Source organism: Aplidium turbinatum, chromosome 1 (genome assembly GCF_918807975.1).
Source record: "Aplidium turbinatum chromosome 1, kaAplTurb1.1, whole genome shotgun sequence".
In the NCBI taxonomy this organism is placed as follows: domain Eukaryota; kingdom Metazoa; phylum Chordata; class Ascidiacea; order Aplousobranchia; family Polyclinidae; genus Aplidium; species Aplidium turbinatum.
Genome location: NC_137472.1, coordinates 53,408,023 through 53,480,111, shown reverse-complemented (window position 1 = coordinate 53,480,111; position 72,089 = coordinate 53,408,023). Strand labels below are relative to the sequence as shown.

The 72,089-nt window shown below is 37.8% G+C and overlaps 3 protein-coding genes across 3 annotated transcripts; 2 read left to right on the top strand and 1 right to left on the bottom strand.

Annotated features, from left to right (window-relative positions):
* The first annotated feature begins 4,264 nt into the window (after positions 1–4,264).
* LOC145767155 (uncharacterized) lies at positions 4,265–8,675 on the top strand. The gene is made up of 2 exons (XM_082578922.1): positions 4,265–7,390; positions 8,497–8,675. Exons 1-2 carry the CDS (start codon positions 4,274–4,276, stop codon positions 8,659–8,661), a joined length of 3,282 nt encoding a protein of 1,093 aa, XP_082435048.1. The 5' UTR covers positions 4,265–4,273; the 3' UTR covers positions 8,662–8,675.
* A 24,525-nt stretch (positions 8,676–33,200) lies between these two features.
* Positions 33,201–51,069, top strand: LOC145782947 (inositol-tetrakisphosphate 1-kinase-like). Its single transcript, XM_082594710.1, has 10 exons — positions 33,201–33,307; positions 33,387–33,411; positions 36,245–36,370; positions 36,592–36,709; positions 37,839–37,937; positions 43,711–43,751; positions 45,654–45,746; positions 47,396–47,542; positions 49,428–49,590; positions 50,685–51,069. The coding sequence occupies exons 1-10, from the start codon at positions 33,207–33,209 to the stop codon at positions 50,894–50,896; spliced, it is 1,125 nt and encodes a 374-aa protein (XP_082450836.1). The 5' UTR covers positions 33,201–33,206; the 3' UTR covers positions 50,897–51,069.
* Positions 51,070–51,203: 134 nt separating this feature from the next.
* LOC145782954 (arginine-hydroxylase NDUFAF5, mitochondrial-like) lies at positions 51,204–61,357 on the bottom strand. Its single transcript, XM_082594716.1, has 8 exons — positions 61,128–61,357; positions 60,921–61,028; positions 55,642–55,793; positions 55,141–55,180; positions 54,957–55,067; positions 54,625–54,711; positions 51,987–52,128; positions 51,204–51,885 (listed from the first exon to the last, which is right to left on the bottom strand). The coding sequence occupies exons 1-8, from the start codon at positions 61,317–61,319 to the stop codon at positions 51,743–51,745; spliced, it is 975 nt and encodes a 324-aa protein (XP_082450842.1). The 5' UTR covers positions 61,320–61,357; the 3' UTR covers positions 51,204–51,742.
* Between the last annotated feature and the right edge of the window lie 10,732 nt (positions 61,358–72,089).

The following is a 72,089-nucleotide window of genomic DNA, read 5'->3' as shown; positions in this document are numbered from 1 at the left end:
GGACATAGGCTACCACTACTACATCCCAGCTGGCGATGACTGTCATTTTTGCATTAATTCAACGTTAGCCAACGTTGGATCGGTGTGGAAGTGGCGAGTTTAGCTGACAGGGGTCTAAAATTATCGCTTTATCAACGCAACTTTTGTCAAAGCACGCTTGATATCTTTAAGACATAACTTCCCTGGGTAGGCTATAATTGAATTTCCGCAAGATGATGATGTTGTTTTTTGCTAGTTTGATTTATTTGTTTTTTGTCATTGTTTCATGTCGTCAAGTTATAGTCTATCTATTTTGTGAGTCGTGCAAGGCCTGGTGCGTTGCGCTTGAAATGGCTTTGCCCGTGGTAGGATTTCTTTGTGGGGTTTTCTTTGCCTGCCTTGCTCTTCTTTGCTATGAGCTAAACGCATCAAGACGTGTTCCCCTTACGACCATCAGCACTCTTGATAACGCACCATGGCCGATCTTCATAGCAACTGTCCATACAAATCTTCAATATATCAGCTAAAGTTATGTAGGCTAATAAAGTTATAGCCTATATATGTTTATTTGTTTTGTAACATTTTTTATTTTCTCTTTATATCTTAAATTTTTCTGAAGGTGTTGCGACCGTGCCAAATTTTTTTTCAACTCAATAACTTACTTCGATCACAAGCACGTTTTAACGTTCGCGTTTTGTCGCTTCTACCCTTTTCTTGACCTTTGCTATGTTGACGTGTATTGTTTTGATATGATGGTCAGAAATAAAAAAACAACTGAACTGAACTGAACTGATATTTAAACAAAAATCCAAAATCAGGATTGGAAACGTGAAACGAAAATCTTGAGCTGTCTTTAAAATACTGTAAATCGATGAGTGCTGGCGCAGCGCCGCAGCTACCGGTAAATATTTATAGGGTTGCATCTACACTCGGCAGACCTAGCTTAGGACCAAGGCTAGGAAATTAGATATCGCTTCGATTATAACTTTAAAAAAAGTTTTGTTTTTTTGAAGGATTGTTTTTGTTTTTCTATAATTGCATCTGACCAAGGCGGCTGATGCTATACCAGCACCGAAGTGGTATGGTAGCCTACATTGCTCCCTCAAAAAGAAGGTGGACAACTGGAGGATTGTGGTGTTATGACAAAATTTGTTGCAACTACAGCTTGAGGTCTACCGCCATATGTCACATACCCAGGTGCAGCGTGTGTAGTGCCATAATAAATATATAGAAATATGTGATATCATGTTTATTTAATACTATTCCAGTCATAATAATGCAGTGATAGATTTCATGCTACAGTGGTAACATCAGGTAGCTTCACACTGCTGTAGTAAGGTTTTGTCAATGTTCTAGCACCTAAAATTTTATGCAAAATATAGCATTTCATTTGTTAAAAATAAATATACCGGTAAGTAAAAGCAAAGAAAACGTTTTGCAGTTCTGCCAATTTTTAAATTTTGCAATGACCCTCCAGCTGTCCAATTGTCCATATTGCAAGAAAAATCAGTTGTGAGTCATCCTGGTATTCCACTGTCCCTACTCAGAGTGTTGAAATAAGGTATAAAGTTGTTCACTAAAGTACCATACCACCATTCATTCATTCATTCAATGTATTGGTCAATACTTGGAATAGTGTAAATTATTACATAGGTCAATGGTTTCTTCAGTTAGAGATTAGCAGTTCACGGTTGTGCACTGTGCAGTATATTAAATGCTATATATGATATGGATGCAACCTAATTCGTACCATGAACAATTCGTACCGTCAGTTCGTACCTTGAAAAAATCGAGAGAAAAAATTTAAAAAAAGCCAAAGTCGCTGATCTCAGTTTCCGCAAACAAACAAAAACTCTTAGGATCATTAACAGAAATTTTAAAATGTTTGCGGAAACTCCGATCAACCCTAACCTTTTTAAAAAATTTGCGGAAACTCTGATCAACCCTAAACTCTAACCATATTAAAATGTTTGCAGAAACTGCGATTAGCAACTTCAGCAAACTCTTAGAATAATTACCGGAAATTTTAAAATGTTTGCGGAAAAACGGAAACTGCTATCAGCGACTTCGGCTTTAATCTATTTTTTTCTCTCGATCTTTTTAGTTTGTTTGTTTGCAGAAACACCCTAACTCTTTTAAAATGCTTGCAGAAACTCTGATCAACCCTAACTCTTTTAAAATGTTTGCGGAAACTGCAATCAGCAACTTCTGCAAACTCTTAGGTTCATTACCAGAAATTTTAAAATGTTTGCGGAAAAATGGAAACTGCGATCAGCAATGTTCTATTTTTTTCTCTCGATCGTTCAGTTTATTTATTTGCAGATACCTATAGCCTACCTAACCGATACTCCGATACCCTACAGGCCTCGAAATATCCGGCGGTCATGGCGGACATGACCTCCGGAATGACCTCGAATGTCTGCCGAAGCCGACTCATTGGTCAGTCATAAATGACCGCGCAAAATTCTTGACAAAAATAGAGCTAATGCAGCAAAAACATATTTTAAATTTGAATTGTTACAATTGTTTGCTTAACGCGAACAAATACGGAGCTGAAACAATAATAGTACAGGCAATTGCTTTAAAGATCACATTAGAGTGGCATGGTTAACGAGCTGATTGCAAAAGTAGTCATTTTTACATCATTTCAACGCCTTGTAATGTTGCCTTGAAATAAAGTCTGAACTTTTCGGCAGGATATGTATTCTAATTTTAACAATGAGGATTATTGCGTCACATTGATCGTTTGTTAAAAAGAAACTTCACAGAGAAGCAAGTCTCAGCTGGGCTCCGCACGTGCTTAGGCGAATGTGGCGACCTTATTCACGCTGATACTGATAGAAATAGAATTTCTGCACAGAAGGGAGGGTGTTAGACACATGATTTTGTGCAAAATCTACATGCGAAAAATATGTCTGGTTGAGATATTAAATGTCCGCTAAAAGGGCCAGTCCAGAAGGACATGCTTGACCGCCGTAAAAAAGTAAAAATTTCGAGGCCTGCCTAACCTTGCGGAAACTTCGATCAGTGACTTCGGCTTTTTTTAATTTTTTTTCTCGATCTTTTCAAGGTACGAACTGATGGTACGAATTGTTCATGGTACGAATTAGGTTGCACCCATATGATATGGCCTATGCAGGGTTGGAAGTCGTTAGTCAAAAAGCAATGACTATTTCACTATTCGATAGTGCCCAAAAAAGCAATGACTTTCCGCTATCGATACTTAAAAAAAGCAACTAATAGCAATTACTAAAAATTGACTGGCCAAAAAAAGCCCAAAAACAAGCAACTCGCAAACTCAAAAAAAGGTACTAAAACTTGAAAAAAAAACAATCCCAAACTTGCGGGAAAACCGCAAGGTTTGCAACACTGTTAACGGCTCTCACTGGCATGGTTTTTGTGGACTGTGTTGCCAAAAAATGTTCCTTAATCCTTTAAAGTTCGAAAACCGGAAGGGAACTAGGTCGGATAGTAATCCGAAAATCAAATCTCGTAAATTCGTTTTGACGACAAAGTAAGTGAACAACAAAAAAATGATTCAGCAGTTCTCCTAAATATCGATTAGCGAAAAACGAGAATAATGATTTCGTTGCTTGCATAAAAAAGCAGTGAATAACGCGCATTTGATATTTATTTTTAAAAGGAATGGGTATAAGCATTCGATATTCAGAAAGCAACAAATAACGTTATCGAATAGTGACAACTAGTCGTTACTTCCAACCCTTGGCCTATGGTACGGTAGGTAATAGGTCATAGTAATCATTTTATCTTAATTGTGTCTATTGAGACACCATTCAGTGGACTTATGGCTTAATTTCAAATGTGACAACAAAAAGCAGCAAATCACATATAGTCAATCAGTTGTTCCCATTATTTGACATGCCATTAAGCATAAATTGCAAAGACACACTTGCAAACACTATAGTGATGTTATTTAGTCGTATCAACATCATGGTAAAATAATTTACAGCCTATCTATTAAAAACAGTTTCAAACCATCACTAGTTTTGACAGTATGGTAATTCACTAGTTTATCAGTAACGTTTATTTCACTCTTCAGTTAGATAATGTAATATGGAAAGAGCAAGGCCATGTGTTATTCAACAACACTGTAACTCAATACATACTTCTTCCTCAGTACAGTACCGTATGGGCTAGTCAAGATTTATTTGATAGGAACTGAATAAAACGACAAGCTTGTATGTACAGTCTATAATGCCCTAATTCATTGGTACCGATACTACCATACTTTTCTGTATTTCAGAAATTGTCAGATTGTATTAATATTTGCAACATGGCTGCTGAAACTAATGCACCTTATGTCACAAATTTGGTTAACAGCATTATTGGAGTGAGTGTTTTAGCTATGCCATATTGCATGAAAAAGTGTGGACTGTTGCTGGGCCTTGGTTTGTTGATAGGCATGTCATGGCTCACATATATATCTTGCAATATGCTCATTACATCAGCTGTAGCAAAGCGAAGACGAACATATGAATACTTAGCTTTCTATACAGTTGGTCCCACAGGAAAATTAGCTGTTGAATTGAGCATGATAGGCCTCATGCTTGGAACTTGTGTAGCATTTTACGTTATAATTGGAGATCTTGCAACTGCAATATTGGAAGGACTTGTTGAAGCAGAGTCTGTTCAACTTCGTACATTTGTCATAGTTTTTTGTGCACTGTGTGTTGCATTGCCTTTAGGGCTTATGAAAAACTTGTCTATTTTGGGATTTATTGGGTTCTTTTCTGTTATATTTTACTGCATATTTGTATGTGTCATGATTGCCAATTCCGTCAGCATTGGCTTTTTAAACTTTCACTGGATGGAAAAGATTGAACTGTTCAGGCCTGCTGGGATTTTTCAATGTCTCCCTATTTTTAGTTTGGCATATGCCTGCCAGTGCCAGTTATTTGTTGTATACGACTCACTTGAGGATGCTTCTATATTGCGAATGGAAACAATTGTGGCATATTCTTTAAAAATTGTCACTACTGTATACTGTTTGGTGGCCATACTGGGTTATACGACATATATTGATTTTGTTGAAGGAAATGTCCTAAAAAACTTTTCACCAAATCTAGTCTTAGACCTGATAAAGTTTGGATTTGCCATGTCAGTTGTAGTTGGATTTCCTCTGATGATATTTCCCTGTCGACAGAGTATTCACACATTGTTCTTTAGCAAACATCCAGCAGATGGAGTGTCTGCAAAAACATTTATCGAGCCATTCACATTCAAAGCAATCACTTTATGTATTGTACTGTCAACCATGATGGTCGCCATCTTCATTCCTAATGTTGAGACTATCTTAGGATTAACCGGAGCTACAATGGGGTCATTTATTTGCTTTATATTTCCTGGAGTGATTTTTTCAAAAGCATCACCAAAAGGAAATACAAGTATATCAAAATTTGTGCTTGGAGTAGGTTGCATATTATTAATACTGTGCACTTATTCCAATGTTTATTCTGCAACTGAAAATACAAATGCTGTTGCAAAGATTCCTGTTCCTGATGACATTAAACATGTACCTGGAGATATTGGTAAACTGGAAGAACCTGTAAAAAAGTCTAATGGAGATGCAAAGGAACCAGAAAAGCCACCTGTTGCTGAAGTAGTGGACAATGACCATCGGCATGAGCCTGCCAACCCTGTCGAACCAGTTGAATTGGAGAGTGATAGAAATGGTGATGAAATGAAAAGTCAAAACAAAAATTTACCAAATTCTCTTGATCAGCAACACTTGAAATTTCCTGGGCATGCAATAGGAAGTGATGGGGAAATGAAAAACGATGTGCATCAAAACCCCATTCTGAAACATGAGGGGTTGGTTAAAAATGAATTGGGTGCAGATTCTGATGTTAAAGGTTTAGGTGACCATAAGAAAGCTGTGGAAAATGTAGACAAAAATATGGAAGATCTATCACACAATGCCATTGATGAAAACCTTAATATGCAGCCTAAGTTAGATTCTGCAAATGTTAATAGTAAATCAATATCTTCTAAGCATGATAGCCAGAAAGAGCATATTGACCCTGATGAAAAATTTCAAGCTGACGGTGAAAGTAAGATTATTCCTGTTGATCCAAATGTAATTGTTGACGGGGAAAAACTTTTACACATCATTAAGGAGCATCATAAAGAGCAACATAAATTACTAGATGCTCAAGGAGTGCTCATTCAAGCTTTAGAAAAGCAACAAGATGTTCACAAAGTTGTCAAAGGTGGTGACATTTCTCCCAAAGCAGATTCAGAAGCTGATGTAGATAAACAAGATTTCAGTGATAAAAAACAACTAGAAACCAATGATCATAATCAAGCTAACCAGCAGCAAATTATACAAGGTGTTGATCCACAGCAACAGGGTAATAAGCAGCCACAAGATAATGCTAAAGTTGCCCAACAACAACAAGGTAACCAGCCAGTTCTCCAACAAGTACAAGATAACCAACAGGCTGCACAACAACCACAAGGCAACCAACAGGCTGCACAACAACTGCAAGGCCACCAACCAGTTGCCCAACAAGTACTAGATAACCAACAAGTTGTTCAACAACCACAAGGCAACCAACATGTTGCCCAACAACCTCAAGGCAACCAACAAGTTGTCCAACAACCACAAGGTAACCAACCAGTTGCCCAACAAGTACAAGGTAACCAACCAGTTGCCCAACAAGTACAAGGCAACCAACAAGTTGTTCAACAACCACAAGGCAATCAACCAGTTGCCCAACAACCACAAGGTAACCAACAAGTTGTCCAACAACCACAAGGCAACCAACAAGTTGTCCAACAACCACAAGGCAACCAACAAGTTGTCCAACAACCACAAGGTAACCAACAAGTTGCCCAACAACCACAAGGCAACCAACCAGTTGTCCAACAACCACAAGGCAACCAACCAGTTGTCCAACAACCACAAGGCAACCAACAAGTTGTCCAACAACCACAAGGCAACCAACCAGTTGCCCAACAACCACAAGGCAACCAACAAGTTGTCCAACAACCACAAGGCAACCAACCAGTTGTCCAACAACCACAAGGCAACCAACAAGTTGTCCAACAAGTACGAGATAACCAACAAGCTGCCCAACAAGTACAAGGCAACCAACCAGTTCTCCAACAACTACGAGATAACCGACAACCACTAAACAACCAACCAGTTGCACAAAAACCACAAGTTAATCAACCAATTGTTAAACATGTTCACCAGCTATCTCAAGGTTCAAAGAATGCCAAGCAGCTTGTTAATCCTGCAATTAAATCAGAAGAGAAGCTGCAGCGTCTTAATCGAGAAGTTTCGAGTGACAAAAAAAGTGAAAATCATGAAAATGCTGTTGATATAAATGAAAAAAATGGCAACCTGGGTGAAAATCACCAACCAAATTTGAGGAATCAATTTTTGGTAAGCTTAATTTTCATTACTTCAAGGGATGGGCAAAATAGAATAATTAGCTATTCTAGAATTATTGTAGAATAATTTTTCTAATTTCGAATTTCGAATACCTATTCTAGAATAAATTTGTTTAATATCAGAAAATGTCAAAAAGCTTTGTTTTTATTCTGGTTTTATTGAGGACACATAATGGAAAAGCTGCAACGAAACGTAAAACAACAGTAACTGCCCAGGAGAGCAAGTCTTTGTTAATTGTTACAGTGAAGAATGTTCAAAGCTTCTAAATGCTCGCCAGCTATCTGAGCCGCAATCGCAGTTTTGATGCTGTTAATCCCGCACTCGCGAAGGATCTTTCTGAGGATGCAGGAGTGGCTAAATACTTCCTCTCAAGATCAGCGGAAACTTTTCTTAATTTTTGTTCCACCATTCAATTATATCTCTGTTTTTCACTTTTGCCTAAAGGTACGATCGGATTTCTTCGGCAGCTGAAAGCTGTTCGTTGTCATCATTACTTGATGCTGAAGTGTTTGTCACTTCAACACCGGAGCTCCATAGATCAATCTATATTGGATTGCTGCATTGTTGTGGAACTTCCGATGCTAGGTGTAGCGGTAGCCTCACCCAGAGTTGAATTGCGTTTCATGTTTAGTACGATAAAAATAGATGCAAATCTACAGCACAACGGTCTTCCGACGTCCACAAACCGCACTGGTAATGGGAGCTGGATAGTCGTTTTCGCTAGAGCGAATAGCTATCGCTGAGCCGAATGTAATTGATCGGCAAAAAATCGATAAAAAGTTTTGGTAGTCGGAAAAGGGGATAGTTTCATTTCGGTTTGGAAAATTCGATTCGAAATGTAATTTCAATTCGAATAATTAGATATACGGATTGCAACTATTCGAAATTCTATATTGCCCATCCCTAAATTGTCACTTTTTGTAAAATAAATTTATCATACATAAATTTTATAAAGTTGAAAAAATAATGACAAGATATATCCGGTTGTCAACTTTTTGACTAATAATAATAATATTGTGTTTGAAAAAAAACATCGCTTTTTTAAACCCAGATTTAGATGCTCTTTTTTATCACACTGTTTTAAACAATTTTAATAGGTTGAGGAAAACCAGGAAAAGGAGAAACTCATTGTGGAAACACAAAGCCCTGATGATGTAAAGAGGAATAACAATTTTAAGTTAGATAAAGCATTGGCAAATGACATTGGAGAAATAAAACCTAAAGCTCGAGATCTGAAGTCGATCAATTCATTGGAATCATAAATATTTTTTTATTTGTTATTTTCATTGAAAACCATTATAAGCTTCAAACTTACCATTATGCAATTGTTTTTACAAAGTATGTATTTAGAATCAGCACTCATGCAAGATAAGAATGATGTTGCTACCTGGGTGTAGCTTAATATTGCATCAAAAGAAAGCAACAACTTTTCCATTTTTGTGTTGTGTTTGACTTTCATCCTTTAATGCAGAGTTAGTGTGACCTATCAACAAAAGGTTGCGTGTTTGCGATGTGTGATAATGCTAAATTTGCTTCAAAGCGTTTTACATTCTACAAACATGAACACAGAAAAATACTGCTTAACAAAACAGGAAAAATCAAAGTGAAATCGAAAACTTTGGTTAATATGTAAAAGCATTTGTTTTGAAAGATATATGAAAGGCATGTGATGGTTTTTCTAGTGTTTTGTATCATTGTTGCGATAATATTTTGGTCAAATAAGAAGTCAATGGTACTGGTATAGTATTTGCAACTTCTCAGTTAACTTTTAGGCTATATTGATGTCCAGTTAAGCGTTTTATTGGGTTGAGATTTACCTAATTATATTACATACAATCTATTTATTGCCAGATAGCAACCACACCTAACAAATAGGACTAACAATAATACAACAACATTAAATGTTCTTGCAAAAAATCTATTGCCTGTAAATATAATTAAAAGTAATATTTGTCATACAATACAGAAACTCGTTATCTGAAGTCGTCATACATATTAGTTTGTGGGTCATCTACCTATTTCCAATATCATTAAATTTTCTTCTCCAGTTTTGATTGCAAATTTTTAATATCAAGCTTTTCATGTAAACTTCATTTTATTATAGGCTACTTGTGTTCTTGCATGTCATGGTTACCTGGCAGTCGATGAAGTGCTCGCCTGCTGTAACCAATTTCTCAACCCAATTGAAGTAGTTATGGCATTAAAATGGTATGATAACAAAGTGACTATGCCAATCTGGGTTGCTTCACTATCTGATGACATTTAATTTATGATAATTTTATTCTTATTAAGGATGTTGTTATTGATATTTTTGTTTTGTATTGTGTTTTTAAGCTGGGTGCTTAAACGTAACGAACATTTACTCAAGTATTATTACCCTCTACTTAGTCCATATGACTCTACAAAGTTTTTGTAGATTCATCCACATTTGTTGGGAAATTTAATTAGGGATGGAATGGCCTCCGGTTCAATCACCTTTTTTAACTTCGGTAGTGGCGGAAGTTAAAAAAAGGTATATGTCTGGAGGGCTGAGGTGTAGTGCGTTGTGCAAGCTGTGTATGTGGCTGTGGTCAAGTTCATGACCTTGGTTAAATCTAATTTTTTGTATCATTGTGGACTGTGGTAGCCTACTGCTCAATACAAGAATAGGCTGCACATAGTGCCTGTAACATTGGTCAATCCGTAGCGGCCAAGTGAAAAACATCAAATCCGGCCAAAATGCTGTGTCAGTGCATCACTAAATTTTAGGGTCTGCTACTATTCGGTGAGTCCGATTCGGTGAGTTCCTAACCTCTAACCCCTAACCATAACTCCTAACCCCTAACCTTAAAACGGCAATGATAATTAGGCTACGGTACCTGATAATTTAAAAAAAAAATTAAAAAAATCCCTCGTTAAGGGATCGGACTCACCGAAACGGGCCATTCCGAAATTTTATGCCACCCTTTATGTCAGGAATATGATAATTATCAGCAAGAAACAACCAGAAAATGTGTTTTCGAGTTAAGCAAAAATTAAGTTTTGATTTCCAGAGGTGACGTGCAGTCTATATATATAGGCTACCGGGTGTATAAAATGTAATATAACCTATTTTCGCAACATTGGGTTCTTTGGTTGAGAAAAAACATTTCCGTTTTATGGTTTATAACAAAATGATTGGTAAATAATACGTGTTTCCTGTCGTAACTTACTACTCTTTACAAATCATAATTCATTGTTTTTTTCTATGTTTATTTATTGTTTTTTTTTTAGTTTACTTAATTAGTTGTTTTAAACAGTTACTTATGACAAGACAGTAGACTGTGCTTCTGTGGCTACAAAGCAATGAATACTTCAATTTCTTCGCCTGTGTAATTATCAACGATAAAACTTATACGCCATGCTCAACAAAAGGTGTGGCACTCTTCTAAATCGTTGGTGGTGGCTGTTGTTATTGCTTTTCTTGTACCGGCATTCATTGAATAATGCAACATTCAAGAAATGCAAGAACAAGGATAATTCACGAATGATTGCATAAGTTGGCAATGGAATATTTTGTCTAATTTTTTTCTTGTTGCTTTTTGACATTTAAAGATTCAAAACTTTTTTTAAATTAAAAGGAGCGAAGATAAATTCCCGCTGATTGGTTGCATGCTTGTTCAATGTTTATCGCTACTTAATTTGTGAACACAATGTTTAACAACAACCCACCCTTTTTATGCTTTTATAACATTCTTTACAAAATAGATTTCTGTTCACACCTGATATTGCTTGTGAGGCAAAGACATGGGGTTCGAGTGACTGGTTGAAAGCGACAGACTAAAACCACGGTAAAACTGTTCAAAATTCAATATCTACCAAACAGTGATGAGTGATTAAATTATTAGGCTATTTCATGCTTTTTACATTACTTTGCTTTCAAACTGTCTTTCGGCTACCTTGTGTTTGCTATTAAATCGTGACAAGATGTCAAACGGAGTTTCCTTTGCTTGGAACTTTGTGATTGTTTGATAAATCCATCAACTCAATTATATTAAGTGTAAAACCGATTTTGTAATGACTTTTCATGCGGCAAAAAGCACGAAACATGAGCAAGTGCACAGTCGGAATTAATTCTAGGCGATATCATGCTTTGATTAATAATTTTACTTTACAATTTTGCATGCAACAAGGTGGTCCTACCCAGACAGCAACATTAATTTTAACATAAAAGTACTTTCAATTAAATATATTAGGGTCATTCCATATCAACTCAGCCACCCATGTATATGGCACCTCTCAGATTTTGCTGAAAAGTTGTCATACTAAACCTTAGGCTACCAAACGAAAGAACCCTAAGTTTTAGATCAATATCTCAAACGGTTTTCCCATGGCGGCCATTTGAATTTCAGGCGCTACCCTCGTTTTTGACTTGGGGGGGGGTAGCAAATAACAATTTCAGCCATTTTCAGAGCCCCATAACTTTTATTGTAATTGTGGTAGAAGACTAAAAGTTGCTGTGCTAGTTCATTATCAACTATACTACACAATTTAATTAGAAAAAACAACATCTCTTGATGCATAAGTGTTAGGTGGGTCATCAAAATCCTGTTTTTTTGCCCCGTATAAGTGATTTTTTCAATTTTCAAATGCTTCTACCACCCAAACCAATCAAAATATTTCTCTAAAACCTAATTATTTGTAATATTTAGAAACTTTTCTTCTGCCAACTTGAATTTGGGAGTTGTGGTGCCATTAACAGAGATCTTATAGGGGTCTGAAAACCCTATCAGGCAGAAATGGCCCTTTTTTACCCCTATGTTTAGAGCCCCGAATGACCGCGTGGGCATTTTATGGTCATGCTGAAATTTATACCAGACAAACACATGCATCTATTCTTTCATTTCATGAAATAAAATCTTTGAGTATCAAACTCTTTCACCATAAATTTTATGTTTTTAAATTGTAACATTTTGGTCATTTTTGGCAAATAATCTCAAGTCTTTAAAGTAGGTCAGAGAAAATTCAACTATGATTTATCATGAAAACAGTGAAAATAAGTAGGTACTATGCTTAGTGATCATAAACATTGGAATGCTGACACTGCTTACCATTAATTTATGTTTAAAATGACGCTTTTACCTTTTCTCACCCATGAAAAAGTACCCACCTGCAATCAATAAGCTATTATGTAGAGATAAAATTGTAGGAAAATGATCTATCCGTTTTCAAAAAATAAATTGTTTTCAGTTTGCACTATAATTCTGCATTATGTAAAATGCTTCGGAATGGCTTGTTTTGGCTAGTCCGAATCGGCTAGTTCCCTATTCGGGTACAGTCTTTCTCGGCTAGTTCCCTATTTGCCAAATTTTTTGAAAATCCAACCATAATCCTTCTGTAATCCAACAAAATCCTTCCGTAAATCTAACAAACCAGTCGAAAAAGACTGCAGCCAAATCGGACTAGCCGAATAGTAGCAGACCTAAAATGCTTAGCTCAAATCAATATTCCAATTGTGCGGTTGTTGGTACACCATTCTCACTAAGCAGTGCACAATGCTTAAGGATCTGTAGATGGGTCCTTTTAGGGGTAATTTTTAGGTAGATTTCCAATTTGGCAAAATTTTCTATTCACCTGATTTTGTATTGTTTTTAAGATATATATGATTTTTGATTTGTCATACTTGATCCAATGTTACAGGCTACAGCGCAAAATGAAAGGGAATGCATGATCCATCTTTGTGACTCACTCTTGTTACCTCATCTAAAGTTTATCCCAAATCTGCACAAAGTAATCTATTCTAGCAATGGTGCAGCTTCACAATATAAAAATTATAACAACTTCACCAACCTGTGCTATCACAAACATGACTTTGGTATTTCTGCTGAATGGCACTTTTTTGCCACTTCGCATGGGAAAAGCACATGTGACGGAATTGGAGGCACTGTCAAGCGTCTTACAGCACGTGCAAGTCTTCGGGCCCCCAATGCAAACCATATTTTGACACCATTGCAGATATTTGAATGGGCAACAACAAACATCAAAAACATTCAGTTATTCTTCATTAGTGCAGACAATGTTAAAAAAAATAAAGAAGAATATCGTCGTTGTTGTGTGAGCCTCTGGGGCCAAGGGTCTATCATTTTACCACCCCAGATTCACGATGTCCCCGGACTACACTGGAAGGCTACTAGAGAGCAGCCAGTCTTTGGTTTCATCATCCATGACACGCAGACCTTCCGCTCCGTTAGGTGGCTTGAAGATGGTATAGTCATTGATGATGCGGTCTGCGTTTTGTTCCTCGGCACCACATTCACAAGAGGAAGAAGAGGCCATTTCCCATTGGTGCATGGTTGAGAAGAGTATGAATAGGAGAGACGTTATGCCTCGACAAAAACTATTAGGGGAACACGTTCACACCATTGCTTTATTCCAATTTCCATCAATATAGTACGAATGAAAAGAATGTCACATAATTCAATATTCACTGACATCAGTGCAGAACAAATCTGTGATGCAAAACATTTGGATGAAGAACGCTTGCTTTCAGATCAATCAAAAATCTCAACTCTGTTCCAACCAGGAATATATATTGCTTGTATCTATGATGATGATTTGGTTCATTGGAAATATTATTAAACGTTCAGATAAACATGGTGATGGTGATGTTTGCGTAAAATTCATGAAGCGTGTAAACAACATTTTGATGTGGCTGCCAGACCAAAGACAAATGCCTTGTTGGGTGCCATTCCAACATATAATTTGTTGTGTTGGTGTACCAGAAACCTAGACACAGTGCTCGAAAATACAAACTTTACCAAAAAGATTATGAAAATGTTCTGACACTACTTCCACAGTTTCTTAGACAATAGATGATATTCAAACTCAACTGAGCTGATTTGAGCTATGCATTTTACATAATGCAGAATTATAGTGCAAACTGAAAACAATTTATTTTTTGAACACGACTTGATCATTTTCCTACAATTTTATCTCCACATCATAGCTTATTGATTGCAGGTAGGTACTTTTTCATGGGTGAGAAGAGGTGAAAGCATCATTTTGAACATAAATTAATAGTCAACAATGTCAGCATTCCAATGTTTATGATCACTAAGCATAGTACCTACTTATTTTCACTGTTTTCATGATAAATCATTGTTGAATTTTCTCTGACCTACATTAAAGACTTGAGATTATTTGCCAAAAATGACCAAAATGTTACATTTTAAAAACATAAAATCTATAGTGAAGGAGTTTGATACTCAAAGATTTTATTTCATGAAATAAAAGAATAAATGGATGTGTTTGTCTGGTATAAATTTCAGCATGACCATAAAATGCCCACGCGGTCATTCGGGGCTCTAAACATAGGGGTAAAAAAGGGCCATTTCTGCCTGATAGGGTTTTCAGACCCCCATAAGATCTCTGTTAATGGCACCACAACTCCCAAATTCAAGTTGGCAGAAGAAAAGTTTCCAAATATTACAAATAATTAGGTTTTAGAGAAATATTTTAATTGGTTTGGGTGGTAGAGGCATTTGAAAATTGAAAAAATCACTTATACGGGGCAAAAAAACAGGATTTTGATGACACTTATGCATCAAGAGATGTTGTTTGTTACTATTGAATTGTGTAGTATAGTTGATAATGAACTAGCACAGCAACTTTTAGTCTTCTACCACAATTACAATAAAAGTTATGGGGCTCTGAAAATGGCTGAAATCGTTATTTGCTACCCCCCCAAGTCAAAAACGAGGGTAGCGCCTGAAATTCAAATGGCCGCCATGGGAAAACCGTTTGAGATATTGATCTAAAACTTAGGATTCTTTCGTTTGGTAGCCTAAAGCATAGTATGACAACTTTTCAGCAAAATCTGAGAGGTACCATATACAAGATATCTTCATATTGGCTGTTTTGATATGGAATGACCCATTAGCCCATTTAATCCACCCCTTGATATTTCTGCTTGATCAACCTCACCTGGTTCAATTCAATTCTTTCTGCATGTAGTTAGCGAAATGCTAAAGAAATACTTTTTCAATCAGTGGAATCTGTCGAATATTTAGGCACATGAAACATCACCTCTGCTACAAAATAGTTAGTAAATATTACCATAACACTCTGTTATCAGGGTGGTTTGAAACTTCGAACTACCAGTGCCATGGAAAATAGCTATGATGAAGCGCTTTCTCAGTTCGAGAATCAAAATTGCTTTTATCTTCAAAAATTGATCTTTAATCTATGGATTATCTCAATTATGACGCAAGAGATTTGTTTGGAGATTCACAATTGTGCTTGGAACCTGAAGTTGATCTTCAAGTGATTTCCTACGTTTATTTTTAACATAATTTGAAGGTTTTCAGTTTCCACAAGCTTTTTATTAGATTATAATGTTTTGTTTCATTGAGAATGTATGCAGTTTCTCCTCCGATTTTATGTGGTGTCTTTTGAAGAATTTCGTTTGGTGATACTTGTAATTGTTGACTTCATTTGGAAAATGTTATTTGTTTGAAACGTTTGCAGTAGCTTACATGTATACAAATGTTTCTGCTATTGGTTGTGTTGTTTTTATGTCCTTAACCGATGCTCAATCAAGTAGCTATGTGGTAGTAGCCTACCTAAATTCAACTGTGCACATCTCAAACTCAGTATCTATACCAGCGTGGTCCAACTGCAGGCCCGCGGGCCAAACTTGGCCCGCGAACTGATAGTCAGCTTTGCTTTAATCAAGCAATATCACTTCAATTTTTTTTTCTTATTGTAATTGACAAAAAAAACTTTGTGAATGATCCTTTGTGATGCATAACTATACAACTTTGTTCAAAAAATTTTCCCATGCGTGTGACAGTTAGTACACAGCCCCCAGAGCTTCAACTTCAATTATGTGAACCTCAGAAAGATCCGTTTTTGCTGTCAAAAAAAGTATAATCCTGCAAGCGTTTGGAAGTTAGTGTCAAAGAAGAAGTTTTCCCTTTTAAAAGATGCTGTTCTGAACTTGTAGGCCACTCGATGTTTGAAAGTACATACATTTGCGAATGTACGTTTTTGGCAATGAACGATATTAAAACCAAAAATCGAAATCAACTTGGAAACGAGGCTCTTTACGCTTGCGTTCGCATGGCCACAACTACGATTCTCGTGGATACCAACGCGATTGTCTAAAATTAAAATCTAAAGTTGATAAAGTTAAAGATGATCCCCCTTTTAGGGCGAAACAAGCTGTGGAGGTTTTAGAGAGTATAATAACTATATGCCATAGGCTATGTATCATTTGCCAGCAATAAGCCTATGAATGGCTATTTAAATACATTAGGCCGCAAGATTAAAAAAAAAATGTTTTTGGCCCGCGATGAAAAGAAGTTGGACCACGCTGATCTATACAATGGACGTGCAGCATAAGCAATCTACTTTATAGGCTACTAATCACTCACCGGTGATTAGCCATAAAGCTCTTTGTTCTAGCGTTGGCATGTCTAGCAAACCATTCGCTGCACGTAGACCAAATTTAGAGCGACAGTTTGTGGCAAGAGTGGCAATAGCAAGCCACAAAAGAGTTCAACTGACAGATGAAAAACTGACCCATGAAATGTTGAGAGTAAGAACGTGACGTATTTTCTTGTACATAATCACATGTTGGCCGTTGGTTTGAATCAAAATCCTCAGCTTTTTCAGTCTGAGGATGGAAATTCAAACCAACAACGGCTTCTTCTCAATTTCGATGGCTAAACCCTTTATTTTCATTGATGTGTCTGTCTCTGCACATTTGTGTGTGCAGAGACAGATAGGTTGTGGTGACTGACTACATGACCGCTCATGGTCTTTCGCTACCATCCCGATTGCGCCATAATCTAACCTACGGTTATACAGTAAAATACATTATTTTGGCAATTTTATTCTTTATGCTTGTTTGTGCTATCGCGCTATGGAAGCAAATGACTTGACTTTATTGTGCGTAAAACTTAGTGGCAGCTGCCCCATTCCAGCCATGGTTTACTCCTTGGTGTAACTCAGTTTAAACCATCAATCGCCACCAACCCTAAATGTAGCAAAAGTGAAGGTGCTGTGTGTTTAAAGCACAAGTTGATCATGTGACAGTAACGACAAGACTATATGCTTAATTGCGTAACAGCTACTACCATAGCCGTAGGAGAATAAAACATTTTGGGGTGCGTACAAAATTTTTCCTAATTTTGTTTTTGCAAATATATATTATATATAAGTTACTTTAAAAACGCAACAATTTGCCCAAATTTGAGATGTTTATTTGTAACGGAGGTGCGACTGCGCTCCTATCTCCTAAGGCTATGATGGTGGCTGTGGCGGATCCGAGGAAACACTTTGTCACTTCGTGTAGTTTCAATGTTTGTGGTGATAACGTTGAGCCTGTAATGCTGTATGCATTCCCACCTGTGTAACGTTAAATTCACTACAACGCTCGTCAAAGGCTAAATGTTCCATTTTTCAAGTTAACTTTCTGTTTCGTGTTTAATTTTCCAACCTTGCCTTTCCATTCGTGTTTTTCGTTTATTTTTTACTTGTTGGTGTAGATTTGATGTGTTAAAATATAACTTAAGATACCAGCTAGAAGTATGATAACATCGGCGTCTTGAAGTATAAAGCTAAACCTTGACAGGTGATGATAAACTTATTTTAGCCTACATGTTCTAGCTTGTACTTTGCTATGTGGCCAACTGAATGGTTATGTTAGTAACAACAGTGGTGTCATGTATCTACAATTATGCATTTGAATTAAGAAAGATAACATGTGGCAAGTCAGGATGCTTGTTCTATTGCAGGGGTTTCCAACCGGTGGTACTAGCACCCCTTGGGGTACGAGATTAAACATCAAGGGGTACGAAAATCTTTGGACCGCAGAGCAGCTTTTGAAACAGATACCGTATCACAGTACAGTTTTATTGTGGAGTTGTAGATGATATTATGCGATTACGGTCTTTGCTTTGAAAAAAAACAATTATCTGCAAATAATTGTTGTTATTTAGTAGGCTACAAGAAGCCTCATTGTCTCATACAATGTGTTTTTTTACTTGCTGCTGCTGAAAATAAAAACCTTGCTAATTTTCCTTGTCTTGATCAAATTGTAAATAACTCTTTGCTGCAAAATGTCAAAAATGAAATAATTTCCCATTTAAAGATGCTTGTTGATTCTTTCGATGGTTACTTTTTTGCTGGTGAATTGAATATTGAATTTCCAGCATTGGATTATAAATCTATTTCTTTTTGATTTAACAAAAATGTCGGATGAGGATAATTTGAAGGAGAACATCATCGAAATGAAAAGCTGCCAAAAATTGAAACTGCTATTTGACAAATCAAAGTTAGAAGATTTTTTGGTGTGTTGCTATGAAGCCTTCCCTAGTCTTGCTATGGAAGCCATGACGGTGTTAATTCTCTTCTCAACAACTTATTACTGTGAAAGTGGCTTTTCGACCATGATGTATCATATATCAAGAATAAGTACAGAAATCGTCTGCAACTGGAAGATGATTTACGTGTTGCCTTGAGTAAAATCAAACCATCGTTTGAGCGAATTTGTCAATGAAGCAGCAACAAATATCTCACTGAGAAGTAACAAACAAAATAACTGACATTTAATTTCTTTTGGTAATTCTTGCATTTTGTGTGAAACACCGGTTTAACGATTAATTGAGCTATAAAAGCAATTTAATTTAGCAATATATACTTAAAAAATTCGATCAGAATTTTTTGGGGGTACAGAGAATGCTCTACCCTGACAAAGGGGTAGGCTACAAACAGCAAAAAATGTTGGAACCCCTGTTCTATTGGGACCAAAAGTTCTAGCCTATAAAATGTGATCAGATTATAATGCATGATTCAGTAGACTACTAAATTTTGTAGCTGACGCTACAAGGACTAATGTGCCCACGATCTTGCCTAGCTATCCACTCGTAGGCTACTGTAAGCAGGACAACTGACCTAGTGACGTGGTGTCTCCTATCGAGACATTTTGAAAGCTGCAGGCAACTGACTACAAAGGCTTTTGTGGCGATAATCTTATTAAAATGCGTCATTTTTTTGTTTGCTTTATTTAATTTAAACTGACCCAAACGGATTAGGACAAGCGGAACAGGGCACGAGGTCAAAGAAAATGAATGCTTTGTTGCGTAGGCTATTTAGGTAATATTCTGACTGCATAAAAACGATATTTGTCTTGACAAAGGAGTTGGGATTTAGAGAGAGCTTGACTTTAAAAATAGCTACTGATAAAGTTAAGCGCAGACCAAGAAAAATATCATATTTGTCCGTAAACGTTAGCTTCGGTCACGAAAACTATCGGGAATATAAACTATCTACATCAGTGGTGTTCAAATGGCGGATCTTTTCAACTTTTAGTATGGATCTTCCAACGGAAAAGATGGGATGACAGTGAAGCATTTTCTAAAGCACAGGCAACTAAGGAACTTTCTAGATTAAAATAATGCTGAATTTTGTGACTTACACATAATAACGTGAGATGGCTAAGTAAGGGCAATGCTTTGAAAAGGCTGTGGGACCTTCGTAAAGACTTAGTTATGTTTTTGGATGAAAAGGGTCAAACTGGTACTCTGCTTGAAGGTACCAATCTATGTAACTTGGCTTTTCTTGCTGACTGTTTTATCCATCTAAATACCATACTCTGAACTTGAAGTTCCAGAGCAAGGGGCACACTATCGTTTAACTGCGGTCAGGAGTGAAATCTTTCAAGCAACAGCTGTTGCTATTCGTTTCAGATATCACCAAGACATGCTCCACTTTCCATGCTTGAAACTGACTCTACAAGAGGTTAGCTGTCATAACGATTTGCCATGCTTTGTCGAATTCCTGGAAAAGTTGGACACTGAATTTTGTAACAGGTTCAAGCAATTTTATGAAATCAGTTCCTAGATCCTACAACGCAAGCAAGAAAACATAGAGCTAAGTGAAAATTTTGCCGTAATGCGGGAACAATTTCTGGTTTCACAAGGCAATCGAAAAATTTCCACACACAGAAAAACCCACAAAGATTTGTATGTAGGCTATCAATCTAAATTTCAACCCTTTCAAAATATATTTATGATCATGGTTATTTTATTTCAAGGTCTGTTTTAGCATTTTGAAAATTAGTGATTTTTTTCCATTCAACATTTTACGGCTTCCACAAAGCAGGGACGTAGCCAAGAAGGGCTTAGGAGAGAAATCGCCTCCTCCCCCCCCCCGAAGAATTGTATCTTGCTTCGTCTTGAAAAAAAATATTTTAATATTGTTGTAACATTGTACAGTAGGCTATATATATTGAATGACGTTTCCTAAACGTTCGGCTGCATTCAGAAGGTATTCATTTAAACAAACTTTGTATTTCAATCATTAAAATATTTGCCCTTCCAACAATGGCTTTTGCCCACCTAAAAATTGTTTCTAGCTACTATGTCCATATCACTGAGTTGACAGATGTGTAATGTAAAACCAAAACATTGACAGATGTTGGTCACAACGGTAAACCATAATCTCTTTGTGGGAAAATTGTAACATGAGATTCCCGGATCCGTTCGTCTGTATGCAATGACCGAAAGAAACACTCTTCTGAAAACGTCTATTCAAAAATTGTATTTCTGTAAAAATAGCCTCAAGGTTGTCTAAATTGGGACGCAACACCGTACGCCACTAAAACTTGTCACTACAATACAAATTACTGAGATAAAGACGGAAATTTGGTCCAGCTGGTAAGCACTAAGCAAAACAGTTAAATATGTGACCAACTTTTCAAGCAACAATTTTAAGATGACGAGAATAGTCTAATAGACTGCAATCTTCCAAACACACGTAGGCAGCTACTGTGACGTAATAATGATAAGCATTATGAAGCTATTCCAACACCTGTTGGCTTTGGCTTACACCACACCATATCTCGTAATTCAAGATTTAACGATGATGTAATGTTATGCTGCAGGTGCAATGTTTTACAGGTCATGCAAACGATGGTGCAATCTGCTCATTTTTTAGAAATATTCCATTACGTAATACGCTAAGATTCAGTAGACCTGAACTGTTTTATATGACGTTTGATTTGGTGAACAATTGTCTGGAACAGATGTCTATGTCTCCAATATCTAATAGGCCCGTACAAATCGTGTTCTGCGACGCATGATGGAGGACTCGTAAGTGCAGACCCAAGATAAGTAATTATTATTTTCAAGACGAAGACATCGAATGATGGAAACACCCTCGACATCCCTATCACCACTAACACTAAAAGACTTTTATAGAAAGATTTTTTTTATACTAGAAGACTTTTAAAAAAATTTATAGTCTTGCACTCTGCATGGAGGTGGGAGATATTCTTACGGAGTTGGTAAATACAAACAAACAAAGCATTTAAACCAGTGTTTCTCAAACTTTTTTAGTCCATCGCCCCCTTTTCGTTATTGAAATAAAATTTTGCCCCCCTAATTCTGTCAAGTAAAATAAACATTGATAATAATAGAGTGATAGACAAATTTAGTTTTGGGAATTTAATCAACGAAATTGACAGTACCGGTAACATGATAATGTTCAATGGGATGGATGAGCTTGGCGACTTTTACAAAGTTTTGAAATGTTTGGCGACATCTTCGTAAGATAGAGTCGAAGATCATCCCGTTTATGAACTAGCAAGTGATTTCTTTGCTTTGAAAGCATCAATGTTACAGCCGAAAAACCCTTTTCAACCATATATAAAGTAGAAAACGACAAAATTCACATTCTAGCTTCTTTCCAGAGAAGCTCACAGTTACCAGCAACCTGGCACCAAAACAAATCGTATCGATCATTTTTGAATTTCACTCTTGACTCATCATCTGTTTGCATATCAATGAACTGCTCTTGAAGTTCCACTTCTACAGTAGGCTATGTCTGTAGGTTCGGTAGAAAATGATTGTATCACCCAGTTTGGAACATGGAGGTCCACGAGATCTGCAAAGCGAAGTTTCATGTCTTTATGAAGCATGTCTAAATGTGAGCAGTATTTTTGCCGTTGCTCTTCTGTAATAGCCTAACATTCTTGCTCAAATTGAGAAACTGAGTTAAGACATTTTGACCTGCGCTTTTATCTTGATGACGCATTTTATCACAATATTCAGTGATTCATGCAGTTCAGGACTGAGATTAAGGGCAACCAAATGCTGACGGTCAATTACACAATGTATTGCAAGTCCAGGAATTGCTCTTTTCATCAGTGCAATGAACCCTCGATTATTTCCAATCATTGCCGGAGCACCGTCAGTTGCGCATTGTAGAATATTCTTCAGTGGAATCCCCTTTTTTTCGTAGAAGTTTTTCAGTGCATTAAAGATGCTTGATGCCCGAATATCTGTAGGAAGACTGAGCGCAAAAAAAATTCTTCTTCTCATATTATGAACAAAACGCACATATCCAAGCAGCAGCAGCAGCGATACATTGTCGGTCAAGTTTGATTCATCTATTTGCCGTAAATGGTTTGCGCGTTGGACTGGTTAGCGGGTTGGAATGTTATTGGATGGAATGTTAATGTTATTTTATGATGGTAGCCTATAGGTTATTAGCGGGTTGAAATGTTATTGGTAGTTTCATAAATTCGCCCCTTCGAGTGTTTTCGCCCCCCGATCGCCCCTTTTGATTTTTTCGCCCCCCTAGCGCTCGAAATCGTCCCCAGGGGGGTGATTTTGCCCACTTTGAGAAACGCTGATTTAGACGAAGAAATTCTGACTCGTCAGAATTAGTTGGTTATACAATTGTAGGCTATTATTAGCAACGCACCAGGCTTTGCACGACTCTCAAAATAGTTAGGCTACAACTTGACGACAAGAAACAATGACAAAAACAAATAAAACAAGCAAAAACAACATCATCATCTTGCGGAAATCCAAGTATAGCCTACCCAGGGATGTTATATCTTGCAGATATCAAGCGTGCTTTGATATAAAGTTACGTCGATAAAGCGATAATTATTATAAGACCCCAGCCAGCTAAACTCGTCACCGATCCAACGTCAGCAAACGTTGGATCAATGCTAAAATGACAGACCCCGTTAGCCGGGATGTAGTAGTGGCATGTCACATGCAGTAATATGAGAAATTTGGGATACCATATGTTTTACGCGTTAAATAAAATACGGTAAGTAATCCAATTCGGCATATTACGTTGAAAAAAGTAACAGACAAACAAACAGACAATAGCATGACAATCCAGTCCACAATATTGATATAAAACAACTGCAACTGATTGGAGCACATGGTCACCGCTTCACCGAAAGATGGCGATTGGCCGAAGAGGATGGAAAAACTTTTGAGGAGTAATCCTACTGATATACAATACACATTACACAGGGCTGAGAAAGTGAGTATCATACTATATATTCATACTCATTAGGCCTAATACTCACTACAAAACAGCCAACGTTGTGTTTTGAAAAAACATAAAAAAGCCGCGGGCGCTACAGTAACCATAAGTTATTTATGTTGCCTCCACGATAGCAATAAAGACTTTTCCAATCAACAAATGTGTCTTAGTAATCAAGTGATCCAAAAATTGCGAGCTAATGACACACGTTTCGTTGATGATGGTGTAGGTCTATCCGTATCGCACCACTAATTCATGTCACAGAGCTCTCCACTGCTGCTGCACCGCTGATGAGTTTGAGCCTCATGAGCGAAAAATGTGTCTATTGCTGTCCATTCTTGCTAAACTTAAATGTCGAGAAGCATTTGTTCGTAGCAAAAGTTGATACGACTACACTAGCAATTTAATTCAAGACCGGTTGACTTTTATAGACCTATGGTAGGCATTATCCACTCAACATAGTAAACATACCAGGCTATATTTGAACTTTTTGCTGTTGCTGTATAAGCAAACATTCATTATATTTTAGCATCTTTGGTTTGATTTTGGTGTCTTTGCCGTACGGTAACAGTGAGTGATCTTGCTTTATAGCTCTCAACAACCGGCTGACAAAGAAAATCAGTGAATGCTGTTGACAAAATCAGCCCAACCTGTAGCCTAATAGGATCAGGGCCGGATTTAGCTGATGGGGGGCCCGGGGCACTTTTAGATCGGGGGGCCCCGTGCAAAAAAAATTTTCGCGCTGCCGGCGCGAAACACCCCCTCTACGTCTTCAGTAGCATCAGTCCAGTACTGCACAGCATTTTGCAGAAACTTTAAAGGCCAAAAGGAAAAAATAACACAAAATCACATTTTTTCCATGTAGGGGGGCCCTTCAAACGTCGGGGGCCCGGGGCAACTGCCCCCTCTGCCCCCCCTAAATTCGGGCCTGAATAGGATTGTGGAAACTGGAAAGCATTCAGGATTATGAAAGAAAGTTTGTCATTTCAGCTGATTTTTATAAATACTGCAAATACATTGGCGTTGATTTTTACTGAAGTAAGCCAATTTCAGGTGGGCGAGACTTTCCAGCTAATTCTGAAGCAATTTCTAAAAGTTGCCTATTCTTAGACTAAACGATTATAGCCTAATGCACTATTTGTGGATCCACATGTCAGTCTGTCGCGATTGTCGTGCAAAATTCTGCGCATTATTTAATTTGGCTGTAGGCTAATTGCGTATAGCCTACGTTGACCAGTGACGTAGCCAGGAATTTAAAATTGGGGGGGGGGGGGGGGGTGGTTTGACGGCCGGCGGGGGAAGCCCGACGGCGTATTCGCCTAAGATGACACCCAGCGGCGGGAGGGCCTCCCCCAGAAAACTTTGAAAAATTACTTTGAATTTGGTGCATTCTGAGCGCATTTTCAACAAAAATGTGGGTATGAATATTGCTGCAAAATGGTGCTTTCCGGTGGCATAGCAAAAGGATAAGTGTGACGTTTGGCTTCGATCACCGCAAGCCCGCGCGAGAAACTAAATTAGTCTCGCGCTTGCCTTCAGATGATCTCACATTTTTTGTAAGTTACACGTTTCATTTTTTGACTAGGTTGAGAAAAATGCATCAGTTTTAAGTTGGTTGAGTTACAGGACGGTTATTCATTTTTTTTGCTTATCACGAGAGAGAAGAAACTGAATTAATAAAAACAAAAGTGCACAATTATTGTTTCTCTTCATTTTGCAAGTCGTTGAAAACTGAGACCGAACAAAGAAAAGTGAACAAGTAGACAGCTCGCGCACATTGGTGACCCCGACAGTTCAGTTTATAACAGGAGTGCGATCGATTACGATATACTGGCAGGAAGGAAGGAACAGCAACCTTGGCGTCGTCACATCAGATGGTCACTAGGTCACGAGCAAAACTCACAATGGGAATGGGAAGCCCCACAATGGGAAGCGAGATGGACAAGAAACAAGGAGCATCAAGATCGACAACACCAGGTAACCTACCACTCGTAGGCCTACCAGATTACAAATTTTCGCATTCCCCTTTGACTCAAAAGATTCCCTTCAAATCAAACAATCCCGCTACTGATCCATTCACATTTGACCCATTTCAACCAGTAGCATCTCAACAACAAACACCCTCTTTGAATTACCAACCCGGAAGAAAGATTTTCATAGATTTTAATAAACAACATCCTTCCATCTGGTTTGCCGCATTGGAACTCAGGCTAAAATTCTGGAACATTACAAACGAAAATATCCGCACAGATATATTAGTAACACATCTAACTGAGGAACCTTTATTAGTTATCCAGGATTTACTGTTTGAAGAGCCTACCTACGATTCCATTAAATCTTGTTTATTAAACAGGTTTGAACCATCAATGAGTAGCAGGGTGGCGGAATTATTCAATCCAACACACTTGGGTGACAGACGGCCTTCAGACTTATTAATACACTTAAAGGCAACTCTAGCGCGAAAAGATATCTCCCCTAGCATGCTAAAAGAAATGTTCATACTACGCATGCCAGAAAGCATCCGCCTCTCGTTGTGCACCATGACTGAATCCTCCGTGGAACAGCTAGCGGAAGCCGCGGATAAAATGGTTGTAATCTCTCCATCACCCGGAATTCATAATATTTCGTCCGCTTCTACAGGAAATACGGCTTTGAGCGAATCCATAGCTAAAAACGAACGAAGAACCCTTCAAGCTCGTCTTAGTCACTTGGAGGAGAAAATGGAAACTCTTCTAAACCAACATTCACCTTCTAATAAGCCTTCAACCTCTGAATGCCAATCACCTCATCATAGATATTCGGACTCGAGCAATTTTCGCCCACCTAGATTTAACCAACACAACCATCCTCAGTCACGAGGAAGGCAAAACCTTAATCAATTATGTTTTTATCATCAGAGATTCGGCAATAGAGCATTCCGATGCACAGCACCATGCGAATGGCGTCCAAGAGCATATAACCAGGGAAACGGATGGAATCCACGTCAATAGTGGCGGATGTGGAGAATCAAGACAGAAGCCCACTTCCTCATGTTCGAGATCAACGTACCGGAACTCTATTTCTTATCGACACGGGTGCTGAAATTTCAGTGGTGAAACCGAGTAAAACTGAGCGGAAGTATAAAATCACTGATCGTACTTTGGCGGCTGCCAATGGTTCCCCCATCGCAACCTACGGGTACCGTTCCATGACAATAGAGATCGGTACTACTAAACCATTTAAATGGATTTTTATGATTGCAGATGTGTCCCATAATATTATTGGCGTGGATTTTTTGGCTCACTTTTCCTTATCGCTGGACTTCGATCGAAAATGCTTGAGAGATCAAGAGCAACAGTGTTTCGGATATCTGGTGGAAAAGATGATATGCAACATTCAAGCTCCACGACCATTTGTTCCACAAAACGACTTTATGAAGATTTTGGCTAAGTACCCTGATCTAACCAGACCTCCAAACCGCAAAGACCCACCGAAGCATAGAATTAAGCATAAAATAGTGATTAGTGGGTACCCCTGTTCTGCTCGACCACGCCCTCTGACTCCCGAGAAGTTTCGTCATGCTCAGAAGGAAATCGATGATCTGATGGAAGCCGGCATTATACGAAGGTCCGATTCACCTTTTGCTAGTCCTCTACATATGGTCCCTAAATCAAGCAAAAATGGGTCTACTTACAGGATGTGTGGTGATTACAGACAGTTAAACAAAATGACAGTAGAAGACAAATATCCGGTCCCAAAAATTCAAACTTTGTTTCACAGGTTACAAGGCTCAACAATATTTTCAAAGATCGACCTGGTTAAGGCATACCATCAGATTCCGCTGGAGGAGGAATCTATTCCGATGACTGCAGTTACAACCCCGTTCGGCCTTTTCGAATACTTGTCCATGCCTTTTGGTCTTAAAAACTCGGGTGCTACATTTCAACGATTCATCGATCATGTTTTGCAAGGCTTAACCAATGTAATGGCTTACATAGACGATTTAATAATATTTTCCTCTTCTGTAGTAGATCACAAACGTCATCTTGAAGAACTTTTCCAACGCTTAGACCGATTTGGAGTAGCCATTAATCCATCAAAGTCGGAATTCGGTTTGCAACGTCTCAACTTTCTTGGACATATCGTAACACCGGACGGAATTCTTCCCTTGGAAGAGCGTGTAAAGGTGGTCAAAGATTATCCTCGTCCTCAAAAATGTAAGCAATTGCGTTCATATCTTGGATTTATCAACTACTATCACAGGTTTGTGGAGAATTTGTCAAAATATTTAGCCCCGTTATACGACCTGCTAAAGAAGCCCAAAAACAAAAACCAGGATCTTGTTTCTTGGTCTGACGAAACTAAAGAATGTTTTGAAAACAGTAAAGAGTTGTTAGCAAATGCAGCACTACTAGTGTATCCTGACAATAATTTGCCAACAAGTATTCAGGTGGATGCAAGTGACGTTGCCATAGGTGGAGTTCTACAACAAAAACATGATGAAACCTGGAAACCAATTGCTTTCTTCTCCAGGAAACTAGATGACACACAAAAAAGGTACTCTACTTTTGATAGGGAGCTTCTGGCTTCTTATTTATTCGTGCAGCACTTCTATCACTTGGTGGAAGGTAAGACGTTTACCTTATTCACTGATCACAAGCCACTAGTCGCTGCATTTTACTCCAGATCTGACCCCATAATTGCAAGGCGCGCACGACAAATGAGTTTCATTGCGGAGTTCACGAATGATGTCCAGCATATAAAAGGAGAAGCTAATTTTACTGCAGATGCTCTGTCACGTATCGAAAGTAACAATGTTATGTGTAGACAGGAAGGAATTGACTACGTTGCAATTGGGAAAGCTCAAGCACAAGACGCCTATATTCGTGAAGTGCTAACCAACCCAGAAAAGTCCAACCTGAAACTGAAGGAATTTCCTCTTGAGAACAGCGATGTGGCCTTGATCTGCGATACATCTATGCCAAAAGTAAGACCGATTATTCCTCTCGATTTTCAAAGACTTGTTTTCGACAAGATTCATAACTTATCACATCCTGGTGTGAACGCAACTCGATCGTTAATTCAACAACGATTTGTATGGAACCTCATGAAGAAAGAGATCGCCTTTTGGGTTAAAACATGCCCCGCATGTCAAAAAGGAAAAATCATTAGACATAATAAAGCAAAGCTTCAACAATTTACCTTACCGTCTCGTAGATTTTCCAATATTCATATCGATATTGTTGGTCCACTTCCACCCAGCAACGGTTACCGATACTTGCTTACGGTCATCGATCGATTCACTCGTTGGTACACAGCTACACCGATGAAAGACATTACAGCGGAATCAACCGTCGAAGCATTTCTACATGGTTGGATCCAATATTATGGGGTGCCGTCATCCATAACCTCAGATCGTGGCGGCCAGTTTATCAGTCAACTGTGGCATGACACTATGAAATTCCTGGGAATAAAGCATATTACGTCAACAAGCTTCCATCCTCAAAGCAACGGAATCGTCGAAATTGTCCATAGAAGGCTTAAAGATGCCCTTCGTATGCAAAAGAATCCAGACACTTGGCATCAAAATCTACCTCTCGTTCTACTGACGATACGTACCACTCTGAAGGAAGAATTAGAATGCTCACCTGCAGAACTTGTTTATGGTGAAATACTGAAGTTGCCTCAAGAATTTAGGGAATCCCCGAATCAGATTGTGGATACTCACCAATTCGTTCGCAAACTAAAAGAATACTTCGCCAGCATCCGCCCTACACCTCCACGCGTTCACAGTGAAGTAACTTCATATGTGGACAAAAACCTCTGGACTTGCAAGTATGTTATAGTTAGAAACGACCACCAACAAGTCCCACTACGTCCCCGATTCAGCGGACCATACGAAGTAATCAAGCGCAATGAAAAGTATTTTATACTTTCGATGAACGGCAAAGAAAAATCAGTTTCTGTCGACAGACTGAAAGTTTTTTATAAACCACCAGATGAACCAGAACGGAATGTCAGCAATGGGCAGGACGGCAACAATGCTCAAACAATCCCAGGCTCTCTGGAAGAGGATAGTTGGCAGACTTTTGTGCAAACGCGTGCTGGCCGTGTGGTTGTACCGCCGTCAAGATACAAACCCTAATCTATTTGTATGTTATCTTGAATAATATTTTCTCTTTCTGCAGGAAAGTGGCATGGCCGTTCTTAGTTGGTGGATCAATTTGTCTGGTAAACTCCGATAACAACGAAACAGTCTATCTTTATTCATTCTATTTATAATCAAGAAAAGATTACTTCAATCAACTAGTTTGTTTTAAATAAATCCTCTTAAAATCAGTTTGTTGTTCCCTTACTTTTGAATATGAATCCACACGAAAGCGTTCCTCTGAAGCTTCTTTTGATCTCTGTGTTGTTGAAAAATCATTCTCAAATGTCGATTTCTTATATATTGCATTATTTTTTTGTGTACATCACATAGGCCTATGTTTTGTCGATTCACCATTTTTGTTTGGAACATCACATGGTTCATCTGGGGGAGGGCTGGTGTGACGTTTGGCTTCGATCACCGCAAGCCCGCGCGAGAAACTAAATTAGTCTCGCGCTTGCCTTCAGATGATCTCACATTTTTTGTAAGTTACACGTTTCATTTTTTGACTAGGTTGAGAAAAATGCATCAGTTTTAAGTTGGTTGAGTTACAGGGGTTATTCATTTTTTTTGCTTATCACGAGAGAGAAGAAACTGAATTAATAAAAACAAAAGTGCACAATTATTGTTTCTCTTCATTTTGCAAGTCGTTGAAAACTGAGACCGAACAAAGAAAAGTGAACAAGTAGACAGCTCGCGCACATAAGATCATGTTTTCTTCGGCATTTTTTGGAAATAAAGCTAAGACTCTATGTTTTCTTGTTGCTAATTCCTGGCTGAGATATTTGAATGCTTGGTATTGGCAAAACTCGCTCTTTCAATGCAGTTTCGTTTAAAATTAGGCAAATTTTGTTTTAGAGTTATAAAGAGACTGAAAGCACCATTCTCAATATCATGACGTCACACGCGTGCCAAAGTGGGGGTTGAAACCCCCAACCCCCCCCCCCCCCCCTTGGCTACGCCGCTGACGTTGACCAACCGTCCTGGAAAACACTCAGCCTTGTAGTTAGGCACCGGCAATTGCTGATAGTAGGTAAATGCTGAAGTACGGTAGCCTAATCGTACAAAATATGAAATGCATTGGCAACGGTAGGCCTACATTTTTTTGTAATTTTTTCTGCATTTTTTTTGTGTGATCAGCTGCCTGCATTAGCGACGTCTATTGCCGGTATTATTAACCATCCAACGTTACACCATTGGTTCATGCGGCCGCGAAGATTTAAGATCGACTGCAACGATCATAGATTGTTACGCAATGAAAACGAATGAACGATTATATACGCAAAAATAAAAAAATGATTGCTTAAAACACCTCATTTTGCTTACTGAGTAGTGAATAATATTTTCCTAAAGGCAGTTATTTTGTTTCGTGAGGTTTGCATATTAAATAGCCGCACTTTTCTTTAAGTCTCTAGAGAAAAGTGCCATCAAAGACTGCAAATACATTGGCGTGGATTGTAGCCTACTTTTTGCTCAGATCGAAAATTCTCTACGACTAGTTTAAAATTTTATGCAAAGGCAAATCCCAATTTGACACAAAAATTAAAGAATTACTTTAAACGCTACAACCCAAAATTTACGCAAATAGATAAAACAAGTTTTTATTTATAAACTTCAAATGCCAAAAATCAACTTTCAAAAAATGCTATTATGCTAAACCAAAAATAACCCGCCAAACGCATAAAAGAACATCCAGTTTGTCGAATTTGGCATTAAAAACGTTAATATGGTAACCCTGTGCCGAAGTATGTTAAATGGAAGGCACTTTTAACATGCAGATATCCAATCCATGGACTTAATTTTATCCAATCCAGCCACGAACCAATGAGATGCTACGTTATCTGTTCAATTGTGACCATTCCAGCATTCAGCAGAGAATTACATGTAAGTATTACTTTGAAATTTCTTTAGTAATTACAGAAGAAAAAAGAGCTATAGCAGAGGTGGGAATTAAACCCACGTCAATGTAATGACTACCACCGCCCTAACCCAATGCGCCAAGTCAACCGATGGCAAAGCATTGATTTAGTTTAGCTAGAATTTGCGTTTTTCCTTTATTCTTCCCAGACGCAACCTTGATGACGTCATGAACAGCGTAGCTTCTGATTGGTTCGTGGTTTATTAGAAATCTGCTTGTTAAAGTGCTTACCATGTTAAATAGCCTGAGCGATAAAAGAAAGTTTAAAAAAGTATTGGGAAATTTGATTTGTTTTTGTCTGGCAGCACTGATTCATTGTTTACATATGCAACAGAGTTGCCAGATGAATAAATAGGATACCAAGTTTAAAAATTCTGGTGAAATTTAGAGGTCTTTGGTGCCAAGCTTTTTGACCTTCGAACCAGACAATTTTTGGTGAAATCTGGTGAAATTTTTCCCACTCAATTTTTTTCAAGAAAGTTTTTTTAATTTTTTTAAACTTTTTAGCAAAAACTCCCCGCTCTTATAGAAAACGTTTTGCAAGAGGTTTTCGCATGCGTGATGGCAGTGTCTTATGCATTAAAAATTATTTGTATTTTTAGGGTGAAATTTTTTTTATTTAGGGTGTTTCAAATATCTGGTGAAATTGTATGCAATCTGGTAAAATTTTAGTTACTTTTTGGTGCCAATCAGCTTCCAGCATCTGCCAACACTGATTTACTGTACAATCGAAACTGGTTCGTGCAGCACTGCAGCAACCGGCATGGATGAGTAAGCTTTCTGAGAGGCGTGGTTTTGCGGCTTGAGTTGTAGCCTATTTACTTATGGTGATGTCTTACAGGATTTTGTAATTGTAAACTACTGTTTTGCAGCTCAACAAGTCAGAGTTGTTAAATAAGAAGCAGTGTTTTGAGCTACTAGTATTACGCTTGAGTTAGCTGCAAAAGTGTTAAACCCAGCACTCAGTTGTCATACCTGATAGACACTAAGACAGCCTGTCCAATTTCTCTATTCAACTCCATAGATTATTTTTAAATTGTAAAGCTTTTGCGTGTTCTTCTTTGCTGTTACGGAAGAGTATTTCTAAAATTTCAACTACTGGTGTAGCAATCCAAAGGTTACTGCAATCTAGAAGAAACCAGTAGCCTACTACTTTCAAATTTGCACTGCTATTTTGCATTCATCAAATGCTAAACTTTTTAATTTTAATATAAAAAAATTCCACTTAATGGCAACAAAAAGTTAAATTGACAATTATGCTCATTTAACAATTAGCCGTTTGTTAACCATGGTTCATCTTAAATACCTTGATAAAAAAGGTAGCAGTTACCACAACTACAAGACATTGTAAAAATATGCAAACAGTACCGGTAGGCCTATTGAGTTGCTTTGTTTGAAAACTATAGAAGTTTATGTCTACACTTTAGTGTTTTTATTGCAGAACTTGTTTGATGTTAAGCATGCCAAGTAATGAGAGTCTAAGAGTTGGATGCTGGTTCAGTTCAAAGAAGAAAAAGAAACTTAGCATTGATGGCTTAAGAATATTGTTCAAGTAAGGATCTTTGAAATGCTGTCATGATGAAATAGTCTTCTTTCATTGATAAGTATAATACATGTATTATTTTTTGCAGGAAACATGGAGTTGAGCTTTCAGAGGTGAAGAGTTTTATATTTTTATGAAATCCACTAATTAATGTTTTTCTTTTATGAGTGCGTGACAACATGTGCTACCGGTAGGCCTACTGTTTTTATTTTATTTTTGTATATACCATATCAAAAAGTGTATTTTTATAAGACAATGAGCTCTATGACAATGGGAGAGCGTCCACAACAGCAAGATATAAAAACTGTGTGATAATTTAAATCCTCATGCCTAGTCAGAAAACTATTTATTTTTTACAACTTTCACCATGGTCCTCTGGCCTCTGTACATTGTTAGTGATTGATTTTGATGGTTTGGTGTGGTCAAAATAATCCGCTCGTGTGTGGTGTAAGTTTGCATTTGCAAACTAATATTGCATTTTGTTCAATATCAATTAGCGAATCTTTCAATCCAGGCTCAACAGGCAATTATTTTGCTAGTGTAGCATCCTATCTTTTAACCGTCTTTGACTGAATTGTTGTGCTTTTTGTATTTTTGCTTTGTTTGTACCACTATCTTGTGTTGTGCTTCTGTCCATTTTGCATAATCTGCTTGGGTACTTCTTTTCTGAACAATTAATTTTACCTCCTTCAAATACTTGACCTGTTGTGCTGCATAATCTTTCAGTTATCATTTTTTGTGAGCAAGTTGATCAGTTTCTCAAATGTTTGGATTAGACCATATGTTTGCTGTGATACTGTAAGGTATGATTTCTTTGTATTTTTTTTACAATATTTTCTTTTAAGTCTTGAAAAGAGCTGTATGAATAGCCAAAAACGTTAGCTTATTGTTTTTTGTTTTTTATAATGTTAAATGTGGTGTTGTTGCTTAGTTAGCCGATGTCTGTTTTATCAATTTGCTGTTTTTGAAGTTCATGTCTCAACTTTGTACCTTCAGAGTTGAACTATAGTTACTTATTTCTCAGTCACCTCATTTATTGATTGCACAGCTAGATCATTTAGCGATTGTGCTATTGGGCATACTTTATATAATAAGTATTTTTACGTGCATAATTGCACATGAATGAAATATATTTTAGTGGTATGGTGATGTCTGCAGTATTTTGATCAAAATAGAATCGGTAGGAGAAATGCCACCTTGAAGCAGTAAGCTGTTTTATTAGTTTTGTGCCTCTTCACTGATCATAATGTCATTGGATAGAAAATAATAATGAATATTTGCGGTGATGTAAAACATTCCTACTTACACTTTTGATGTGTATACTTACTTTTGCAATATCATTGATTATGTCTGCGTGGGTATGGGTACTCCTTTTAGAATAAGTTTCGACCACCTGTGAAATCCTTTGTAACTCATTGTTTGTTTGGAGATGGATTTTTCATCTGTCTGAGTGAACCACAGCCATAAATGTTTTAAAATTTAAGGCCAGTCTCTACCAGCTAACTTGATGTATGTACGGTACTGTATGATATAGTGGGTGATTTTAAAAATATTTGCATTTAAAACTATATCTATGCGTTGTACGTTATTTTTGCAGCATTGTAACATAGAAATGATTGCTTTCAAAGCTTGAACATTTGTTGTCAAGAGATAAACTTGACTTTGATTGCCAGCAACCATAAAAAATGCTGATAGTGATATTAAAGTGTCGCTGTCTTTTTTACACTATGCAGTACCCAACCAGCAAATTTCAACTGTCTGCTACTATTTGCAGACAGCCTTTTTTTGGAGATTTCTAAATCTTACAGCTGCATCTGTTTATTCAAAGGAATTATCTTATAATAGAGGTTAATCACAACAAATTATAGCCTTCTCAATTAAAACGTAAATTTTGTTGTTGTGTTTATGCTAACAAATTTAAGAAGTTTGGGTAAAGGTTGCGATGCGGACACATGTCAGTTTTATGTGAGTGAATATTTTAATTAATAGTTCAAAAATAAATTTTAATTTGCTTTTTATTTTTCGCAAAATTTTAATTCAATTTACTTTTGTTTGTTGGAATGCAGAAAAACGATATTCTTGAAATAAAATACAGTATTAGAAGTTAGAACCAACAAAAGGAAAAGGTGTCAAAACCGTATTGGTTTATAAGACGTGCATGCAAAGATCTGATTCCAAATTGCCTATCCAAAATTGTTACGCATGAATCATTACCATGGTCGACACATCGGTGGCAAATCTGGCAATCGCTTCCTTAAAACGTAACAAATTAACTTTACTAACCTGTAGGTTAGTGAATTTTGTTTAAGAAGTAAACAACTACTTTTCTTTGTCAGATGTATGGAATCGTATACCCTAACGTTACTAGCATGATTCCTAACGTTACTAGCATGATTTACCACTGTGACATCATTGATTATAGGTTAGGTTAATTGCCTAACCTATAAAGTAATTGTTGCTAGATATCGCTATAACCTATACCTATACCCACAAGATATCAGCTAATTTATATCTACCTCACTGAAAACGATTACCTACCCAAATGATTCCTACGAATTCTGTAATTAAACAGAAGCCGTCGCTGCATTTTCAAGAAATCACCAAATCGGTTTTCTCCGAAAAAGGCTGTCTCCGAATTGGCATTTCTCCGAAACGGGCCATTCCGACATACGAAATTTCAATGCCTAATTTCTGGAGCATAAACAAAACGATTTCTGCGATTGCTCTTGTTTAAGGTGTTCAATTATTGATACACTTGAGAGAGAGAGAGTTGTCTTTATCTGACTGCGTTAAAGACATAAATAGCATCATGTGAGGCACAACAAAATGCAATAAAAAGTGAATGACATCATGCAGCTTTTAAACTGCCACTAAAAGGAAGTAATTCACTTGGCAACACACTCAGGTGATGAGTTTTGATAATTTTCTACCTAATATTCTTCAAAGATTGACTTCGAACACAGTCTGGATGAACAAGGTCCGTTCGATGCAGTGATCCATAAGTTTACAGACTTGATGATTGAGGAGATGAGTGGGAATGAACGAGCGGCTATGTATTTAAGTGATTTTCAGGTGTGTTCCTTACAACCAAATGTAATGTTTAAGTCTGTTGGAGTAGAAAAGCTGACAGCATACCTTGGTTCAATATATATTTAAATAATTTCCAAACCTTTTTATTAATGTCATAATTAAAATTTTGTAATTGAAAAATTTACTTCATCGCTCTGATATGTCACACCGAATGAAGTTGTAAAATTTTGGTGAATGATTCTGCAATTACTTGTTGTTTACAGAGGTATCTTGAAAATTATCCAACTACAGTACTGATTGATCCACTTCTCAGCATCAGGAAACTTCTCAATCGATTTGAAACTTACGAACTTATACAAGCTACTAAAATATGCAGTCAAGGTTAGTGGTTACAAGATTTTAGAAGAAAAACCAAACTACTGTAGGTTGACATCAACTGCTTTTGCTCTACTTTAATTGCTTGCGGTCTTAAAAACTGAACGCAGCGTCGCTTTGAAAAAGAAGTCGTTTTTTCGGTAGGTCTGTAAAGAGATACTGACAAAACATAATCCTGCTCTTGCTGAATAACATTGTTCGCACAATGAAACCAAAAAAAACTTTCTTTTCAGAAAACGTTTGCTGGTCTTGATCTAGTTTGAATAAAGTTACGTAACTCATATATTAATCAAAAAAACAAACTCGATAATTAATTCATCATTTTGTTGTCAATCAATTGTTTTAAATGAAGTATTACAGATCCTATCATTGTACATGAGATTATGACAAGAAAATGAACCATGATCATGATCTGAAAGCGCAAACATTTCCTAAAATGTATTAAATATGTTTCAACAAAGTAAATTGATTAAAAACAGTTAACACCTTTGCATAGTTTGTAATTTAACATTTTGTGCAGCATCGCTGTTGTTATGAACTAATGTGCAAAACGTGCTTACAATGTAACTGTCAGCAAAGAAACTTTGCCTGGTCATCGAATTTCTTGTTGGTAAGCTACCCAGTTTGCAAAGTCGATCTTTACAGATTACAGTGTTAACGTCTGCAGACAGTGAATCAACTTTTAAAGGAGAAACTTCTATGCTGGCTAAGCAATAAGCATAGAAGAGAATATTTATCATACAATTCACATGGACCTCCTAAATAATACATGGATACTTTTCTGAGTAAAATGACTGATTTCATTGTTAGTTTTTTATTGTTTTTTTTTTTTTAGGAAAGTAAAATGAATGCCAAAGGCATATTTAGGAATCGAGGATGCACACCGCACACTTTATACCATACCGTTTGGAGGTTGCTCAACTAAGTTTTCTGTGCAAAAAATAAGCATTTGAAACCCAACTGACAACAGTTGAAGTGAACTTTCCATTAACCAAGACACATTTAAAACCGTTGCGGCTCAAATTAATACCAAGCCAATGTCCTTAAGCGACATCAGTAATATGTATGTAGTGACATTACCAAAGGGAAATACTGTTTGAAGCTGATAACTCAATATGCGTTCGATTTGTTACAGACCACATTATTCACGTGCCCACCTTCTGTTTCATCCATTCCAAAGATAAGGATTCAATATCGAGACAAATGAAAGACGCCAACGTGCAGTTCCCCATTGGTGAGTTTTTAGCTGATTTTAATTTTCAACAGTTTTTTTTCAACGTTGTTCACGTTTAGCTTTCACGTCTTTCAGTCTTCAACAATACATTTAGCATTGTTACAAGTAAATGTGTTGCGCTAGTCAATCAATCTATAAACATCGTTTCTGCATCAAACACTGTTTTTGGAATATTTCATTTATGAAGTCACAATGAATGGTATTGGCATTAAATGGGTCTGCAATCTGTATGTTTCAAGACAATTTTTTAATACATTGAAAAAGTTAACAGATGAATTTTAATACGGTTTGTCTTGGTTCCAATGGAACTCTTCCAATGCGCCTGGTTGTGCTTGCTCAATCAGTTCTGTTGTTTGCACAATGCCCATCTACTGCGTGCTGAAGTTATGCGTCATCGGCGTTTCACAACTTTGAAAACTCGTTTTCCATATACCGCAACCACATAAAACTATACCACAGACTTTATCAATTTTGTACAAAGAATTAAGTCAAACGATTTTGCCTTTCATATGAAAATAGTAAATAAGAAAAAAACAAAACAAGTGAACTGTATCATTTGCAAAAGTCACTAATGAGGTAAACGTTACTATTAACACCATTACTTTTTGTGGTTGCAACTTCAGAATTTTCGAAGTTTACACAGCACGTGTCTGGTATTGAGAGCTTTTGAAAGGGGTTGCCGGTGTTTCTATGGGCACCGCGGTTCACCACCAACAAAAAGCGCAATCTTTGGTTGAGATCCTTGTTACGAAAATGGTAGCGGTTGCCTGCTGAACTAGTGTGACTGCGCTGGTGAAAGAACTTAAAACTGTTTGTCGCTATAGTTCGTATTCTGATTTTTGAGGCCAACTGACACGAGCAACTGCCTTCAGTTGACATTCATGGTTTTATCAGCCGGGACATTTACCCAGACAGCAAATCAATCGTTCTTTACATTGATTCTGCAGACGTTGAATCAATGTAAAAAAACGATTGATTTTCTGTCTGGGTAGTTGATTCGTTGCTCAGAACGAATAACCACAATGTGAATGCATCACTCTGCCTCTTTCACGACTACTTTAATCATAGGCGCCTAACTATTTTTTTGACCGTTGGGGCGAAAGCGTGTTTCATCAGCAGCAACGTAAATTCAGCAAAATGTCACGCAGATCGATGACGTAATTACGCCGTCACACTAGGATTGCTTTTATTGCCACACTCGGAGTTATCGCTACGTTCGACCTAACGTTAATTATTATAAACAAAACTCGATCACTTCGGTTAAGCAAACACATGCCATGCGTCTGCTAGCGGTTGATGGACTGCGACTCTTTAAGCTAAGCACAACATAAAGTTCAGCAACGAACTAGATTTATTAGCATGAAACACGAGACGAAAAGGTTTACTAAAAGGTATACTGTATTAATGGAATTACAATGTTTTGAAAATGGAATGCAAATACTAACTTGATCATACGCTTGAAAATATACCTGTTGAAAGTAAAATCATTCATGAAAATTGAATGAGGCTGTTCACCAGGCATTAAATTAAATGATATGAGATGTTCTACTGGTGCAAATTAAGCTAAACTATCACAAGATGTATACAGTGACAATCTGCTTTTATTCCGACGTTTCGTCAATCAGACACGACTGACTTCTTCAGGGGGCTAGACCAGGTAGTGACTACCTGTCTAGCATGGCAAAACACAGGACATATTGCTGAAAACAACTAAACATGCAAAATGAAAATTCAACTTCTGGACAAAAAACTTATCGCGCGCAAAGTTTGAAATAAGTTAGAAAAAAGGGGGGACTTAATTGCGATCAACAAGAAACTTAAATAACAACAAGATAGGAGAGTGAACGGCATGAGTCATGAATCGAGTTTTGTACGCACTACTGCACAGTTTTACAATCAGCATGAAACCAATTTAAAAAAACGTCAAATCAGCACTTACAATAGTTTTTTGTAGATAGCGGGAAAAGAGATGCCATCATTGCGATTCATTACATGAGGCTTTTGATTGATGAACCAACTTTCAGAAAACATTCGCTTTTTATAATCACTTTCAACTTTTAAAATTTTAGAATTGCTCCAAGTTATTTTATGATCTGAAGTTATGGCATGCATGCAAGGAGCGGAATGTTCAGGGCGTTGATATTTGAAAGCTCTTTTGTGTTCATTAATGCGAGATTTGAGATCTCGTTTTGTTTGGCCAACATAAATTAAATTGCAATCATCACAAGAAACTTGATACACTAAACCTGAGATTTCGCTTTGATTCAAGGGGTCTTTTAAAGATGGCAAAAATTTACTTATTGTCAAGAAAGGTTTCAAAGCGACTTTTACACCAATTTCATTTAAGATACGCCGAATTTTTTCAGAAACTCCCTTAACATAAGGTAAAGAAACAAAAGACTTATACTGGGTAGATGGGGGTACTAAACTTTTAGGTTGTCGTTGGCAAGCATGCTTTCTTGGAAATCCATTGAGGCGCAAAGTATTGTGTAATGCTTTGTTCTGTCGTGAACGTTCATGCGGATCTGCGACATGTGTGTCAATGCGGTCATACAAAGTTTTAGCTACAGTAAGTTTTTGATGTTTGGGATGGTGTGAATTAAAATTTAAATATCTGTCAGTGTGTGTGGGTTTTTTGAAAATTATAGTGGTCAACGTGTTTGTGGCATTGTGACGAATAACTGAGACGTCTAAAAATGATATGGAGTTGTTTTTTTCATGTTCTGTTGTGAATTGAATTGAAGAAGATATGCTATTCAAATGTTGATGAAATTGGTTGACCGCAGACTTTTTTATAATGCAAAAAGTGTCATCTACATATCTCACCCAAAGTTGCGGTGGTGTATGGAATGAAGTGATGGCAGTGCGCTCAATGTATTCCATGAAAATGTTAGCCACGACCGGGGAAATGCAAGAACCCATCGGCGTACCATAAATTTGACGATAAAGAACGTTATTATAACAAAATACAGTAGACTCAAAACACAATTTCAAAGCTTCTGTGACGTCATTGATAGAAAGTTTAGTGCGTTCGTGTAAAGACTTATCTTGCGAAAGTAGTAGAGAGATAATCTGCAAACATTCTTTGAGAGGAACGGAAGTAAATAAGCTCACAACATCAAAAGAAACAAAGCAATTATTGCAATCAACAGAGGTGTTTTTGATTAATTGTACAAACTCAGATGAATTTTTTACAGTGTATTCTTGGTTCAACAATGGCGATAAAATATCAATTAAAAATTTCGATAAATTATAAGTAGGCGAACCGATAAAGGAAACGATAGGTCGAAGAGGGGTGTGGTTTTTATGAATTTTGGGCAATCCATAGATTTTCGGAGTTACACTCTTATTACACTTAAGACGATGATAAACTGGCATGGTGATTTTTCGTTGAGTTGCAAATCGCCAAACTAGTTTGTTTACAGATTTTTCAATAGATGCAATAGGATTAGGTCTACGTCTTAAAACTTTATATGTAGTATTGTCATTTAAAAGTTCAGAGAGTTTGTTATGATACTCAGAACTGTCCATAATTACCGTTGCGTTCCCTTTATCGGCTTTCATTATTTTGATGGAGCTGTCAGATTTCAGTTCTTTTAAAGCTGTCATTTCTTCTGGAAGAAGGTTAGGTGGTGGGGGTCTTGCCGTATTCAGAATTTGAGTAATCTTTGATCTGGCCATTGCAACACCAGCTGCGTCATTTACTCCTCTGTATCCTTTTTCTGTTGCCGCTACAATATCTAATTTAGGAATTGACTTGGGCGAAATGGCAAAATTGAGACCTTTTTTCAACACTTTGATTTGAGGTTTAGTGAGTTCTTTCTGGCTTAGATTTTTCACCCATCGGTTTGTCAACGATGATGTATCATTTCTTTCTGAGAGCTGTGTTTGTCGTAAAGCAGCTAACTTTTTTTCATGAATTTTCTTTGTTTTATTGTTTGAAGAATGTTGCGTTTTAGTGGAGTAGTGCAGTAAATCTTGGACATGGCCTGACTTTAGCTTGCTCTTCAAAAAGTCATAAAGTTGATTATAAAATGATTTTTTCTTCTTAATTTGAAAGTGACATTCCGTTATGCGCAATTTTAAAAATTCAAAACCGTGTTTAGACGCTAATCGAAAACCACGAGATGTGCGAATAGGGGGAGAAAACTGTAGACTTTTAGGAAGAATTCTTTCTCTCAAACAGCAATGATTAAACTTGAGATGCTGATATAATTTGCTAATCTTCAAATTTTCATTCACAAGTTTCCTCGCTTTTCTTAACACGTCCTTGCCATATTCTTTTCTGATAATGCTGAAAATTGAATGAGGCTGTTCACCAGGCATTAAATTAAATGAAGAAGTCAGTCGTGTCTGATTGACGAAACGTCGGAATAAAAGCAGATTGTCACTGTATACATCTTGTGATAGTTTAGCTTAATTTGCACCAGTAGAACATCTCATATCATTTAAAATCATTCATGTTTACATCAATTCAACAGCACGTCACCTTGAATAAATTTAGAAGTTGCTGACATCCGTAAACAGCCCTTGAAAATAGTTACGGAGAGACGTTTGATTGAGTTTTCCACTTGACATTTCTCCCTTTTCACTACAATGTCGCAACTTATGACTGACCTGCTTTCAATTCGCTGTAAAACGCCGGTTTTCGTGTTGTAGATGAAACAAAAGATGCACATATTCCCGCCTTTGATCGGGTTTCTATGGCAACGGCCGTGTGTGCGCAATGCGGTTTGTACCAGCCCTTGTTGCGTTGGTTAATGTTAGTGGTTACCTCGGACCGATACTTCAAGTTCATTTTCACAGCGAACGATTCACTGCAGAGGTTTCGACTTTCGAAAGCGACATCGAGCAACGCATCGAGTCTGTTTGCAAGTGCATAAAGCTAAACGCACGCTCCGTGTCTACGTAGCAAATTGTGTTGTTTTTGGGTGCGTCTGCAGACGTTAAATCAATGTAAAATGACAGATTTTGTTGTCTGGTGTGGGATTGTAGCATCGCTGCTCGTTCTGGTGATTATTTATCGCGAAGCTGTTGCGGTTTGCATTTAAAAAATGTTTTCCTGCTGCCGATCGCTAGTTTATTTATTGTTTTATGTATCAATACAGCATAAAAGTTGCCCCCACGGAGAAATATGCGTGGGGGCCGGGCCCCCACGGGTTAGGCGCCTATGACTTTAATCATTGAATACTGAAAAGTTTGCGTGTTCATTAGGGCAATTATCGTTGCAACTAGTGCTAGAAACGATACTTTAATCTGTTCTTGTCCAAAGTGCCCAACTATAACGCCGATTTGCATATGAAAATAAATCAGTGCCAGTGTATAACCAAAGTAAGGAAGTTTGCTATCACCATCTTTTATGTACGTCACATGTGGCTGAATAAACGGCATATCCGCACCTCAAAAAAATAAGAACGCTTTCTCTTTCAGTGTTAAGCATATCGTTTGGTTTACAGAAGTTGTAGAAATTACGCCATTTGTCATCAATGAACTGTTCAAATATTATATGACGCTTTTTTTCTGAACAATTTGATTCAGTTCAACAGTTTTGACAACATCCTTTCCGATGACGTCATATGATACGCATAGTATGTCTGTTGTTGACTGAAGCAAGAATGAAACGTCTAGCTCTAGCGTTTGTTTCAGTTTGTCTATTTTATACTTGCATGGCTGCACTCACTTTTATACCGTAGCTATAGCTGTTATTTTTCATCCGAATTCATGGTTTTATACAATCACTAACATTTATGTTTTCTTTTTTGGCTGTTTGCAGTTTGTAAAAAGAACATTGCACACGGCACCGCCTCACACAAGGTAAGCTCTCGTAAGATCAAATTTTACGATTTTTGCCGTTTTGCTTTGGTATATTTTTTGTCTGACTAATTTGGTTAGCAATAGTTCTGTTATTTTACTTTTGATTCAAGTAATGGCGTCTACAGGCATAAAATCAATGCACGTCCACAAAATTTGCCTTTGTCTACAAACGTTGAATCAATGTATCAAGAACACATTTTTCTAATTATTCGCCAACTCCACCGCTTTGTTTCCGTTGTTTTATCATAGAAATACAGTATGCTTAATTAACCTTACAAAGCTCGTGCTACGTGACTCAGTCATTTCATATCTATGCCGGTCGATTTTAATTAACGCATATACCGACTTCACTGTGAAGCCGAACGTCGTTTTCTTATAAATTTATTTTAATAATTATTTTCACGCCATGGCCAGCTGTCAGCGACTGCTTGTTTGTTTTTGGTAACCATTGGCTGTGCCACCAAGTCGTTGTCGTGAAAGATTTATGGTGTTCCATGAAGTTGTTTGCATACTTTAATTGCCGGGACATGTTAGTTTAACGTCCCATTGACGTCCAACGGGCTTGGCGTTTCCATTTTCCGCAAAGACATCATGTTTGACATCGTGGGTTCGGATTCAAAAGCCCAACATGTAGTTGGTTTCGTGAAACTGGTAGCTCTGAATTCATATTTACTCAATATGTGGCCGCGTCATATTTTCCGGTATGTACAGCCAAATTTCCAAACCCTTCCTACATGCTTTCACATCCAACCTCTCAAGTTGTGGAAATAGATTTGACATATACTGTATACTACACTTTCAAACATATCACGTCTCATTGGACGACACACTGACGTCAATTTTCCATACCTTTCAATTTTTTCACATTGATGTGCTGGTAACTGCTAGAAGTAACGAATACATTCCAGTGGTAGCAACAGCAAAGCTTTTGTTTGCTTCGAAGTGGGCGGGTTCGCTGTGTCACTTCAACCATTCAATCTATTGTCCTGCCCTCACCATGGTTCAGTTAGTGTTCAAAGGAGACGTGACAGGTGGTGACGGGGTGTTAACTTCACCAAGGGAGTCATACGCCAACTTACGCTCATTAAAATGGAAGTCTTGGCATGGCGATATTCGTTGTAGCAAACCATGAAACATAACAAGCAAACCTTGACCATTACATACTTTAATGCTTTCAAGGCGCTTAGTTAGTGTTGAAAGCAAATATGTAGTCATTGTCTTCACGGTGCATTACTGTTACGTTTTAGAACTTCAAAGCTTGTCTGATCGTGACACGATTTTTAACGGACCACGCACTGTAGCATGCTAGTATTTCTTTTCCATCATTTATCAACACATTGTTTTGTTCAATAAAAGAAAGTAACCCTTGAACATTGTTATTGATTAGAATCTACGTGATGGTGTCTAATTACTTTCGTATTCAATGCAACAAGCCTAGTACAAGGCCTACACGGTTTAGCGACATTTGGTAGCTGTGTGCAGAACATCATCTATGCAATCAGACTGCCTGATAAGACTAGTTTATTAAACACGGCACGTGATGATAACTATACACTATTCACCAAAGAAAGCGAGCATATTGAAGTACATTGTATTGTGTTTCACTTTGCCTTGGTAGCTGGGTTAACCTAACTAGAACAAACACAACTGCTATGTGGGTCTATATCGTGAAACCAAAGTGGTTTATGATGAGATTTCTGACCACTGTTCAACCAGAGGGTTAAAAGTTAGCAAAGCCTATATGCTTGATTAGTGGGTGCGAATCCCCATCAACCCGCACGGTATAAAAGTTATGCTTTATTGAGCTATGTTCAGTTGTGAACTTCTATTCATAACTCTAGGCTTACTGCTTTTGTACGGGGCTTATATGTTTTCTTGACGTTATTTGAACGTTATTTTTAGATGTCGCTCATCTTCAACGAGGAAGGCTTGGCAGATGTTGACCCTCCGTGTGTGGCGCAAACGTTTATCGACCACAACGCATTGTTGTATAAGGTACCTTTGCCTGACGTCCGGTACAAATCGCAAATATGTTGCTAATGAAACGGGTCGGTGTTGTTTGTTCTGTTAGCCTACGATGTGATTGTTTTTATTCTTTCTGAAGGAAACACGCTAAAAAATTATCCCATTCATGTTACATATTTTAGGCGCGAGTCAGGGCTCGCCAATATTGTTCAATTTTCACATAAATGTGAGATTAGTTTGAGTTGCAACAATGCTAACACCAGTAATCATATCCTTTTTCATGCGCTGTATTAAGCCTGTATTATCTGATCAAGTTTAGGTCACTGTTGAGAAGAAGCGATCTTCCTGGCGTCAGCACTACCCGACTACTCACTATAGAACAGCGTGCATTGTGTTTCACTAACCATACCGGTGTAGCCTCCACACTAGCCATCAAGACTTTTCCAAAGACATGTGTTTCTCCGCAGTCTAGTGTAGGCTACACCAGTGTGGTTAGCAACACACAATGCTCCTGTAGCAGCGGTTGAGAACCATGTGGCATAAATTGGTGGTGCGGTACTGATGAGCCCAGATTCATGGGCAAAACACGTGTCAGTCGCTGTCACTTCTTGCTGTACTCGACTGCCGAGAAATAAGTTTAAGTCAATCGAAGGACTCTTTCTTGAGTTAAGGATTCAACAGAAGGCAGCAATGGTTAAATGGTCTTTGGCCGATTTTCAAAAGGCCAATTTACCAACTGGTCATTTCGAGACAATCCATCTTTCTGCTCTACAGTTGCACCCAAGCACGCGTTCTCTTAAGTTGGATCTTGTGTTTGCAGTTCTGTTTCTTATTCTGCGTTACTCACGTGTCATTTAATACATTTGCGGCTTTGATTTGCTGTTTTAAATTTTGCGGCTTTGTGGACCTCGTGCCATTTTGCCTAGCTTATCCTTTATTGCACTGCGAATTGCTTTAACTGCTTGTAGGTTGCGCAAAAGCTCAATGATGAGCGCATATTTTATTTAGTATGGAAGGCCTTTATGGGTGAAATAACTATTCAATTTAGGACCGGGTAAACTTTTGAGCAATGTATGTAAAAAAATATGTTTGCAAAGTACAAGGATGTTAGACACTTCAATTTACTTCCTGCTACCTGAGCGCTTTGAAAAAGCACAATAAACTGTTTGAAAGGAAGCTGGTGTTTCTCCGGCGCAATTATCTAGCCTACGTTTTCGATGTATATATCTATGCCATGCTGTGAAAGTGACACACAGGCCATCCGTTGCGCTTTGAAATGTGCTATATCAGCGCTTTTGTAATTGGTTTATTATTGTACTGTATGAGTTTATTTTGTTACGAGTAAAAATAACACGCATTCATAAAGCAAAGTTAAATAAAACGAACGATCACGTAGAATGTGTGGATACTGCAACGGGGGGCTGCAAAATGACCAGGAAGGTCTTCTTGTCTAGCAGCCACCCTCAACAATAAAAGAAACGGTTAAACATAAAAAAGCAGGATTATACGATATTTCCGCGCTCATTGCGCGACATCTAAACGTTGCTTGGTCGTCAGAATCTGGAGCAGTGTTGGATGCATGACCGAAACCGCTGGACTTCCGTTGTTCCTTTTTTCTGTCGGCATACACATGTCGCCTGTCAATGCTACTTGCTCAACATTCTGTCACAATGCATTAGATCTACGTGATAGCGGACAACTATCACATGGTGAAAAGACCTTCGCTGAAGAATTTCACAGAAAAACGATGGACCGACCATTCCACTATTTTTTTCAATTCCCATGACATATCAAGTGGGGATTCCCTGAGGTCGAAATTGACCACAGTAAGTTGATGATAGGTTTCGTGAAATAAATCCTGTTACACTGGCATTGCATAAAATACGTTAGATGGTGTTTGAACTGTGTTTTTTCAGCTATACACCAGAATTATACCTTTGACTATTTGATCCAATGCGTTCGACGTAAACTCAATACCGGAGGAACAACATCACAGCTGCTTGACATCTGCCTGGCAGCGTATTTGTAATGTGCAGGTCGCTGCAACAGATTAGGTTTATTAACCAATCAGAAGAAAAGATTCATATCAACTGATTGCAATCATGCACGTAAGAAATTAAATGAACGTTGCGCCATCGCGGCCTAGAGAGTTAGGGCCAGGGAAGTCATTTCGATGGCGTTGGATCGATTCCCACCTCCCGCCATAAGGGAACGTTCAAATATTACGTAACGCCTTCGAGGGGGAGGGGGGGTTTATGCAAAGCGTTACGTTAGCGTCACATCGGGGGGGAGGGGGTTCAACCAAAACGTTACGTAACGCTTTCGAGTACGGAACGGTAGTTTTTTGTGCTGAATTTGTAGTGAAAAAGCGTTACATGGGGAAGGGGGGGGATTAAAAAAAGCGTTACGTTGGCGTTACATGGGGAAGGGGGGGGTCAAAAATTCGGAAAAAAAGCGTTACGTAATATTTGAACGTTCCCTAACTCGTTTTTCTTCTGCAATTACCAAACAGAGTTTAAAGCAAGAATTAACTCTCCAGCCGAGTGCTAGAAGGCTCATAATGACTGCAGTCACAGCTGGTACACAGAGAAAATTGCCCCATGTTAAAAGTGTCTACCACTAAAAATACTCCATCTGCTGCAGCGATCTACAGATTACAAATACGCTACCTGGCAGACGTTTAGGGAACGTTCAAATATTACGTAACGCCTTCGAGGGGGAGGGGGGTTTATGCAAAGCGTTACGTTAGCGTCACATCGGGGGGGAGGGGGTTCAACCAAAACGTTACGTAACGCTTTCGAGTACGGAATGGTATTTTTTTGTGCTGAATTCGTAGTGAAAAAGCGTTACATGGGGAAGGGGGGGGTCAAAAATTCGGAAAAAAAGCGTTACGTAATATTTGAACGTTCCCTAACTCGTTTTTCTTCTGCAATTACCAAACAGAGTTTAAAGCAAGAATTAACTCTCCAGCCGAGTGCTAGAAGGCTCATAATGACTGCAGTCACAGCTGGTACACAGAGAAAATTGCCCCATGTTAAAAGTGTCTACCACTAAAAATACTCCATCTGCTGCAGCGATCTACAGATTACAAATACGCTACCTGGCAGACGTTTAGGGAACGTTCAAATATTACGTAACGCCTTCGAGGGGGAGGGGGGTTTATGCAAAGCGTTACGTTAGCGTCACATCGGGGGGGAGGGGGTTCAACCAAAACGTTACGTAACGCTTTCGAGTACGGAATGGTAGTTTTTTGTGCTGAATTCGTAGTGAAAAAGCGTTACATGGGGGAGGGGGGGATTGAAAAAAGCGTTACGTTGGCGTTACATGGGGGAGGGGGGGGTCAAAAATTCGGAAAAAAAGCGTTACGTAATATTTGAACGTTCCCTTACTTGCTTAAGTGATAAAGGTTCACGGATGACAAAAGAGGTTAAATTTAGTAACATTTAGCAACTAGCACTTGCCTTCATTTTCTAATGAAAATATTTTTTTCCGAAATTTTTCTTTTATGGACGGTCTTCTGGTTCAACTCTACATTGTGGAACGGAGTGAGGAAGTCCGAATTTACAAAGGTTGCCAGCAATTCGAAGCGAAACAACTTACTTTTTACCATTTTAAATCGAACTATATTATGTAGTCTGCAGTTGCAACGCGTTTTTCGGCTACATACATTTGCTAACGATCACCATTTTATTCTATGACGTTTCAATATAGCTGGAGGACCTGAATGCTCAACCTCGAGACATTAACCTCAGCATTGTGAAGGGATTAACTCGACAACTTCATCACGAGATCAACATGACCATGTTTGGTGTCGACGTTATCGTGTGCCCTGATACATTGAAGCATTACGTCATAGATGTCAATGTATTCCCTGGTAAGTTGAATTTGCTGTGTCTGTCAAGAGTTAGACAGAAAAATCCGTCATTTTTACATTTTCTGTATAGAATTCAAATTCAGGTGTTCTCCAGCAGCTCTAGTAGATATATGTCTTTGCCTCACGCAAATAACTGAATTTATACACGACATTAGAACATAGAGCAAACGGCGACGTTAGCTGAGAATATCTGCCTATTTTGAACGTTCTATAACTTACACAAGATAAATGTGTCGACAATCGAATTTCTTTTTTGAACAATTTCAGCTAGACTTTTTGTTAAAAAAATACTCAATTGTAACATTTACCCTGTACTGTATATAAAACGTTCAAAGTAGGCAGATATTTCCAGCTAAAGTCGTCTACGCCCTTTGCTCTAATGTCGAGTATATATTCAGTTGTTTGCGTGATGCAAGCCTGACATACATCGGTATGTCAACAAGACAATTATCGACTAGAGCTGGGGAACACCTGAATTTAAATTCTATACAGAAAAGTGTAATTGAAGATCACATTTTCTCATGTACAGTTGTACACAATGCGAAAACAACGTTTCTTTCTATCAAACAATTTAAGATCATGTCCAGAGACAGGTCTGAGCATCAAACCAAGATCTTAGAAGCCTTGTACATAAAACGTAACAATGCACCTTTGAACAGACAATTGTAATCTTTCTTGCTCTCTGTATTTTAAAATTAGTTTTTCGCACTTTGCCTTTCTACCACATCAATCTCATGTGATCAGATCATCACCTTTTGTTGCAGTTACCTGCTGTGTGATTATCGTAGAGCCTATATCGTTGAGTTTGGGCTAGTCAGAAGTACTGTGCAGTTTTTTCCCTGTTTATAGATTTAGTAAACCATTGTATGTATGTTATTCTTGTGAGGAAATCTTGTGATGTCGAAAATGTTCGATATTTGATTTGTTGCGTAACTTTGTGTTTCTGTAAATGTAGTAAACTTGAATATGTTAAACTTGAACACGTTGCTCGGCTTCATATTCCTTTGGTTCAACGTCATAACTGCCTTGCCCAAACAAACCCCATAAGACAAACCCAACGAGCAACTTCTAGGTAAGATTGTGTTTTGCTTCAGGTTACGACGGAGTTGAAAATTATCAAGAAATGCTCGTGAACGCTGTCATGGAAAAGCTGGGAGCAAGGTGCAATGGTTATGGTGTCAATGGAGTGAAGAAAAACGGTGCTCCTCTCGCGAACGGAGATTGCAATAATTCTCATCTTATAACTAACGGGTCCCAATCACTGCTGAGTATGAACGGGGCTGTGCGGACAAAAGCAGAAATGTGAATTTTAATTTTTACTTAAATTTACGAATCATTCGTCAACAATCGCCTTTGTCGGGGTATGTTGTTTCGCCCACTGAGCAAACGTTTCATCATGCTTCGGGCCTCAATTTTTAATTTTCGTTTTAAACTTGCTTCAAGTGATGCATGACGAAACAATATTTTATATAAAGGATGGCTGTGCTTTTTAGAGATTGCTCGTGTACATGCAATGATGTGATATTTAGCTAGAAAATATTTAGCTATGCGTATTTATATTCTCGACAAACGAGAAGCATGTGTTCCCTTCAACATTCCCTTTTTTCAAACGCTTGAAATTAGAATCTTCCACAGTTGCCCTTATGAAATATCTTCAATCTTTTGCTTATGTTACCCGAGATGTAAATTCTTACGTTCATATTATGTTTCGACGACCGGATGTGGAAACTTTTGACCTGTTTTAAAAGCAATGCAAAAAGAGCCCGATTGTCTCGCTCTTGAATTGGACTATGGACAGCCTTTTTAATTCTCATCTTGATGCTACAATTGCCTTTTCCAGTGAACTGGCGATATGCTTGATATTCAGCGAAATGATTTTCATGTAATATTGAATTTCTGGTTGCGTTTATAACTTGGTGCCAGGTTCGATGCTGTTACTATTTGTACGTTACACTCGTATAAGCAGATAATTGTGCTGCGTGTTAACTGTCAACCCCTTTTATCAATGAGAAGTTGCGCAATAAATTGCACTACTTTGAATTCTGATCGGAATCGTATTTGGGCTTTGTGGTTAATTGAGCAGCTCAAAATGACAAAGACCAATCCGAACGTTTGCGCCGCATCTCTCGGTCGTTCAACAATCTCTGTGTCTTTATGTTTCCATTTTATTGAAACCTTTAGGGACTTCCCCTGGCTTAAGCGGTTTCTGTTGTGATTGATGAGGCTTCCAACCGATCATAAACAACATTTGAAACGTTGCAGGAACCGAATCTTGGTCAGATTTCCCGTACATTCCTAAACAAGAGGATATATACTAAAAGGTAACTTCGCGGACGGTAGGCTGAAAAAATCAAAGTCTATTCGAAAGTGCTTCAGAGAGCAATACAGTACCGTACCTTTGTATATAGAAGATGCAGCCAGGAGCGTGTCCCTATGCAACATCTTTCTGTCTATCAATGCGCTGTTTTCTCCCATTCCTTGAAGGTCTTGCATCACTTCGAACATACTCGGATAGTTGACCACAATTTGATCGAAGTCCTGCTCAGCCACAAAAAGACACCTTTAGGTATGCGAAAGGCTTATGCCAGGTGGTTGAAGATTAAAAGGATGGGAAAGCATGGGGGCCAATATCCGTGTCCACTGTCAGGCATGCCTTTAGGTTTCTTATCAAATACACAGTCGTAGCCTATGCTGTTGAGCGGTGTTGGCCAGTGACCTTTCGACTGCCGTACCAATAGGGTTGTAAAGGGGTGGAAAGTTTCCGGGAATTTTGAAGGACCCTGGAATATTGGGAATTTTCATTTGGCATTATTATGTTTAAAACATTTGTTAAATATTTCATCAATTAGAAAAAAATATCAAAAACCTATCTTAAGCATTTCTTATTTTCTTTAATTATATAAACACTAATTTGGTGTTAATTAAGAATGAGGCTTATGCACACACTTTTTCAATATTTAAAAAAATATTGATCAAATTTGGGAACACTCACACCAAGGTCCGCAATAGGCTCGCAAATAAAAGGGTGGAAAAACTTGTCAGTCAAACTTGGCATTGTTTGAGCCCTGTGCAGACAAGTCAACTCAAATCAGGGTTGGAAAAAATTATGATTTTTTTAAAAAAATCAAAAAAATCGGATTTTTTTGATTTAAATCAGATTTTTTTGATTTTTTTATATAAAAAAGCGTCGAGTCTACTTTGGGGAAGAGATCATTTTAGTAAGATGGCAGAATTATTTTTAACCCCTTAATTGATTGAAAGGGTTTGCTTTGCAAGTGTTTAATCATTTTTATTATCATATTGTAGGCTAGCCTGTCTAGTGTCTATTGCACATATTTTTAGGTAGGTGTGATATGTTGCTTTATACTAAATCATAATGTGCATATTGAGATTGAGGTACGTCTCAGACTGTCATCTCACTACACTAAGATCTTTCCTTACGTTTGAGCACACATTACTTAGCTTTTTTGCTCAACTGATGCATAGCCTACAACCAGACTGTTTGCAAAGAAAGTTTAACTGTGCAATAAAATTATGTTACCGACGTACCATACCAAAACAATAAAAGTTCAGATGACACAAAATTGCAGTTTATTTTGCATTGAGAAGTTTGTACATAAATACAAGCTCGCCAGCTTTTGCAGTGCCCAATCGATTTCGAACTTCTGATTGAACCAGACCAAAAGTGGAAAAAACTCGCTCAAAAACTATGTTTAGTGAACAACACTGTTTGTGAACTGCCTAGTAAACTAAGTTGCCTTTCAAAACATGCATAGCCTATAGTCTTAAGTATTTAAATATAACTTTTGTATTACAGAGAAGCAGTGAAACGTTTGTTGATGTATTTATTTTTATTTTAGCAAATAAAAAATCATTTGATTTTTTTAACCAACCCTGACTCAAATTGAAGTTGACTCTGAAGTCGATGACGCTGCCAGAACAGTCATTAGTACATCATCCGAAGAAGCCGAGCAGGAGGAGATGCTAACCGGCAGCAACTAGAACAGTGGTTCCTAACCTTTTTGTTGTCACGGACCTCTTTAAACAGATTATTGCAGACCCCTACCTAAATTTTGCCTGAAACTCAATAAACATATTATTGTAATAATTATGCTACTCAACTACTGTACTGTGTCATATTGCATTGCCGCTATGACTCATGCGGCAAATATCAGGTTAAACAGTTGCTCAAATAAGAAAATGAATGAATTGTTCAAGAAATGTCAGCAGTATTTGAACATTAAAGTGACCCAAAGTGCCATGCCGAAAATTTTTCAACGTAAGCAAATTTAATAGAGAAATGAAAGTAAAAGATCGCTTTTATTGTTTTTTCAAAAATTTATCAAGGTAATCATGGACCCCCAAATGCTTTCTCACGGACCCCCAAGGGGTCTGCGGACCCCAGGTTGGGAACCACTGAACTAGAACAACGACTTTGTAACTGACTCAGTACTGTTTGTCTTTGTAAAAAAACAGATTGGTGATGATTCATTTTTGGAGTTACTAAACTAAACCATGTGTTTGTATGTTCTTAAGTATTTTAGTTATACATAGTAACATAGTACTTTTATTGTAAACAGTATAAAGCCATTATTTTCCTGTTTCAACATCAAATTAAGATTGTTGTGAAAGTTTTCGAAAATTTCCCAAAATTCCCGTTAATTCCCAAAATTTGCATGGAAAGTTTAGGCTTTGAAAATTCCCGGGAATTTTGCAACCCTACGTACCAAGGCTCTCACCACTTGGTGTTGCAGCCGACATAAGCCAGATGTGAAAGATGGGATTAAAACAGACGCAAGTAAATACCGGTATTGAAAACATTTCAAAGTGTACGGTCCCACTCCAACAAAAATTTACTGAGAAAAATGGCGTTATCGGAACAGGTCCGAAAACGGATTTCTATCCCGAACACTGATTAGACAACCTCGCTAAAATATGACAAAAAAGTATGTGAGATCAGATTAATCAAGTCTCATTATACAATACATGCAGCAATGTATGACATATAAATACTGTAAGTGTTATGGCACTGACCAAGGTAACAAGATTGAAGCCAGCACCAGATACAAGATTGGCAAGCTGATGGCCTTGCATCATGGGAGAAACATGGGCGGCTATCCCCTGTGGAGTGTGGATAAACCGGGTTAGTTGTAGCTGATCACATACAGCCTTTCCATACGTGTTTCGTAATTTTTTCATTCTACCCAAAAATCTGAAAAAGCGACTGTTGCATGAAGAAAATATCGCCCAGGTTAAGTCGCAGATGTAAATCAGCAACTTAATGAAAAACCAACACAACCTGTGGAAAACAAGCTAAGATTGAAACATGATTAATTTGTCGGTGTCAGTTGAGCCTGATGACTCACCCCTTCTCTTTCAGTTTCAGCCAATTGTAGAGAACATCTCAACTCGAATAAAGTCTCAGCACCGAACATGACTCCCATGAAACAACCGTCAGGTTTGAGAACTCGCAAGACCTAAATTATAAAAAATTGAACATGAAGGAAAATACAAAGAAGCAGTAAAAATAGAAACAAAACTAGCACTGACCTCGTTAAAATATCCAGGAAGATCATTGACCCAATGCAGGCTGTAAATAGATTTAAACGCCACATGAGTTTGTTTTGTTTATGCCTCCTTTATCACTTTATCAGGTTAAACTTAAGGTGACTGTAGTGTATAAAAATTATAAATTTGTGCTAGTACCTTTGGTATTACAGTATTACTGGAACTAGCTGTTATATTTTTCTACATAATATGTACAATTGAGATGAAATCACATCTGTTGAGAATGTCATTTGTAGTTGTATTGATAATATGGGTGAATTAGTCTACTGCTTAAAATATTAATTGGTAGTTGTAAGAACTGATAATACTATTCTAGAATACATCACAAGTGGAAGAAATATTTTGGTCTCCCCCACACACTTGCAGCACTGTGCTGCACTTGCACACCCTTGCAACACAGTGCAAAGATACTTCATTCACCATCAACTATTTATTTATTGCTTCGGCCGTGGTTGCTTAAAAGGAGAAATCATACAGTCTTACCTTAGGCTACTCAAAGCCAAGTCAAAAGAGTTTTCACGAAATGGTAACTTTTCTTCATTGAATACTAGTGAAGCAGGTTGCATTTTATTAGGAAAGGAATTGACCACACACATTGAACTCATATCACCTTGGATTATAGCACCAATCTCATCCTAACCATATAGAAAGAATAAGTTAACTTCTTTCTATAGGTTTTACGAACCTATAAAAACATATTATTTACCAAACAACAAAAGAGTGCTATGCTTGCCATGTTCGTCTCTATGGAGATTCAAAAACATTGCAACAATACTGCCACAATTCTCGCTTGATCTAACACGTATAAAATTTGTAAGAAGATTGATGACATAGTTTTAAAGCAATAGCAAGCAATCAATTAAATAATCAAATAATTCTACTTTTGAGATTGTTCAGCAAAATTTTTAGGGCTAACAACAGATTTAGCACTCCAACAAGTAAACAATTCATCACATCAAACAACAGTTAACGTATTAAATTTTGATAACTTTACAACAAATGTATATCACAACAAGAAAACACGTTTATCAACAGGACCATACCAATTAACATCTTTCAATTTTTATCACAGGTAGCAAAAACGTTATTATATAAAATGTCCCAACATCTTCAATAGGTGAAGAAGGGCGTTCTTCCCGGCTATCAGCACAAGGCTGATTACTCACTAGCACAGCGAGCAGCAGTAACGCTTCGCTAACCAGAACGGTGTAGCTTCCACGCTAGCCATAGAGACCTCCAATTAAACGTTTAAGTTATTTTGGCAGCCGATTGTAGCATCGAATAGACAGCGATAGACACGTGTTTCGCCCATGAGGCTGGGCTCATCAGTATCGCACCGTATTCTTGCCACTTGAGTAATCGACCGCCGCTTTACCAGTCAGTTTAACTCTTATCTTTGTGGAAAGAAAGAGCCAACAAAACCAGCAGGTGCCTGGGTTGGGTTATGTGAAGAAGGGCGTTCTTCCCGGCTATCAGCACAAGGCTGATTACTCACTAGCACAGCGAGCAGCAGTAACGCTTCGCTAACCAGAACGGTGTAGCTTCCACGCTAGCCATAGAGACCTCCAATTAAACGTTTAAGTTATTTTGGCAGCCGATTGTAGCATCGAATAGACAGCGATAGACACGTGTTTCGCCCATGAGGCTGGGCTCATCAGTATCGCACCGTATTCTTGCCACTTGAGTAATCGACCGCCGCTTTACCAGTCAGTTTAACTCTTATCTTTGTGGAAAGAAAGAGCCAACAAAACCAGCAGGTGCCTGGGGTGGGTTATGTGAAGAAGGGCGTTCTTCCCGGCTATCAGCACAAGGCTGATTACTCACTAGCACAGCGAGCAGCAGTAACGCTTCGCTAACCAGAACGGTGTAGCTTCCACGCTAGCCATAGAGACCTCCAATTAAACGTTTAATTGGAGGTCTCTATGGCTAGCGTGGAAGCTACACCGTTCTGGTTAGCGAAGCGTTACTGCTGCTCGCTGTGCTAGTGAGTAATCAGCCTTGTGCTGATAGCCGGGAAGAACGCCCTTCTTCACATAACCCACCCCAGGCACCTGCTGGTTTTGTTGGCTCTTTCTTTCCACAAAGATAAGAGTTAAACTGACTGGTAAAGCGGCGGTCGATTACTCAAGTGGCAAGAATACGGTGCGATACTGATGAGCCCAGCCTCATGGGCGAAACACGTGTCTATCGCTGTCTATTCGATGCTACAATCGGCTGCCAAAATAACTTAAACGTTTAATTGGAGGTCTCTATGGCTAGCGTGGAAGCTACACCGTTCTGGTTAGCGAAGCGTTACTGCTGCTCGCTGTGCTAGTGAGTAATCAGCCTTGTGCTGATAGCCGGGAAGAACGCCCTTCTTCACATAACCCACCCCAGGCACCTGCTGGTTTTGTTGGCTCTTTCTTTCCACAAAGATAAGAGTTAAACTGACTGGTAAAGCGGCGGTCGATTACTCAAGTGGCAAGAATACGGTGCGATACTGATGAGCCCAGCCTCATGGGCGAAACACGTGTCTATCGCTGTCTATTCGATGCTACAATCGGCTGCCAAAATAACTTAAATCTTCAATAGGGTGGATCAAAAAAAACGAATTTTTAGGTTCAGCTTAGTGCATCTGCCAAAAGATGCAGTTTGGGCTATCTTTTACATTGGTACTTGAAAAAATATTTTTTGACCCCGTTTGACCCCTATCCAAGAGCTCTCTAGTGACCGCCGAGGCAAAATTCCTTAAATTGACTATAATTTTTTTTGTAGTGGGTGCAGGCTAGTGGTTTTGATGTCTATCCCCACTAAATCAAGTCTTGGGAAGTCATTTCTGCAGTTTAAAATCATCTATGGGCTAGCAAAATGACATCAGAGCCTTTATTCAGCAAAAATGCTTGAAAAAGTTGGAAATTTATTGTTTTTTTTTAAAAAAGGGCAAAGAAAAACAAATTCATAATGCTTCTAAAGGTATTGCTGTTAATACACTGAAGCAAACATATAAAAGCAAACAATTACCGTATGAAGTTAATAGCAAAAATGCTGCCTTTAATTTGTGCATCCAATTATCCATAGCATTACAGTAATGGACACAAAATGCATGACAACGGGTTCAGGCGAAATCAGTATGTTAGTGTTTTGTTGAGGAGCTTATATCAAATCCTGCAGACATATCTTTCTTAAAAGGAATGATGACAGACAGGACAGCCACAATAGCCGGATTTGACTCTATTTTATTCGCACGAGTCAGAAGGAAAGAAAGTAGGATTCTTAGTGCAGAAAAACGACAAAAACACTCTAAAAAAGAAACGCAAAAACTGTTTCTACTGTAGCTCTTAAGATAAGGAACTTCTCTGGTCAGGTTGTTTACATCACATCGGTGAAATCGTTGTGTCATGTATCTTTGAAGATTTGAAGCTAGAGGCTTCAAAATAACCAGAAATAAGCATCTTCATGAAACTCCGCAATAACTGGGATTCTATTCCACAGTGGCCAACTGCTAAGTACACTGGATATCAACAGCTTTTCAGTAACAACACACGATCTCATTCAGAACCTCAAAGATGACGTTGTTCAACTTGCACAAAGCAAATACAAGTTCATTTGAGGCGACTATAAATAACTTATGAACTTGTGCATTGCTTATATCAGTCCTGGTCAACAAAATGTGAAATTCTACCGTTCTGGGGCCACACACAAGGCCAGATGGATGGCCAAATTGATTCATTCCTATTAATTGGTGCTACTGGAAAATCAAATAGCTAAGTTACCTAAGGGAACTATCACATCAGTTTCACAAGTGGCTAAATTGAAAGATCTCATGAATTTAATTTCACTCGTCTACTGTATATATTGGTTTCGGTGCAGTGTTGCTGCAGATTCTCCTTGGAACTGTTTGACTATGTACAAGAACATTCTCAGATATGGAGCAGTGCATAAGTTGATATTAAATGCTGCTGAACGTAGCTTCAAACGTCAATTTTGGTATCTCTCTGCTGAGATGGTACCACTGGACTGGCACTGTTCAGCTCTGAAGTTCAGGAAGAGGAAACATCAGATGGCTGATGAACTTATACATGTAAAACCTACAGATCCTGTTTTTACACCAGCAGATCGGTTTGGCACTGCCTAGCTACGGACCACGTTTTCCATCAGAAATCAATCTGGAATCAAAACTGACAGATTTTATCACAAAGGACTCTCGGTTCTTTTTCTCTGTTTTAGAGATAAATGATGATTTTCTTCCTTTATCAGTAGAGAAATGGTCTGAATCAGAGTCGTACCAGAAAGCTGTTTACAATGTGGCTGAACAAGTGAACATGGAGTTAAACTGAGCACTGATTACCTACATTGAGCCAGAAACGAGGAACACTATCAAAACATTTACAAATAGTGGAAGCTAACAGAAAAGACACACCTAATTTGAGAAAGAGAAAAAACTAATATCCTCTTGCACAGATTAGACTAGTCGATCACATGGCCTTCTGTGACAAAATGTGTTAGTAAAAGTTTACAGTTACTGTGTACATACAGATTCAATACCAGGCTTTCATGTAGCAAACTTACTAGCCTATTGGTAACTTTCTATGTGTATTTGATCTATTTCCAGTGCGAAATTAGAATTTTAGACCACTTCCGCTCACTGGAGTTGTATTTTTAGCTATTCCAACATGTAAAAAATGTGAATTCACAGACAACTTGTATAGACAAGCATATTCTTTTAATTCCCTGTACGATAAATAGTCGAACAGGCAAAAGTTTTATGCATATTATTTTGTTGAAACATACAAATTCTGTTGTGAAGCGTGAAAATACCGGTAATTCAATATTTACTTAATGGCAAACCTGAAAATTTGAATGGGATGGTGGCCCACATAAACGTGCCCCAATTCTACTGATTTTTGGACCAGCAAAGATTCTTGGCTAGTGGAACAATCTCACAAATCTACAAGTCAATAGTACAAAAAAAAGTAAAAAAAAGGGGGTTGTGTGCACACTACCCAGGATGTGTTCAATGGGATGCTTATTCAGAAGCCAAATGCAAGTTTTGCCTGTATTAAACATCATATATATAAACTCAATTAAGTTAAGTGTGATCAGATATTTACAAACATTGAAATAAACAATATCTAAAGCTGTAATAAATGCAATAGTTAAGTTTACACTATCAAATAAATATATATGCGGCATGCAGCTGCACTATCGTATGCTTCTGTAGTCTATCGAACCTCATATCACCTCACCACCTCATTGGACTAGAGGCCAGTTTGCACACAAATGGTCACACCCTAGTGTGTTTTACCTAGGTTACACTTTTTTTAGTATTTCATCCATAAAACTGCCCAAAATATCAAAAAATGCCATTTCTTTTCCATAAAATGCCTTTTTTAGAGCAAAAATGTCATTATGCAATTTTTGCTGCCCATGCATCATTTTAGACTGCAGAAGTAACTTCCTAAGACTTGGTTTAGTGGGGTTAGACACCAAAATCATTAGCCTACACCCACTAGAAAAAGTATTATGGCCAATTTAAGGAATTTTGACTCGGCGGCCACTAGAGCGCTCTTGGATAGGGGTCAAACGGGGTCAAAAAATGTTTTTTTAAGTACCAATGTAAAAGATAGCCCAAACTGCATCTTTTGGCAGATGCACTAAGCTGAACTCAAAAATTAGTTTTTTTTGATCCACCCTAATCTTCAAGTATAATACAATTTAAAACTGAAGTCTCATAGCCATTGTATGTGTTTAGAACAACAGCGTATTGACAAAAACTTACTCACTTGGGAAGAGAAGTTTTTTGCTAAAAATCCTCTGCCACAACCAATGTCTAATGCCAATGGAAAAGATCGTTTGACATCAGCTACTCTGTCGCTGAGCAAGTAAGCAGCCTGAAAATTAATTAAATTATTTATATAATTCTCTCTTGACTAATGGATGTTAATTTTTACAAAGATATAGAAAAATATGAATGGATTAACAAATCTTACCTCTTTTTTCAGATATTCATATACAGAGCAATTTAATGAAGAAGCTGCTCTGCATCTCTGTTTACGCTTAGATGATCTATCAAACACAGGACGTAGAGCATTTTCATTACTTTTCTTTGTTATAAACCTTTTTTGACAGTAAGTCAGTTCATTTGAAACACAATATAGAACATTTTTGAATTGTCTTAACATAATGTTATTATTGTTACTAGCCCTACAGGTGAATACTGAGCTCTGTACAAACAAGAAATTTAAGTTTCTTTAACAAGCATTGAAAATATGGTAGTATCTCATTAAGGGGATCTGAGGATTTGTAAAGTCATTAAAACCACAATCGAAAAAAATGGAAGATGTCATACTCGAGTTTCACTCTTGTTTGGGATCATCACTCATCAGTGGTGCATACTGCATATCTTAGCCATGTCTTGAGAAGGAATCAAACTTCCCTAAAATAGCATACTGGACATCGTAATACAATCTCAACGGACGTTTGATTCCCACTCAAGTCGGTGAAGTTCTAGATTGCCCACCAAGTTGGAAGTTCGATTCTCGCTCAGATCCGAAGTAATTTTACGTCTGAAATTTTATTACAATAGTATTTCACCACACAACAGATTCACACTTTTTGTAAAAGTAGTTTAAAAAATCAATTCATTAACTTCTGTACGTAGCTTATACTAGGCTACTTCATAGATGTAGGCCTATAGTGCTCAGCTTACTGCCATATCGGTACCTACATCATGCATCACCTCTTATAGTACTTTTAGTCCCTACGTAATAAGTATCCTGACTTGAAATGTATTATCTTTCTTCCTTCAAATGCATAAGTGCATACTATGTAATACAACCACTATTGTTACTGAAATAACCATTCAGCATATACCGGTAGCAAAGTAAAAACTAAAAATGTTGGCTGAAAGCTTAATAACGAAATAAAGCCTATCCTCATTTGTTAACTTAATGTAGGCCTAGTAACCTAATTCGTAACCCATGCATGTTTATCTTTCTAATATTAAAACTTTTCAACACATATTGCAGTAAACATACAACAAGCAAATCCAACAATTAGAATTTGGAAAAACTATGTGATTGTGATCTTACATCAACTTTCACCTGACTAAAATTTCAGTGTTGCCACTAACGCCAAGCTTCGGTGAAGACCCGTGATGAATATCCATTGTTTTCAACCTTGTGCAAAATGTTTTTCTCCTATATTATTTGCGTTCCTTAAAAAACTCCCGTGTTGTGAACAAACAAATTGATAAATTGTTTTCCACCCAATAACCCGACCGCAGCGTCAGTTTTAAGTTGCTGTGAAGTAACAACTATTCGACATCTCCGCAATTCACCTCTATGACGAAATCTTACTATGAGTTCCCCCTTGTTGTTCTACAATCGTCAACATATTGTTGGTATTTGCCAATTTTTAATTAGTGCTTAGCTTACTGCTTACTACGTACCGTAATTACTTGCCTTTTCCTTTAATCTGAAAGTGCTTTATTTATCTCCACACAAACAAGTTTTGCTATGACACATTGTTATTTCTAAATTCAAATTCTAATCATTCTAAAAAATGCCAATTCAAAAATTGGTGTTCTAAATTTGCAATTCGAACTCACAAAGAAAGAAATTCTTTGAGACTTATTTCGTTACCTCTGTGTCAACGAGGCGTAGTTATGCTAGTATATATTATGATGTCATTGTATTTATTGTTGTATAGGCTATTATTAGTAGCCTATATATTATTATGAATACTAATTTGTAAAGAAATCATTTTATCAATGTAGCCTACAGGTAGGGTTTAGTATATAAATTATATATATTTAACTTAATTGGTTTTCCATGTTTTGTTGGTGCCAAGTTTATTTTTCACCATTTCATCTTTCTATCGCATGTTTGCACCAGTTTTAAAAAATATGCAGTGGCTATTCTTACCATATATCGTGAATATAGCCTCTGAGGCTATATGTTTTAAATCAGATTTAAATATTGCACAGTTGCAATGCCTATTGTATAATTTATTTTGTTTTATTGCTGCCGCCTTCATATCTTTATTATGCATGTAATGTGCGAGGTGACATAAAAGCCTACAACACGCCTGAGCGCATATTGAGGTCAAACGTCATGCTCGACTGAATGTGTGCAACTGTGCAATGTGCATTAGTGATGCAAGCCGCGCCGCGCCGCGCCGCGTACGCGGCCGCTTTTGACTTTTTCGCCGCGTGCCGCGCCGCGCCGCGTGGAAGGTTGAAATGACAAAGCCGCGCCGCGCCGCTTGCCGCGTAAACTTTCAAGAAATTAATTTTTCGTAAACGTAAACTTTCAAGAAATTAAACTTTCGTAAACGTAAACTTTCAACTTTTCAAGAATCAGCTATGAAACTTCAAATTTAAATTGGAAACACGGATCAGTTATTTTTCCCTTCGGAAACCCTAAGATGGAAAGCTATGCAAATGCAAATTGCAAATGGCTTGCAGTTGACAGGGTTTTAGGGCTTGCTTGTCAGGGAAGCTGTACGAATGTTTTTGGTTAGTAGCCTAGCTGATAAGCTCAGTTACCAGGCTATAGGCCTAGCGCAACTACCGCATTATTTACTATATCAGTTAGCCCAGTGAGTTCAGGCTATAAGTTTTACTCTTGTGTGTGTAGTTCATATAGCCACTGGCATTATAATTGCATTATTGCTTACAAAAAGTGTTCAAAAGTCCTGATACTGGATCCAGGAACATTCTATTTGTCTTAGTTTGTATTATGTCTTAGAACTTAGATGCATTGCTGATAAGAGAATATGATCTGGTTAGCCTGGCCAATTAGTGCACAACTGTATTGGTACTAGGTTACCAGTTATATGCCATGGATGCTTTTTCCTACAATTGACTTTCTAAACAATAACTCGTTAAAATATTTTTTTTTAATTTTGTAATTTGCGGTGTGCGGTGCGGTGCAGTGTCAAAGTTCCAGATAAATTGCGGTGTGCGGTGCGGTGCGCGGATAGATGAGTCAGTTGCGGTGCGGTGTGCGGATAAAAATTTTGGGTTCGCTGCATCTCTAATGTGCATTGCCTCAGACCAAGGTTGCCAGGTTGGCCTTTTTGGGGCCAATATTCAGAAATTTGGCCTTTTTGAAAGCCAGCTGGCTCCCAAATTTTGGGTTGGCTCTTTGGCCCTTTTTTGGCCTTTTTCAAAACCGGTTGGTTCCTTAAATTTTAGTTTGGCCCTTTAGCCTTTTTTGGCCCTTGTTTGCAGGGGTGCATTCCTAAAATTTTTTTGGGGGGGCTCTAACACTTAGCTGTGTTGTTATAGACAAAGTATGTATAAGTAATCGGTGTAGGTTAGCCAACAATGTTTACCTTTTTTAAAAGGAAACACTGTTCAGTATGTTTTTACTTCTGAACATCATGTCGAAAAACAACCCATGCTAAAACATAGCTTGAAGTATAGAAAAAGGTAGAAGCAACAAAACGTGGTTGAATCCGATATAAAATTATAAGTTTGAAATTTGGCTTGGTTGCTACAGTGCTACACTGCAATCTCCTTTGCTTTTTTTTTTACTGCGTAGGCCTGCTCTTGAAACTCGATTTGCATGAGCTAATTCCAATCTCTTAACTCAATTGTAAACTTATTTGTATGAGCCAATCCTAAGCACACTTGCAAAAACATTGACTGCAATAGGAAAGTAGGCTAAGGAAATGCATTCTTGAAATGAGCGCTTGTGGTTGCAGATTTGCTATATAAGAACCAATAAGCTGCCAATGTGACAGTTACACTAAAATCTCATTTAGTTATTAACGAACAGTTTAAAAAACTCCAATTACAGCAAAAGCATATTCCAAGTTGGTGCAAACGAGATTACACAAAACAAATAGCCTGTCTGCCAGGTCTTTGGTTTTATGGGCTAAATTATAAGCACCACGACAGTCCTTGATTTTAGCCAGCAAACAGTTTTTGCAGAGATCTGAGTTCATTCAATGTGGGCAGCTTAGAGTGCTTAACTTGAATATCCACAGCCGACCGATGAGTCTGCAACCACTTCTGAGTTGCCGCAGTGCCATTCCATAGATGAGGAGGTGGTCCGTTGATGCTGATGAACAACAATGCTGAAACAAGTGATATGGTCAGCCGTGGTCGTAGCGGTGTGATGACCAAGTTCATTTGTGAAAATCCACGTTCGGCTTCAGCAGAACTTATAGCAACCATGTTTAGTACTACGTTCTTGAGCAACTTTATCGTATCTGGTATATGACAAGGATTGTCAAAATACAATCGAAAATCGGAAATAAGAGTGATGACATGAAATCTCTCCTCTATTTTTCGTAATCTCTGCTCCTCTTCTTGCCTTGGAACTTCGACTGCAGCAGGCCATAACTCTGGTACAATAATTTCTAAGCTCTTCACAGAATTTTCATTGTTGGTGTCCACCATCCTGCTTCCAATGTTGTCAACCAAAGCTTGAATAAACCGATTACGATCAAAGGAAGGGTAGTCTCTATGTCGAGCTTTGAACTGGTCCAATATTGTGCCTTTAAAGGAGTAGTTTTTTATACTTCCGAGACTCAAGTTAACAACTTCATCAAACGAATACTTTCCTTCTTGAATAGGCTTAGCCTTTTTTATTTGAAGTAGAGAATTAACAGTCCATTTGACATGACGATTAGCTACTACGAAGTTGATATTCCCAGTCTGGAGAGTTTCTGACCAAAGTGATAATTGGCGATTGCTATCAACTTATGTTCGTGTTTTTTTGCAGTTCTGTTGTGAGAAAGCTGTTACAGTGTTACTTGTTCAGTCGAGAAGTTGTTGTTCAGCCAGAAAAGATGGAAAATGGAAGCTTGATCGAGCCCCCCCTGAGCCCCCCCTACATCAAGCCTTTTCGTATTTCGGGGGGCTGAGCCCCCCGAGCCCCCCCAGGAATGCAACCCTGCTTGTTTGGCCTTTTTCAAAGTATATGAAAGCAATTTTTGCTTTTAAAATTTTAAAACTCGAATTTCCAGATTTTTTTGAAACGCTTGGTGTCCGAACTACGAATCCTTGTGAAATGAGAATAGATTAATCATTTACGTAATGTGATGCTGTGGGAGCTGGTAGCCAGTGATTTTTTTGTCTTGTCTTCTGGAAAAGGGGGTAACCCAATAACACCAGAATTGGTACACTATTTTATTTCAATTGTGTTTGTTGACCTTGATCCAGGAAGATTAGGATTCCAAAAAAGTGGAAAGCAGGATATGAAAGCCGTAGGAAATATAATGGTAATTTATTAGTAATTGGGAAAAAACTTTGGTTAAAAAGAGCTCCAGGTGCAGCAGAAGAATATTTCTGTAAGTTATGCCATTGCACTATTGTTCCAAAGGTCGCTAATTTAGAAAGGCATGAGAAAACAGATAAGCACAAGGCTAAGGCTCCATCCGCACTCCGCAGGCCAAACAAATCTATTGTTTTCTGCAACTACCAAACAAAACAACACGTTACAACTAGCACAAGAAAGAAATGTGAAATTTTTTGTTTACACAATTATTATTATTATTTATTTGCGTCAGACAAAGTTGTCCATATCCACAACAAAAACAACGAAATAATACACAAACTGCAAATGCACAAAGGTCACAGAGAGCCACTTTGGATGCCGTCGGTTTAAAAGCTCACTAAATGGGCTATCTACTGAACTTACAAATTTATATACAATGAGCGTTGGAAGAATTGAAAGTATTCAGAACGATAAAAACAATCAGATGACATCAGGTCTGATATAAAGCGATTTGACGAGTGAATGCAACGGTTGATAAACGAAAACATGTTTTTCCTCAATAAAGCATCAAATGTTATATTATACATTACTTGATATTCACGGGCACTGACATAACGAGGCAAGTTGTGCAATATTCTAAAAGAATCATTGTAAGCAACACGTAATCGTTTTATACTAGAAGATCTAAACTTGTTCCACAACTGGGATGCGTGAAAGGACATACAAAAAGAGCGAAATACAATGTTTTTTACAGCCAGTGAGCATTTAGCAAAATGAGATTTTGCATTGTTTGCAGCACAGTACTGAGAGCGTACCTGCCTTGAAATATCTTTTTCATCTGAGAGAGAACTCTCAATAAATACACCCAGGTATTTTACAGAGTCTGTGAACACAATTTCAGATTTCCCTAGATGTAGCAGAGGAGCACGTGAAAGATAAAAGTTTTTTGGCGAAAATAACATACCAAATGACTTTTTAGAATTGAAAGTAATTTCATGTTCAACAGCATACTTGTGGCAAACATCTAACAAATTTTGTAAGCCACACAAACTAGGCGAGATGCAGCAAATGTCATCAGCAAACATAATATGGTTTAGACAAGAGTTGCCAACATAGCAACCAACTTTTGTTTTATTGAGCTCATAAGAAAGCTGATCAATATATACTGCAAAAAGATAGGGGCTTAACACCCCACCTTGTCTGACTCCATTGGACACATTAAATGATTGGGACAGATGACCTCCCCACCTCACTTGCATGGTTTGTTTACTATACCAGTATTCCAATAAGCTAACAAAATACATAGGCACGTTGCGTGTGATAAGTGTTTTAAACAATAAATTATGATTGACTTTGTCGAAGGCTTTTGAAGCATCCACTATTAAATAAGATATTACCTTACTTATTTTGTTTACAAGTGAAATATATGGGTCTGCTACTATTCGGCGAGTCCGATTCGGCGAGTCCGATTCGACTAGTCCGATTCGGCGAGTTCCCTATTCGGCGAGAGCCCTTTTCGGCGAGTGCCCTATTCGGCGAGGTTTTGAAATTTTTGAAAGGAAATTATCGGGTACCGTAGCCTAATTATAATTGCCGTTTTTACATCGTTTTAACGTCGCTAAACGTTGAAATCGTGCAGAAAGGAATAAAAAGAAAATGTTTGAACTATTAAATTAAAATTCGTCATGTCGGTTCGGTTGTTTTTATTTCTGACCATCATATGAAAAACAATACACGTCAACATAGCAAAGGTAGAAGCGACAAAACGCGAACGTTAAAACGTGCTTGAATTCGTCATGTCAGTTCAGTTGTTTTTCTTTCTGATCATGATATCAAAAACAATACGTCAACATAGCAAAGGTGTAGAAAAAGGTAGAAGCGACAAAACGCGAACGTTAAAACGTGCTTGTGACCGAAGTAAGTTATTGAGTTGAAAGAAATTTGGCAAGGTCGCAACACTTTCAGAAAAATTTAAGATATGAAGGAAAAATAAAACAAAGAAAATGTTACAAAAATAAAATAGATCATGTTTATGTCTATAAGTTAGTACTTTTGAATAGTTAAAATGATTAGTTTGGACCAACAAATGTGTGGCCTACAGCTTGGATTGAAAGGAAATTATCGGGTACCGTAGCCTAGTTATCCCGACCAGCAAAAAATTGTTCCAAGAACACAGTTCATTTTTACATTGTAGTAACAGAATGAAAAGGCTAAACAAATGTGTGGCCTATCGTGTTAACGTCGCTAAACGTTGAAATCGTGTAGAAAAGGGAGCTTTTGCTGACTAGGATACTTTGAAACTGAGAAACATTCACAGAAGCCCTACGATTTGTTCCAAAAACCCATTTAGCATAACATTTCATTTGTACATTGATTCAACATCTGAATACATTATCTTAAAAATGCAACGTATCGTAGGGCTTCTGTGAATGTTTCTCAGTTTCACCGTATCCTAGTCAGCAAAAGCACCCTTTTCTACACGATTTCAACGTTTAGCGACGTTAAAACGATAGGCCACACATTTGGTTAGCCTTTTCATTCTGTTACTACAATGTAAAAATGAACTGTTAGGCTAACTGGGTTCTTGGAACAAATTTTTGCTGGTCGGTATAACTAGGCTACGGTAGCCTACCCGATAATTTCCTTTCAATCTAAGCTGTAGGAGTGTAGGTCACACATTTGTTGATCCAAACTAATCATTTTAACCATAGGCGCCGAAGCCATGGGGGCCAGGCCCCCACGCATATTTCCGCGTGGGAGCAACTTTTTATGCGGCATTGATACATAAAACATTAGATGAACTAGCGATCGGCAGCAGGAAAACATTTTTAAATACAAACCGCAACAGCTTCGCAGTAAATAATCACTAGAACGAGTAGCGATGCTACAATCCCACCCCAGACAAAAAAATCTGTCAATTTTACGTTGATTTAACATCTGCAGACGTTGAATCAATGTAAAAATGACTGATTTTGCTGCCTGTGACATAGCAAAAATCGGGTCCACGTCTTTTAGGCGCTGACAGTTAGGCGCTGGTCTAATAGGCGCGCACACTGTGGCGTCTGGATATTTAGGTGCGGAGCACTGTGGCGCCCGGTCATTTAGGTGCTATTCCTAGTAAAGTCTGCAGATTGTATCAGCTTGGCAAGTAGGGGCGTAGGGCAATGCTTTTCACACAAAATATTATATTGAACAGAAAAAAAATTTGTTTTGTTAATGCGTGTGCGTTGTTGGTCATGGCTTCAGTGAGTGAAGTTGCTGAGTAATGCTGAGTGGCAGCGCTGAGTAATAGTGTATTCAGGTAGCCTATTTTTCAACATAAATGCTTTTCTTGACTAGGTCAATAGTAAACCTGTGCTTGTTTGTTAAATGACTTTCAAAATGTTTAAAAGCGCACAACTTTGATTAATTAATGCTATAGTGTGTACAAACTTGAGATGTCCAAAGCGGTTAAGCTATAGCCTGAAAAACTGTAGCCTTTATTAAAAACTATTAGATAGATTTTCCTATTAGTTTACATGTAATGTTTTAGTATACATGTAATAAAATTTTAACCACCCGCTTCAATATAGGCCACGGTATGATATTTTTTTTACTGATGTTTAGTGTAGTTATTATTTGACTCTTTCGCAACCACCGAGGTCAAGACGTTTAATCTAAATATTACCAGACATTTTTCACACAAATCTGTTGTATTTACGCCGTAAAAACATCTCATGTGATCGACATAGACGCACAATCTTGACATCAAATGAAAGCATACATCTTCAGCTATCCGAAGATGCAAAGCTTTGCAATAAAATTTAAAACATTCAATGTACAACTAGCAGCTTTCCACACGGTATTTTTTCTAATTTTTAAAAAAATTAAAAATTGGCAGAAAAGTGTAGCCTAATTCATTATAATCCTTACTACCCAAGCATGATACAATAATATGAAAATATATGTAGTTTAATCGAATGCCAAAACAATTCTGCACATGAGAAAAATTTTATCTGCCATCATTTACATTTTTTTTACTTGAAATAGGCTACCTTTCAACCTTGGACACGTGTAGGGATACTTGGGGATACTTCCTTGGTCATCATGGCAAAAATCCCAAGACGTGTGTATACGTCCGTGGTCGCGAAAGAGTTAACTAAAAATGAACTCAATAATGTTCGGAAGCTTGAATAATTTATTGATAAAGCTTTCACCAACGCAAACCTGGACTAACAACAAATAAAACAGTAATAAAGCAATAAAACAACAATATATTTTTCTGTTCAATATAACATTTTGTGTGAAAAGCATTGCCGGTTTAAGCAGCTTCACTCACGGAAGTCAGGATATAATTTGCTGGCAAGCTGATACAATCTACAGACTTTACTAGGAATAGCACCTAAATGACCGGGCGCCACAGTGCTCCGCACCTAAATATCCAAACGCCACAGTGTGCGCGCCTATTAGACCAGCGCCTAACTGTCAGTGCCTAAAAGACTTGCTCCCCAAAAATCTACCATTTTGCGTCGATTCAATGTCATCAGATGTTGAATGCACCCAAAAACAACATAATTTGCTACGTTGACGCAGCGTGCGTTTAACTTAATGCACTTGCAAACAGCCTCCTGTCGCTTTCGAAAGTCGAAACCTCTGCAGAGAATTGTCGCGGCTGTGAATCGGTTGCTGTGAAAATGAACTTGAAGTCTCGGCCCGAGGTAACCACTAACCAACGTAACAAGGGCTGGTACAAACCGCATTGCGCACACGCGGCATAATCAACACAACAACGGACTCGTGCAAACTGCATGGCGCACACACGACCGTTGCCATAGAAACCCGATCAAAGGCGGGGAATATGCGCATCTTTTGTTTCATCTGCAACACGAAAACGGGCGTATTACAGCGAATTGAAACTTGAAAGCTGGTCAGCCATAAGTTGCGATATTGTAGTGAAAAGGGAGCAATGTCAAGTCGAAAACTTAATCAAACGTCTCTCTGTAACTATTTTTCAAGGGCTGTTTACGGATGTCAGCAACTTTTAAATTTATTAAAGGTGACGTGCTGTTGAATTGATGTAAACATGAATGATTTTGCTTTCAACAGGTATATTTTCAAGCATATGATCAAGTTAGTATTTTCATTCCATTTACAGTATACCTTTTAGTAAACCTTTTCGTCTCTTGTTTCATGCTAATAAATCTGTTGCTAAACTTTATGTTGCGCTTAGCTTAAAGAGTCGCAGTCCATCAACCGCTAGCCAACGCAGACGCATAGCATGTGTTTTGGTCGAGCTTTGTTTATAATAATTAACGGTAGGTCGAACGTAGCGATAACTCCGAGTGTGGCAATAAAAGCAATTCTAGTGTGACGACATAATTACGTCATCCATCTGCGTGACATTTCGCTGAATTTACGTTGCTGCTGATGAAACACGCTTTCGCCCCCACGGCCAAAAAAATAGTTAGGCGCCTATGATTTTAACTATTCAAAAGTACTAACTTATAGACATAAACATTATTTTTTTTGTAACATTTTCTTTGTTTTATTTTTCCTTCATATCTTAAATTTTTTTGAAGGTGATGCAACCTTGCCAAATTTCTTTCAACTCAATAACTTACTTCGGTCACAAGCACGTTTTAACGTTCGCGTTTTGTCGCTTCTACCTTTTTCTACACCTTTGCTATGTTGACGTGAATTGTCGCTTCTACCTTTGCTATGTTGACGTGTATTGTTTTTCAT

Bases quoted from the DNA above. Each gene is read 5' to 3' on its own strand.
- LOC145782947 (XM_082594710.1), top strand. From the start codon at position 33,207: ATGTTAAGCATGCCAAGTAATGAGAGTCTAAGAGTTGGATGCTGGTTC. The intron at 36,371-36,591 runs GTGTGTTCCTTA...TGTTGTTTACAG, and splicing joins TGTATTTAAGTGATTTTCAG to AGGTATCTTGAAAATTATCC. The intron at 37,938-43,710 runs GTGAGTTTTTAG...GGCTGTTTGCAG, and splicing joins CAACGTGCAGTTCCCCATTG to TTTGTAAAAAGAACATTGCA.
- LOC145767155 (XM_082578922.1), top strand. From the start codon at position 4,274: ATGGCTGCTGAAACTAATGCACCTTATGTCACAAATTTGGTTAACAGC. The intron at 7,391-8,496 runs GTAAGCTTAATT...CAATTTTAATAG, and splicing joins ATTTGAGGAATCAATTTTTG to GTTGAGGAAAACCAGGAAAA.
- LOC145782954 (XM_082594716.1), bottom strand. From the start codon at position 61,319: ATGTTAAGACAATTCAAAAATGTTCTATATTGTGTTTCAAATGAACTG. The intron at 61,029-61,127 runs GTAAGATTTGTT...ATTAATTTTCAG, and splicing joins ATGAATATCTGAAAAAAGAG to GCTGCTTACTTGCTCAGCGA. The intron at 55,794-60,920 runs GTGAGTAAGTTT...CTATATGGTTAG, and splicing joins CAAAAAACTTCTCTTCCCAA to GATGAGATTGGTGCTATAAT.